At 39.2% G+C, this 72089-nt stretch overlaps 3 protein-coding genes across 9 annotated transcripts; all 3 read right to left on the reverse strand.

Annotated features, from left to right (window-relative positions):
* Positions 1-19164: 19164 nt before the first annotated feature.
* On the reverse strand, positions 19165-24291 carry LOC104119282 (uncharacterized). 2 transcript variants are annotated; one of them, XM_009630735.4, is made up of 3 exons: positions 24046-24291; positions 22238-22373; positions 19165-22081 (listed from the first exon to the last, which is right to left on the reverse strand). In XM_009630735.4, exon 3 carries the CDS (start codon positions 21912-21914, stop codon positions 19692-19694), a length of 2223 nt encoding a protein of 740 aa, XP_009629030.1. In that variant the 5' UTR covers positions 21915-22081; positions 22238-22373; positions 24046-24291; the 3' UTR covers positions 19165-19691. The 2 variants fall into 2 exon arrangements, with proteins under 2 accessions (XP_009629030.1, XP_009629029.1); XM_009630734.4 differs by lacking the exon at positions 22238-22373.
* A 2763-nt stretch (positions 24292-27054) lies between these two features.
* On the reverse strand, positions 27055-27621 carry LOC138908142 (uncharacterized). Its single transcript, XM_070198784.1, has 2 exons — positions 27493-27621; positions 27055-27285 (listed from the first exon to the last, which is right to left on the reverse strand). The coding sequence occupies exons 1-2, from the start codon at positions 27619-27621 to the stop codon at positions 27055-27057; spliced, it is 360 nt and encodes a 119-aa protein (XP_070054885.1).
* A 5697-nt stretch (positions 27622-33318) lies between these two features.
* LOC104119283 (probable protein phosphatase 2C 76) lies at positions 33319-40844 on the reverse strand. 6 transcript variants are annotated; one of them, XM_009630738.4, is made up of 10 exons: positions 40711-40844; positions 39835-39897; positions 39598-39723; positions 38291-38418; positions 37322-37420; positions 36751-36909; positions 36148-36234; positions 35045-35136; positions 34136-34210; positions 33319-33867 (listed from the first exon to the last, which is right to left on the reverse strand). In XM_009630738.4, the coding sequence occupies exons 2-10, from the start codon at positions 39855-39857 to the stop codon at positions 33709-33711; spliced, it is 948 nt and encodes a 315-aa protein (XP_009629033.1). In that variant the 5' UTR covers positions 39858-39897; positions 40711-40844; the 3' UTR covers positions 33319-33708. The 6 variants fall into 6 exon arrangements, with proteins under 6 accessions (XP_009629033.1, XP_009629031.1, XP_009629032.1 ...); XM_009630736.4 differs by adding an exon at positions 40203-40267 and having other exon boundaries at positions 39598-39897; positions 40711-40728; XM_009630737.4 differs by lacking the exon at positions 40711-40844 and adding an exon at positions 40203-40646.
* Between the last annotated feature and the right edge of the window lie 31245 nt (positions 40845-72089).

Consider the following 72089-nt stretch of genomic DNA (forward strand, 5'->3'; position numbering starts at 1 on the left):
CGTGTGCAGGTCCAGGTGCACCTTATCTGCCGCACTATCAGTGAGCTGGGACAGCTTTGGAGACTTCAAGGTATATCTGCCACGTCCGCAGACCTCGGAGTCCCCTTCTACTCTTTCTCATGTCCATTATCTTCTGTATTTTTCCTTGTTAGACTCTGATGTATAGAGACACTAGATTTTTCCTTCTGTAGTTTGTGATTCACGATGTTCCGGGTTTTATTTCATTATTCCGCAAAATGTTAGGCTTACCTAGTTATTGAGACTAGGTGTCGTCACGACGTCACACGGAGGGGAAATTGGGTTGTGACAAGTTGGTATCAGAGCCCTAGGTTCATAGGTGTCGTGAGTCACAAGCCTGTTTATTAGAGTCTCGTAGATCGGTACGGAGTCATCTGTACTTATCTTCGGGAGGCTATGGAACTGTTAGGAAAATTTGACTACTTTGATTCCTTGTCGTGCGAAAATTGTTGACTTCAGAGATTCTAACTTTCTATTCTATCACAGATGGTGAGGACACGTACAAGCGGATCTGATGAACAGGCACCCGCTCCACCTACTAGAGCCGAGAGAGGTCGGGGCCGGGGTAGAGACCGAGGACGTCCACGTGGTGCATCCAAAGCACCTGCATGAGCTGCTACAGATGAGCCCTCAGTAGCTCCAGCTAGAGGGCAGACACCTGAGGTACCTGTTTCTGCACCAACCCTCCAGGAGACTCTAGCCCAGTTTCTGAGCATGTTCAGCACCTTAGCTCTAGCTAGATTGATTCCACTTGCCCCTGCCACATCTCAGGCAGGGGGAGGAGCATAGACTCCCGTCGTCGGTACTCTAGAGCAGCGGGTTCAAGTCGAACAGGTTCCAGAGATTGTACCCATGCAGCCGGTAGCTCCAGCTCAGCTCGTGGTTAGGGCAGCAGCTTCTAAGGCGGAGCAGCTCAGACTTGAGAGGTACAAAAAGTACCACCCACCTACTTTCAGCGGATTGGCTACAGATGATGCTCAGGGTTTTTTGGAGGAGTGTCATCGTATTCTCCGTACTGTGGGCGTAGCGGAGACGAACGGGGTTTCTTTTACTACATTCCAGCTTTGAGGAGCAGCCTATCAGTGGTGGCGTGCTTATGAGTTGAGTAGTCCAACTGATGCAACTTCACTTATATGGACTCAGTTCTCGGACATGTTTTTGATAGAGTATGTCCCTCAGAGTCTCAGGGACTCATGGCGCGCGGAGTTTGAGCAGTTGCGCCAGGGAGCTATGACTGTGTCAGAGTATGCAGTTCGCTTCAGTGATTTGGCCCGACATGCACCGGCCTTAGTTGCCACAGTGCGAGAGAGGGTTCGACGGTTTATTGAGGGACTCCATCCCAGTATCCGGAGTAGTATGGCCAGGGAGTTGGAGATGGATATTTCTTATCAGTAGGTTGTGAGTATTACCAGGAGGTTTGAGGGCATGTATGTCCGGGATAGAGAGGAGAGGGAGGCCAAGAGGTATCGAGAGACTGGTTATTATTCTGGAGCTCGTGTCCCAGCAGCTCGCCATGGTAGGGGTTATGTGAGCCGCCCCATTCATTCAGCTTTTCCAGCGGCCAGCGGTGTTCCAGCTCCTTCTAGACCCCCAGGAGCCTTATTATGCTCCGCCAATATCTAGTGTGCCTCTTGCACGGGGTGTTCCTAGCGGCCAGTCCAGCATACCTGGCCCGAGCCAGTCACAGCAGCCACGCCTTCCCAGAGATTGTTTTGAGTGTGGCAACAGTCACCACATGGTGAGGGATTGCCCCAGGATTAGGAGGGGTGCACCTCCATAGATGTTTCAATCACATCGTGCTCCATCGGGTCCTCAGGCTATGATTACAGCACCAACTGCCACCCCACCTGCTCAACCAGCTCGAGGTGGAGGTCGAGGAGGTGGAGGTCGAGGAGGTAGAGGTCGCCCTAGAGGGGGAGGCCATGCCAGATATTATGCACTTCCTGCTCGTACAGAGGCTGTTGCTTATGATTTTGTCATTACAGGTATTGTTCTGGTTTGTCATAGAGATGCGTCGGTATTATTTGACCCATGCTCTACATATTCTTATGTGTCCTCTTATTCTACCCTGTATTTGGGAGTATCTCGGGATTTTTTGAGTTCCCTTATTTATGTATCTACTCCTGTGGGAGATTCTCTTGTTATGGACCGCGTGTATCGGTCATGTTTGATTGCTCATAGTGGTTTTGAGACCAGAGCTGATTTATTATTACTCAGCATGGTGGATTTTGATATTATTTTGGGCATGGACTGGTTGTTGCCCCATTATGCTGTTCTTGATTGTCACGCTAAGACCGTGACACTAGCTATGCTAGGTTTACCGCGGTTTGAGTGGAGAGGTACCTTAGAGTACACTCCCAGCAGAGTTATTTTATTTCTTAAAGCTCAACGAATGGTTGAGAAAGGGTGTGACGCATATCTAGCTTATGTGAGAGATGTCAGTATTGATACCCTTGCAGTTGAGTCAGTTCCAGTAGTGAGAGACTTTCCAGATGTGTTTCCAGCTGATCTTTCGGGCATGCCGCCCGACAGAGATATTGATTTTGGCATTGATTTGTTGCCGGGCACTCAGTCTATCTCTATTGCTCCATATCATATGGCTCCTTCTGAGTTAAAGGCGTTAAAGGAGCAGTTATAGGAATTGGTTGATAAGGGCTTCATTCGGCCCAGTGTGTCATCTTCGGGTGCTCCTGTCTTATTTGTGAAGAAGGAGGATGGTTTTATGCAGATATGTATTGATTACCGCCAGTTGAACAAAGTCACAGTAAAGAACAGGTATCCATTGCCTCATATTGATGACTTATTTGATCAGTTACAGGGTGCCATAGTGTTTTCCAAGATTGACTTACGTTCAGGCTATCATCAGTTGAAGATTCGGGAGCCAGATGTCCCGAAGACTGCTTTCAGGACTCGGTATGGTCATTACGAGTTCCTTGTGATGTCTTTTGGGCTGACCAATGCCCCAGCAGCTTTTATGCACTTGATGCACATTGTGTTCCGACATTATCTTGACTCATTCATCATTGTGCTTATTGATGACATTCTGGTACACTCCCGAAGTCGTGAGGATGATGAGCAGCACCTGAGGACTGCACTTCAGACCCTGAGAGAAAAGAAGTTATATGCAAAATTTTCAAAGTGTGAGTTTTGGCTAGACTTAGTAGCATTCTTGGGTCATATAATATCGAGTGAGGGGATCCAAGTGGATCCGAAGAAGATTAAAGCAGTGCAGAGTTGGCCCAGGCCATCCTCAGCTATAGAGATCCGGAGTTTTCTTGGTTTGGTGGGGTATTACCGTCTCTTTGTAGAGGGATTCTCATCTATTACAGCACTTATGACCAGGCTGACCCAGAAGGGTGCTCCGTTCAGGTGGACAGAGGAATGTGAGGAGAGCTTTCAGAAGCTCAAGACAGCTTTGACTACAACCCCAGTATTGGTATTACCTACAGGTTTGGGGTCTTATATTGTATATTGTAATGCATCGCGGAATGGTCTCGACGCGGTATTGATGCAGGATGGTAGGGTGATTGCCTATGCGTCCAGACAGCTGAAGGTGCACTAAAAGAACTATCTTGTCCACGACCTTGAGTTAGCAGCTATTGTTCATGCCTTGAAGATATGGCGGCATTATTTGTACGGTGTTCCTTGTGAGATTTATACCGATCATCGAAGTTTGCAGCATCTGTTTAAGCAGAAAGATCTTAACTTATGTCAACAGAGGTGGTTGGAGCTACTTAAGGATTATGATATAACTATTTTGTACCACCCTAGGAAGGCCAATGTGGTGGTCGATTCTTTGAGTCACCGGGTAGAGAGTTTGGGGAGTTTAGCATATCTACCAACAACAGAGAGGCCATTGGCGTTGGTTGTTCAGGCCTTAGCCAGCCAGTTTGTGAGATTGGATATTTTTGAGCCGAGTCAAGTATTGGCTTGTGTGGTCTCTCGGTCTTCTCTTTATGATCGTATTAGGGAGCGTCAGTATGATGACCCCCATATGCTTGTCCTTAAGGACATGGTCCAGCACGGTGATGCTAAGGAGGGCACTATTGGAGATGATGGTGCATTGAGAATACAGGGCAGGCTATGTGTGCCCAATGTAGATGGTTTGCGTGAGTTGATTCTCCAGGAGGCTCACAGTTCGCGGTACTCTATTCATCCGGGTTCCGCAAAGATGTATCAGGATTTGAAACAGCATTACTGGTAGAGGATAATGAAGAAGAACATAGTAGAGTATGTGGCTCAATGTCTGAATTGCAAGCAGGTAAAATATGAGCATCAGCGACTAGGTGGATTGCTTCAGAAGTTAGAGATTCTGGAGTGGAAATGGGAGCGGATCACTATGGATTTCGTTGTTGGACTCCCACGAACTCAGCGGAGGTTTGATGCAGTTTGGGTGATTGTAGATAGGCTGACCAAGTTGGCTCATTTCATTCATGCGATGACTATTCTTCCGAGCAGCTAGTTCGAATCTACATCCGTGAGATTGTCAGGCTTCATGGTATACCGGTATCTATTATCTCTGACCGGGGTACGTAGTTTACATCACGGTTCTGGAGAGCTGTATAGCATGAGTTGGGTACTCGGGTTGAGTTGAGCACAGCTTTTCACCCTCAGACGGATGGGCAGTCCGAGCGCACTATTCAGATATTAGAGGATATGCTTTGTGTGTATGTGATAGATTTTGGGGGTGCTTCGGACTAGTTCTTGCCACTTACGGAGTTTTCTTACAACAACAGTTATCAGTCCAGCATTCAGATGGCACCGTATGAGGCTCTGTACGATAGGCGGTGTGGGTCCCTAGTGGGTTGGTTCGAGCCCCGTGAGGCCAGATTATTGGGTACAAACTTGGTTCAGAATGACTTGGAAAAGGTGAAGGTGATTCAGGATAGACTTCGCACAGCCCAGTCCAGACAGAAGAGTTATGCGGACTGGAAGGTTCGCGATGTAGCATTCATGATTGGAGAGTGAGTTTTGCTCCGGGTTTCGCCTATGTAGGGCGTTATGAGGTTTGGAAAGAAGGGCAAGCTGAACCCAAGGTTCATTGGTCCATTTGAGGTGTTGCAACGAGTTGGGGAGGTTGCTTATGAGCTTGCCCTGCCTCCCAGTCTAGCAGGATTTCATCCGGTATTCCATGTTTCTATGCTCTGGAAGTATCACGGCGATCTGTCTCATGTGTTGGATTTCAGCTCAGTCCAGTTGGACAAGGATCTGTCTTATGTTGAGGAGCCAGTGGCTATTTTAGGCAGGCAGGTAAGAAAGCTAAGGACAAAGAACATTTCTTCTATGAAGGCTCAATGGAGGGGATAATCGGTTGAGGAGGCGACTTGGGAGATCGAGCATGTTATGCGTAGCCATTACCCCCACCTTTTCACCACTTCAGGTATGTCTTTATGCTCGTTCGAGGATGAACGATTATTTTTAGAGGGGAAGGATGTAACGACTCGGCCGCTCGTTTTGAGAGTAATAGCCCCAATCCCTTATTTACTGCTTCTCCCATATCTTTTTCTACTATTGTGACTTGCCCGGAGGTTTCGTTTTGGTTTTTTGGGTGATTTGGGACACTTAGTCCCTAAATGAAAGCTTAAGTCTTAAAATTTTGACCGTAGTCGGAACTATGTAAACACGACTCCGGAATGGAATTTCGTCAGTTCCGTTAGCCCCGTTGGGTGATTTTGGACTTAGGATCGTGTTTGAATTTTGTTTTGGAGGTCTGTAGCTTATTTAGGCTTGAAATGGCAAAAGTCGAATTTTTGGAGATTTGGACCTGTAGTGGAAATTTTGATATCGGGGTCGGATTCCGATTTCGGAAGTTGGATTAGGTCTGTAATGTCGAAATAGACTTGTGTGCAAAATTTGGGGTCAATCGGACGTGGTTTGATTAGTTTCGGCATCGATTGTCGAATTTGGAAGTTTCAAATTCTTTAAATTTGAATCAGAGGATGATTCGTGATTTTAGCGTTGTTTGATGCGGTTTGAGGGTTCGACTAAGTTCGTATAGTGTATTGGGATTGGTTAGTATATTTGGTCAAGGTCCTAGGGGCCTCGGGTGAGTTTCAAGTGCTTAACGGATTGAGTTTGGGACTTATGCAATTGCTGGAGCTGCTGCACCTGATGTAATCGCACCTGCACACTTGGGTCGTAGGTGCGGAGCCGTAGAAGCGGCCATGGAGCCGCAGAAGTGGTTTTGACCGTATCCAGCTGGGACCGCAGGTGCGGCCATAGATCCGCAGAAGCGAACTCGCAGAAGCGGAAGAGAAGCGCAAATGCGGGCTCGCAGAAGCGGCCCTTGCCCCTTAAGTGATTTCCGCACCTACGATGGAATTTCCGCAGGTGCGGTTGAAGGCTCGCAGGTGCGAGATTCTGGACAGAACACTTAAATGTAAGTGTTCGCGATTTTTGCTCATTTTCAACATTTTGAGCTCGGGTTTGGCGATTTTTTGAGAATATTTTTTAGGGATCTCTTGAGGTAAGTCCCTTGTGCTTATTTTTGATTAATAATCTTGCTTCCTCATGTATTTTCCCACCTAGTTAGTGTGTATTTAAGGTGGAAATTTGGAATTTGAGGCTAGAGATTTTGAAGTTTGATTTGTGGATTTGGAGGATCATTTGTAGTCGGATTTTAGTAAATTTGATATGGTTAAACTCGTGAGTGAACGGGTTTTCGTATTTTATGAATTTTACCCGATTCCGAGAAGTGGGCCCCACAGGCGATTTTTGAGTTAATTTTGGAATTTTTGTTAAAGTGTTGATTTCGTTAATTAGATGAGACTATTATTGTTGTATTTATGATATGTAATTGTGTTTGGCTAGATTTGGGCTATTCGGAGTCGGATAATCGAGGAAAGGGTGTTATTACGGATTGATTGAGCTTGACTCGAGATAAGTGGCTTGCCTAACTTTGTGTGGGAGAAATGCCCTTAAGATTTGGAACTATTGTGATATGTGAGCGTCGTGTACGTGAGGTGACGAGTCCGTACACGTTCTAGTTGTGGAAAAACCCGATTTTCTTACTGAGCAGCAATCATGTTTTCCTTTTATTTTGAGTTATACCATTTTTATGAGTATTAATCTATTTTTATTCTTAATTGAGTTATTCCCATTTGCGTAGCTATCCTGTTTAGTCTAATACAGCATGTTTACGTGTCTTAATTGCCTATGTGAACTCTGTGCAGCATGCTTAATGAATTTCCTACTTCTTCCTTGACTGGTACTTAGTCTAAATCGTAAGCTTTCGTGATGTAGTTGCATTTCTATTGTTTGCGCTGCATATTTACTTTGGGACTACAGAACATTATTCTGGGAGATCCCCATGTACTGCATATTTACTTTGGGACTACGGAACGGTATTCCGAGAGATCCCCCTATCTTGCATATTTACTTTGGGACTACGGAATGGTATTCCGGGAGATCCCCGTGCACATTTACTTTGGGACTATGGAACGGTATTCCGGGAGATCCCCCTGCACATTTATGTTTGGGACTACGAGACGGTATCTCGGGAGATCTTATGTTATGTTTCTGTGTACTGAGTTGTTACCTTCTATGATTTCATTGTTGTTAAATTTCAGCCCTTATTTTATTGCGGTATTACACTCTATATTATTTTATTATATGTTTACCACTAGGGCCCTGACCTGACCTCGTCACTACTCGACCGAGGTTAGGCTTGGCATTTACTGGGTATCGATTGTGGTGTACTCATGCTACTCTATGCATATGTTTTTCGTGTACATATCCAGGTGCATCTTATCAGCCGCACTATCAGTGAGCCGGGACAGCTTTGGAGACTTCAAGGTATATCTGCCGCGTCCGCAGACCTCGGAGTCCCCTTCTACTCTTTCTCATATCCATTATCTTCTATATTTTTCCTTGTTAGACTCTGATGTATAGAGACACTAGATTTTTTCTTCTGTAGTTTGTGATTCACGATGTTTCGGATTTTGGGATTTGTTGTGTATTTTTGAATAGTTGGTTAAATTTTTATTTTTATTTCATTATTCCGCAAAATGTTAGGCTTACCTAGTTGTAGAGACTAGGTGCTGTCACGACGTTATACGGGGGGAAATTGGGTCGTGACATCACTCCTCTTTGAATCTCGGATGCATACGTGGATGTTATGGCAGTACTTCACTGCCAGCCTTTCTTTCGGACGCGGCCTCAGATGCTTCACATCCGTAGACTCCTCTGCAACCTTTGGTAATTTGGTCATAACCTCTTGTAGGGATGTCCAAATAACAAACAGTTTGAAGCGTTAGAAACTAGACTCGAAGATATTTCTTTTAATAGGCTATCACATAACTCCTTATATATATATATATATATATATATATATATATATATATATATATATATATATATATATATATATTTAGATATGCTAGTCCAAATTTTGGTCTTGTGCGTGCTCATTTGGAAATTTAGTCTATCATGTAATTTCCAACTTGACTTGGACTTAGTTCTATCCTCAGACCCCATATCACTTATAATATGATTCGTACACTTATTATCATATCCAATTGATATCCATCATATTAATTATCCTCGTCTGCACACAAAATAATATAATTAGTGCACATAAACTTTCTTAATAACGCTTAAATACTTCAAAAATTTTCGGGGTGCTACAATTATCTACTGAGAAGAACTGCAAAACCATCCCAAGACTACATTTTGATTTGGTCAAGAGTGGGAGATATTTTGATTACCCATGGAGTAAGGAGGCATTCAATGCCCTTCTCAAATCTATTAGCAAGATTGTGGTTTGTATGTCGCATCATATGCAGAGTATTTGAGCACTTATGGATTGGTTCCACAAACAACCTTTGATGCTAATTTACTCCGTCAAAGATATGGTGCCCTCCGTTGGGACTATGCTATGCAGAAGTTAGAGCTGATGCGATAATCTACAATGAAGCACCTGCAAAGATTGTTAGGCAAATCACAAAATTGGATACTTCTATAAAGATAGTTTTAGAATAGTTTTCTGTTATACGGATTGTATTTTCAACTTATTGCTGAATTGATCATGGTTTTACGCAACCTTTTTGGTTTTGAATACATGAATGTCTTCTTGTCTTAATGCAACTGTCACTCGGAATACATTCAATTTATTTTTATATGCCTATGTATTTAAATTCTCATGATTCAATACTCATTTTTAACTTTAATGTTTTTTCAAAAGTTCTGCTAATAATGTAATAAACGCAATTATATTAATAGTATGTAAGTTATGTTGTTAATACATATATTCGGAATACAACCAGAAAAAATAATGAAAACAACCACTGAATTAAACTCAATATAGCAGTAATATGTATTAGTATAATCATATACATAGTTGTATTATGTATTCAAAAGTTATATTAATAGTATGTAAGTTATGCTGTTAAAACATATATTCTGCTATATTTATGTATTAGCATGATCATGTACATAGTTGTATTATGTATTCTGCTGTTAATACATATTACTGCTATATTGAGTTTAATTCAGTGGTTGTTTTCACTGTTTTCTGGCATTATTCACCGTATTTTACTGTATTTACTATATTTCAAACTTATCTAGATTCAATTATTATATTCTTTTTTATTTCTTACGTGTGTATTCTGATGTATTTATGTATTAGTATAATCATGTACATGGTTGTATTATGTATTCAAAAGTTATATTAATAGTATGTAAGTTATGTTGTTAATATATGTATTATGTTGTATTTATGTATATGTATGATCTTGTACATAGTTGTATTATGTATTATGCTGCTAATACATATTACTGCTATATTGAATTTAATTCAGTGGTTGTTTTCACTATTTTTCTGGTTGTATTCATCATAGTTTACTGTATTTACTATATTTCAAACTTAACTAGATTCAATTATTATATTCTATTTTATTTTCTATATTTGTATTCTGATGTATTCATGTATTAGTATAATAATGTATATAGTTGTATTATTTATTCAAAAGTATTTTGAATTGAATTACATCTGTATTCAATTTTTTTTATGCACTTCCGTATTATATGTGTACATGTCCGGCTATACCTCATTTCATACATGTCCTGCTATACCTCATTTTGAATAGAATTATAACACATACATACATTATAACACATACATACATTATATATATATATATATATATATATATATATATATATATATATATATATATATATATATATATATATCCATAGTAGTATTCAATTTAGTAATCTAAACTTAAAAAATTCATCTAATAATAATCCAACACACCAAGAAATCAATATTGAATGTATAACTTGAACAAATCAAAAAACAGTGATTGCACGATTTAAAATCAGAACACCAACTAATTCCTACGTGGATCATTTCTACAAGTACGCTTATTATGTCCACCTTGCCCACATGTACTACACGAATGTTGATTTGTCTTCTAAAGCAATTCACTTAACGGTTTATCACGCTTCTTCTTTGGCCTTCCAGGAGGTCTTTTCCATTTGGATGGTAAGACAACTTTCTCTGATATATGTGCTGCTATATTCCATTCACTTCGGTCAGGCAGAGGATACACGGGTACTTTGTATATCATTACAACAGACTTTGGTTTGTAATAATCCGAGCAATAATCTTCCGGCATGAGGAACTTGCTTTTAAAGACAACCCAAGCATGTGGGCATGATAACTCGTCAACTTGGAACCTGCCACAACTGCAATTTTTCTTTAGGAGGCAAACAGTGTAATGTCTTCCTTCATCATTCACCTTGTGCAAGTGTTCGGTCGATAGTACAACCTACATTAAACGGAGAAATATTAGTTTTGGACATTTGTACAAAACATGTATCTGTTAATGAATACAAGGATTACATACATTATACATGAATACAAGAGAAAAAAATGAAATACATTGAATTCAAATAGGTATTTATTGAAAAAAATATAAAAAATGAATAACAAAATTTGTGAAATATAGTGAAATACAATAATATACTTTCAATACAAATATAAAATCAATGAATACAACTAATGAAATATACTCAATATAGCAGTAATACCATGTATTAGGAATAAATAAAATATTGTGAATACAAAATAAAGTTGAATACATTAAATACAACTGTTAGATACAACATAATACAAGCACTAGGTTTATTATGAAATATGCATGCAGTAGGTAACTATTATAGGTTGTATCCGGCATAAATACATGATGTATTCATATATTGCATATTACAGGAACATATCATGAAATAAAGCTTATATTATGAATACAACATAATATATGATGTATAATAATATGCTGCCATGAATACACTATAAAACTATTATGAATACATATACATGCAGTTGAATACAACATATTGGTGAAGAGATTGTAAGTAATAACACTCAAACCTGATAGCATTTGACATATCAACACGGAATTGAAACTTTTCAGCAATTGCATATTGCTCCATCACTGCCTTCAATGGGGCCTTATCCTTAAGTACTTGTCCAACCATCACCTCTTTTTGATTAGTATTTAAAATAATCAAATCCCTTTCCGGTTCGAAAACCTGAATTGGTTCACTTGAGTTTAAAAACGCAAGTGCAAGTGTATCAACTGTATCAAATTTATTCACCCCATTGGTTGCGTCAAGTTGCATTAGGTCTCTTTGAAATAAACTTCCTTCTACAATTTTTTTATCCAATATAGTTATACACAATGGATACATCCCGAATTCTCTGTTCTCCTTTATCAACTCTACATACACCCTGTAACCCATGTCGTTGTGTATTTTCATAGGCGTGGAGCTCAAATTTATGCCAAGTTGCTTCGAAGTTGAATCAACCAAATCATTGTACGACGCATACTCCTTTATCAATATCTGATCAATCGAATAATCGACAAAATAATTTTCAATGCTTCACTTGCTAGAATGACGAATTAGCACTGTTAAACTTGCCATCTAGAAAATCGAATTTCAAAATATTGATGTAGATACTTGTATCAATTCCGAGAAGAACCTCGAACAATATCAAAAAACAAAACTTGAACTGTATCAGAAAAAATCTTCTCATTAATTGGATTGATAATGTTACGTATTATAATTAATTTAGTTGAGTTATATTAGGAGTGTATCATGTTAAATTAGCAGCTTTCCATTATTAAACAACTGGACAGACCTAATATTACGTTGATTGTCGTTACTGTATTCATGAATACATGGCACTAATACATGTGAATACAACGGTTGACAACTGGATTGCCCTGTTTTTTAGCCGATTTTTGCTACTGCATTTATGAATACAATAGCATGAATACATCAAATACGTTACCATAGCAACTGAAAAGTAGCTACGGGAAGTAATTATGTATATGATAGCTATATGAAGTTAATTGTAATGACTCAACCGGTCATTTTGACTTTTAGAATCCCGTTTCCTAAAATAAAACTTTTCGTATGTGCTTGTAATGGTTTATGACTTGCGGAGATGGTTGGTTCGGGATTTGGAAGTGTTTGGAGTGAAACCGGAACACTTGGTTCCTTAAGTTGGCCTTAAAGTGCTAAGTTTGACTTCGGTCAACATTTTGAGGAAATGACCCCGGAATAGAATTTTGATGATTCCAACAGCTCTGTATGGTGATTTTGGATTTAGGAGCATATTCGGAATTTTATTTGGAAGTCCGTAGTTAAATTAGGCTTGAAATGGCTAAAAACAAGAATTTAAGTTTGGAAGTTTGATCGATGAGTTGACTTTTTGATACCGGAGTCGGAATCCAGTTCTGAAAATTTTTATAGCTCCGTTATGTAATTTATGTCTTGTGTGTAAAATTTGAGGTCAATCGGAGTTGATTTGATAGGTTCCGACATCGAATGTAGAAGTTAAAAACTCTTAGTTTCATTAAACTTGAATTGGGGTATGATTCATAGTTTTAGCGTTGTTTGATGTGATTTAGAGGTTCGACTAAGTTCGTATGATGTTTTAGGACTTGTTGGTATATTTGGTTGAGGTCCCGAGGGCCTCAGTGAGTTTCGGATGGTTAACGGATCAAAAGTTGGACTTAAAAAGCTGCTGCAATTTTACCTTCTGCTTTATATTCTGGGCTATGATCGAGCCCCAGATCGAACCTAGATATCGAGCCCACGATCGAGGCCTGAGTCGAAGTCAGGGACGAGGCTCAGTATCGAAGACACGATCGAAGGCAAGGCTCGAGGGCCAGGATCAAGACCCAAGATCAAACTGGATCGAGGCCATGACCATGTCCCAGGCTCGAGGCCTGATCGAGGCCATGACCAGCTCCCAAGATCGAGCTTCCAAGATCGAGCTCCTTGATCGAGCTCCCAAGATCGAGCTCCCTGAGATCGAGCTCCCGAGATCGAGCTCCTTGATCGAACTGGACAGAGCTGTAAGTTATAAAAACAAAGGACATTCGTCCCATTTGCCATTTTTGACGAACTTGAGCTTGAGCAGAGGCGACTTTTGTCAAATTTTCAAGGGAAAAATATTGGGGTAAGTGATTCTAACTCAAATTTGGTCTACATATACAAGTATATCATTGTTTTCACCATAAATTAGTGTTTTGAGATTTAAATTTGGGAAAGTTTTAGAAATCTCATACAAACGAATTTTTGAGATTTCGGTATTGATTCGGAGTCGGATTTGAGTGAAACTAGTATGGTTGGACTCGTAATTGAATGGATTGTCGGATTTCGTAACTTTTGCCGGATTCCGATATGTGGGTCCCACGGATGAATTTTTAATTAATTTCGGGATTTTTATTTTTAAAAATATAGTATTTTCTTATAGAATTGATTCCTATAATTTTTAGTGATTGTATCGAATTATTTTGGATAGATTCGAGCCAGACAGAGTTGGATAATTGTGGAAAAGGCCTTATAGTAGATTGAATTGGAGCAAGACGAGGTAAGGCTCTTGCCTAATCTTGTGAGGGAGAAATTTACCCCATAGGTGATTAAATTAAATATATTTTTGCTAAATTTCGGGGGCTACATATGCACGAGGTGACGAGAGTCTGTACGTAACTACTATTAATGCTAAAGTCCGGGTAGTTTAGGACTCAAAGCATAAATTACTTGTGTGAATTGTATTCTTTATTAATTAAAATAATTGATGTATATATTGTGAATTGTTATGAAAAGTAGAAAAATATAAAATTTTCATATGCTTAATTTTTGTTTAAATCAATTAATTATTAAAAAAAATTGTTCTCCTCCCAAATTTAGCTTATAATAAATATACTCTCCTTCCAAAGGCACATAAGAAAATGTCCTCCTTTCTTGTGGAGTGGGCCGAACGCCTCGGCAGGATAGATGCATCTATGGATCGTGTTGCACGTCCATCGGCAGTGTACACGACACTCTGGATCGGGTCGTATGTCCTCGGCAGAAATCGTGCTTAATAATAATAATTACACGATACTTTAATAATTTATTTCAGCTTGTGAAGCTAATTAATAAATTGGAAAATCCTTGAAATTTAATGAATTATTATTCTTGCTTGTTAAGGAATTAATTGTTACTCCTGTAAATGAGATTTAATTGATAAATTGGAAATTATTTGAATTGAAGGAATTTAATTAATATATTGAGAATTGTTACATTTGAAGGAATTTGATTATTTTCGCTGATTAAATAATTTTTTGTAAATTCTGTAAATCATGCTGATTTAAAAATCCTAGTTTTATTTCAGTTATTATTATTGACCCATAGTGAGTGTCAAAGTCGGCCATCTCGTCTTTACTACTTCGATATTAGGCTTGATACTTACTGGGTACACGTTGTTTACGTACTCATACTACACTTGCTGCTCTTTTTGTGCAGGATCTGAGACAGGTACTAGTGGAGGACCTATCATCACATACCCACGTCACCCCGAGGCATAGTGGTGAGCTGCCTTTCTGAGCCGTTCTGCAGCTACCAGTGTCTCTTCTTGTATTTACAATCTGTCTATTTTATTTCAGACAGTATTTGGAGTTTTGTATAATCTACTAGATGCTCATTCACTTGTGACACCAGGTCTTGGCACACACATTGGTAGAGTTTGGGTTTATATTTTCTTAGTTTTAAATTCTATCAATGTATGCTTAACCTATTAGTTGGCTTGCCTAGCTGTAGTGTTGGGCGCCATCACGACTTATAGGTGAAATTGGGTCATGACATTAATAGCCATTAAACAATAGTGATTTCTAAAAATTTCTCGCTAAACAATGGCTTGTAACACAACCTGCTCAAATTGACCCAAATCTTTGCAATATTCTAATCTTTTAAACAAGCATATGTAAAAATTATCTCATGTTTTGGAATGAATGTCAATTCATACCAAATGATTTCTTTCCTTTCGATTTTGAATTTTACTTGATAGTTCTTCATCTTATAATAATAACAAAGATCAAAATAATAAAAAAAATAGCAAATTTGGAGTTCACACCCTACCCCCAAACCACCCTCCCCCATCCTAAATAAAAAAAATTATTTAGAGTACTTTATTTTAATGTTGTAGATAGAGTATTTTCTTTTTCATTTCAACAAAATAAATATTTTCTTTTTATGAAGTAGAAAAAATATTTTCTTTCATTTCAACAAAAAGAGTACTTTCTTCTAATGATGTAGAAAAAGAATTTTTTTTTCACAAAATGGGTACTTTCTTTTCCTATTGTAGAAAAAGTATTTTCTTTTATTTCAACAAAAAGAATATTTTCTTTTCATGTTGTAGAAAAAAGTATTTTTTTAATTTTAATAAAATGAGTACTTTCTTTTATTTTATTGTGATACTAAAAAAAGCTCAGTCGTCTGTTATTTTATTGATATACATTTTAGTTGTTATTTTTTTCTTTTGTGATAATATGTTTCTCTTAATTTCCAAAAAATTTTCATGTTTGATGATTATTTTTTTCAATAACACTTAGTTAAATAAATCATTCGGCATCATAAAAAGAAAGTATTTATTTTGTTGAAAAATAAAAGAAAATACTTTTTCTATGTCATGAAAAAATAATCTTTTTGTTGATATGAAAGAAAATACTTTTTCTATATCATGAAAAGAAAGTACTCTAAATAATATTTTTATATATTTAGGGTGGGGTCAGGGATAGGGATAGTGGGGGTTGGTGGAGATGAAGAAGATTGAAAAAAAGTTTTGAAAAATTTTTTCCTTCTCTTGATGCGGAAAATATATTCCACCAATTGAACAAAAATGAATTAATAAAGAAAATATTTTTCAAACACTTGAACCAACTAAACATGAGAAAATTAGAAAATATTTTTTCAGAACATGGGTCAAGATAGAACTTTATGATTGAGCACTTTCATGGGTCAAAGTTGGACATCATCATGGGTCCATTTGGGCTGATGGTTTTTGATGGGTTAACTTGGACTACCCCAAAACATCCCATCTTCAAAATTATTTCAACCCAAACCCATTAAAATTTGGGCCGGTCAAATGAATTTGGGTAAGTTTTGCCGCCCCTAAGTTCATGTCATCCATAATTGGGCCAATGGTTGCCTTCCTTTCTTGGGCAAAATATAAAATTAGATGGGGCTAAAACTAATTGCATTTGTTAAAATTCCAACATTCTTCATGGAGTTTGAACTGTGGTAGCTCAAAACTCCATGAAAATTTAAGGAGAAATTCCTCGAGTTTGAACTTTTATCAGTTCTCTTAGTTGAAATTTCTACATTTTAGTTAGGGTATTTTTTTATTCAAATTTCATGGTTGCATTAAAAATGAATAAATATTAAATAATTTTGGAACTCTGGGTAGAGCTTGATAATGGTGTGGGATGGCCACTTTTTAATATGATATTTAGTTTTTATTCAGTATTTTTAATGCTAAGCAAATATAGCCACTACTCTATTAAAATTAATATGAAAAGATATTTTCCTTTCTTCATGAGCGCTGTGTAAATATTAAGGACATGGTGTCCTTAACATTTACAGACAAGAGTGGGTTGCTCTAGTGGTGAGCACCCTCCACTTCCAACCAAGAGGTTGTGAGTTCAGTCAACCCAAGAGCAAGGTGGGGAGTTCTTGGAGGGAGGGAGTCGAGGGTCTATCGGAAACAACCTCTCTACCCTAGGGTAGGGGTAAGGTGTGCGTACACACTACCCTCCCCAGACCCCACTAGTAGAATTATTCAGACCCCACTAGTGGGATTATTCTGGGTTATTGTTATCCTTAACATTTACACTGCACATATGAAGTTAAGGACATGATGTCCTAAAGTTTAACAACGGAAGGTGCAAATACAGGACACTTTATCCTTAATATTTACATAGCATTCATGAAGTTAAGGACACCATGTCCTTAATATTTATACAGCACCCCATGTCTAGCACATGGGTATTTTTGTACGGACGGATAAAAATTTATTAAGCACTGGCTAAAGAGTAAATATATTTTAAATAGTGACTAAAGAGTAAAGACATCTCTAATTAGTGGCTAAGTGTACAATCCCCACTCCAAAAAGCAGCTATTAACCAATTTCTTCCCTTTTTCTCTCTTTATTATAAGAAGTGGGCTCAAATTCAGTTCAAAGGACTCAACTTATTTAAAGCCCATTTTTTCGATGAACTTCAGTATTTACAAGTACCTTGACCATATTATTATTAACTTGTTAGATTTGACCATATTATTAACTTGTAAAATATTAAAATATTAGTGTGCGTCGCTAGCGAAATTCATGTCCAGATATAACGTTACATATGTTTTTTGCACTCCAACTCCAAATGCTATTTTTTCCAGGTCCAACCAAATATTATCTGACCACCTACGTAGTAACTGCCAAACTATTGCAAACGTCGAATATGAAGCTCAAAATATTTTAATCCCTCTTCGGTGAACCCGATATATTTAGTATACTGATCAAAGCTGGGCTTTTGAGATTAAAAGTTGTACGCTTGGAGTTTAATCGTGCCCAAGGAATTTCCGAATAACGTAGTGTTTCATGTGTTAACATGTGACCTGTGTTTTTTTAATAAACTCATATTTTCATTATGATATACAATCAGACCTTTATATAATAAAATACATATATAATAATCATTCACTATAAAAGCTAAACTTTTCTCGGAGCCAATTTTTATGTTAAGTTATAATATATATATATATATGTCCTCTATAATAGCACTTCTCTATAGTAGCCAAAAGATATAAGAACAAAGGTTTGACTGTATTAGTAAAAGAAGAGAAGTATAGACTTCAACAGTGGATGCAATCGCACAGCATAGTGAGTGCAATGTAACTTTATACACAACTAAATATTCTGAATCCGCTTTTGAAGAAAGTAAATCATGTATATGATGTAAAACTAAATCTTACATTTATCTCAAAGTTAACTGTCATCATTAAAGGATGTGGTGGAATAGTGCTTCCTCCTTTGGCCTAAGCGTCGTGAATCAGAATTAACTTAAACCAGAAAGCTTAGATGATCAAGAAAATGGTTGGGTACTTCTTTTGCAGAAGAACAACCCCAGGCAAACTCACTAGTATTAAAGAAGAGATCTGAAAGTAAGTCAACACCCCCACCTAACACTTCCTCAATCTTAACATACAGTTTCTTAAAACAGATCCAATGCCTTGCAAGTATCAAGCCCTAAATTGGATAGAGGGAGGGAACTGAAGAACAAGTATGCCTCAATTCCAGACTAGCTGCATCAACTATATAAAACTTCACTATATATATATATATATGGAGAGGGAGAGAGCAAATAGGACTCTACCGAGAGAAAAAAAAAGTGTTTACAGCAAAAAGGGACCATGGGAGGTAATCTATTGGAAGAGTTAACAGAGTCATTAACAAAGTGGAGAAGACTTACTGCCAACCTTGTGTGTCGGACAAATAAATTCCTTTGCTAAGCTTGGCACTGCAAATGAGATTGACTGAATTTGCCTAATAAGTAGGAAATCAGGTAAGACCGCCTCCCAACTGCAGCAGGAGGTTTAACATAACTTTTGAAAGTCTCAATTATCCAGAGAGCTCAAAGAAGCAATTAGGACAAAGGTCAACTTCCACCAAAGAACATTAAACTTTTTAAATCACAGGGAAAATGCTTCCTCAAACAATATCACTAGAATGAGGTGACATGACTAGATACATCTCTTGAGATTAACATTCTATGATCAGTATTTAACAGAAAATCGATCTCTTAAGAAATTTATATAAGGTAAACAAGATATATTTTTACTCCACCAGATCCAAGAATAGAAGACATTCTAGTTGTAGCAAAATAAAAACTTTGAGGATGCCTCTACAGGATTTAATAACAAAAGGAAAGGTCCAAGTACACTCATGGGAATATACGGCATCCAAAGGGGGAAAAAGGTTAGGGAACAACATGTCTGGGCAATGGGGATTCCTTTGACACTATGACAACAAGCATTAACCTGTGTTAATATCTCTGATCAACCATTTGCCTTTTATCAAGGTACCAAACATGGGCCTGCGTAGTAACCTTCTCAAAAAATCTCCAACACGAACTCCAGTTCAGCTAATAGGCCTTGATCCATGAATATAAGCTCAAACTTATGCTTTGTTCTGAACCACGATTAATCTCCTTCAGTTGAAGTCAAAAGTCTGGCAAAAAGTCTTCAACTAGATGTATCTTCAAAATATCTCCTCATTCCACTAATATTCTGGCAAAATTCAAATCTGCAGTTTTTGGCTATTGTGGCAAGCACTTTCATGGAGCTTCTTAACTTTCTACTATGCCCTCTTCCCTGGATTTGAGAATAGGATCAGCAGTCTCACTAGTTTTAGTTCCTTGAACATTCTGTGACGAACCTCGGTTAACCTCTCCATCGTTCTGCATAGCTGGCACCTCAGTAGTTTCAGTTAATGTCTGAAGAAGCTCCAATGGAGTAGCAGCTGGATCAAGCTCCTGGTAACCCTTTGGAGCATTTTGAGCTTCTTCACCTGTAAGCAAGTGGCTTGGGACCTGATGAGAGAAACGAAACATCTCTTCTCTGGTTATTCTTATCACCTTCTCTGAATTCAAGTCCGGACGAAAGACTGTCTTAAAACCAGCAACTTTGATTAGAGGAACAACTGAAATTCCCTGCTCCTCATTGTAGTCATCAAGAACTAGGACCATGTCATACTTGTGTATGACATCATCAGGTGTATTCTCATTCCAGTCAGGAGACCAATTTCTGTAGAGGGCCCAAACATCCCCCTTTTTGGGAAATATTTGAACAGATCCACGAGGGCCTTTTGACCACTGAACCTTGTGGGAGAAGGAATTCACAGACTTACCTGTCTCGTATCTGCCAATCCTAAATTCACCACATGTTTTGTAGAACCCTGAAGCTACCCACTCCATTGGACCAAATTCACTATTGGTTTTTGAATTAAGCCAACTGAGCCTCACTTTAAATGGCTCTCTTGAGAGGACTTTGTTAATCAGAGCGTAGAAACGGGGCATGCCATCATCAGCATCATATGCAGCCCAGACTTCATTGTCTCCGAAACAATTTTCAGTCCTATCCTGGTCAAAATTGTGAAAATCAGGATCTGGTACATTCATTGACTCCGGCACTGGATCCTCTTGATATGCATCATTAGCTGAAGCATTGACAGCTTTCTTCACTCCCTTCATAGCTGATGACTCAACATTCCCGTTTACATTATGACCAAGAACACTAGCATTCCTCTGTTTTTCTTTTTTGCTCTCTTTTACCTTATGTTTTTGCGTATCTTGCGGCTGCGATCTCCATTCATTCAACTTCTTGAGTATCTCTTTCCGAGCTTTCTCCATCAGCATATTTCGATTTTCAAGTGGCGTCAGCTCCCTGGTACTGTTAAACTTGCTAGAAGAAAAACCATAAGTCCTTTCTGCATATTGAGGCGCATTGGATCCATGACGGATCCCATCCTCATCCAGTCTTCTCTGTTTAAGAGGTGCCTCTCTGTCGGTAAAAGGATGAGCTCTCCCCCATCCAGAACTAGTCTGTGAATCACGTTCTCTCTTCATTTTCTCATGTGCCTGCTGGACAACATTTGCTGCTTTTGCTGCAATGGAAGGATCCAAGCTACCAACACCAGCCGTTTTGGAATATGAATCATGTCGAAAGTTCGAGTAATTTGCAGTATTAGAACTTGCTGCTGCTGATCCTGCCGTTTTACCAGCACTAGCATTTCCTCCTATAGGGAACTGATTCCCATTAGGTGCATGATTCCCTAGATTCTGATGCCACTGGCGAGTAGAATTGGATGACTTGTTATAATTGAACGGAGGAGATGTTTCTGTAGCCAAAAAAGCTTCATGACAGTTGGGGCAAAGAAGAGTGTGGTTGAGATATATCTTCAAATATTCATAATGCATCTTGCATCGGTGGCAAATGGTCCAGAAAGTATCACTTCTTTGATTGGATGAAGAATTAACTGACGAAGAGGACGTTCGAGAAGCATTTTTATGAGTCTTTGGACCTGAATTTGGCCTACTAGGAAAATTATGAAATCCATTCCGTGGAGGTGCTGATGCACCACCTGAGTGCACTGGAACTTTCTGCTGGAATCCTCTTGAACTCCTCCTCTGGTTATATGCCAACCTCTTGGATTTATCAGATAATAAGCTCCAGGCCTCAGACAGAAGTTTAAATGCACCTTCAGCACCAACAGATTTGTTCTTATCCGGGTGGAGGATGAGAGCTAGCTTCCTGTACTGCTTCCTCACCGTTTCATCATCAGCTGAGGGGCCCACACCAAGTACCCCATACCAATCCACTTCCCCGCTTATTTTATTTTCGGCAGAGATATAGACATCAAGTGTTGTTAACATCTGGGTTACACCGTCAAGCCCCGGATACAAGGCCTGAGCTTTTAAGACAAATTTCTTTGCCCCAGCAAAATCCTTCTGCTCGAACTTCCGCTCTGCAATTGCTTTTGCCCGAACGGCCTCATCTTTATTGCACTCCATAGTTTGTGGGTGTGATTAGAAAGTTCCTTTAGTAATCTCCAATCAGTACGCCATTCAGTAATACTGAGACCACCAAAATATATAAAGCATTTTCATGTGAATATCAGATACTGATGACTCAATCTCTTCCCCTTCTTGAAGACAGTATCCTTCAAATCATCCAATACCTGATTCACATCAAGGGAAAGATCAAAGGCTGTTAGAAACACGTCATTACAGAACCAGAACCAACAAAAAAAAGTGTAACATGTCTTGGTCTTGGTTCCGTAGTATAATTTACTTAAAAAACAACTTATCAGAGAAAAATATTAGAATTTAGATACCAAAAAGAAACATGCACATGTATGCAGACGCATATAGACATGTACATAGTCTAGTGCCTCAAGGCTTAGTGGCCGATAATTGTTGCTGACAACAATAGACTTTTGAAGCTGGTAACTGGTAGTCAAGATAGACACACTGCATCCATCAGACAAAACAAGTGATTAATCAACTAAGACCGACATCCACCTCTCTGGAAATCCAATGATGCAAAATTATATGTGACAGGATAGGGAACACATAGTACACCTGATCTTAGCCGGAAGGCCAAGAAAGGTATGCAACAGGAGAGGAAAACTCCAGAAATTTGCTTGTGTTAGTTTTTTAGCAACTTTTACTATCCAGGTTTAAGTAATGGGATTCGTTAGCAAAAAATTGAGCTCCTGTAGTTTCTAATTCACAATATCTTGTTCAAACAACAGCGACATTACTGGTAGTTTTACCATGCAGGAAAAGTTGGATAAAGTTAACAGCTACTATTACGTCTAGTTAGAGTACATTGTTTTTTATACTAAATCGTGAATTCCTCACATCAGTCAAATCTAGAGTCAAAATTTAAGGGCCAAGTTTACTTTTCTACCAAGAAAAGGAAATCTTCGTTTTGAGCTTTGCTTCCAACTGCAAGAGGATTAATTCAACTTCCAGTCTTTCAAGTAATAGATGTCAACATAACTCCACTGACCAGCACGATAGACATAAAACAAAGAAGTTGATTAGTAATGAATGCCTCTACCCTATACAAGAGTAAGAACTTCTATTTCTCTCTACTCCACATTTTCCCATTCTAAACTTTTAAGTTGCAACATGCCATTGAAAATTCCATATTTCGTAAACTTACTTTAGAAACTTGCAATGGTAAAATTTCTCACTTGATCTCTCCCTCTCTCTGAAAGTCTAGTCTCTTCGCTAAATTCAGTAACCAACTCACTTCCGCATTCCAAAGACTCAACACAGATTACCCTGTCATCTACTCATCCACAGTTCCACACAGTTTTATCTTCTGCGGGCCACCCCCCACCCCCTGAAAAATCTACTCTGAAATGAAAGAGAGAAATAAAAACATGAGGCGATCATATATAGTTCTTCCCAAACCCTCTACACCCCCCCACCCCCCCAAAAAAAAAATCCTCTGAGGTGGAGGGAAACTCAACTAGGGGATGATCATGAAATAAATCTGGATAATGAATTGATTGCTCCCAAAAGTATCAAGTACTTTAAAATTGCAGAGCAGGATGCTCTTAAGAGCGTCCAAGTCTCAAGCTAAGCACTAATCATTCAGCATTCGTAACAATAGCAGTCCACCTACAACAACAACTACTACTACTACTAGGCCTCAGTCCCAAACAAGTTGGGATCTGCTATATGAATCCCCACTGACCATGTTTCTCCATTTAAGCTCAACTCACCCCTATATAATAAGAATTTTTAACTAAAGCACACAACGAGGAAATAACTGCAATGTGACCCAGTGGCCACCTTTCTTTGTCCAGCTGAAAATTTTCAAACTATTTAAGCCACGAGAACTCAAATTGAACTACTATATAGTGTTAGTACCAAAAATCAACTCCTCCAATTTTATTACTAAACGATTGAACCAACAAAAGCAAAAAACCAAAAAAGGGAAACAAAATGGAACGGTAACAGAACGATCCCAAATCACAATTTCGAATGACGAGATGCCAAATGGATCTGAAACATTGGCGGTTTGTACTGGTCCAATTTTACATTTTTAAAGAGAAACCCTAAAATTCATTACCAAGATAAGAACCTCTTTTTTGGCGCAATCGGAATGAAAAAAGAAAAAACTAACCCAAATGTGCAAATGAGTATTTGAATCAAAAAAGGAAGCGTTCTGCTGCTGCTGTTGACCTTCAGTTTTCCCACCAAATTGGAGTAGAAAAAGACGGACCCTTTGAAGAAACTGAAATTCTTTTTTTCGTCAAAACCCCCTCTGAGCCCAAGAACAACCCTAAAATGCCCACATAATCTCTTAATTTGGGAAAAGAACAGCCAGGCATGGGCTTGTTTTACATTTTATACACTTTTTGGGGGGTTGGGAGGGGGTAAACCAGAGTTAACAAATCATGGATCTTAACTATAGTTATTTTTTATACACCCAATCCTTAACCAGAGTTAACAAACCATGACTCTTAACCATAGTTACTTTTTAAATAGAACCTTCCATCTTTTTTTTCAACTTATTACCATTGTCTCGTTTTACGTGATGATATTTGATTAAGCACGTAATTTAAAAAATTGAAAAAAAATTAATATATAAGTCAAATATTATATATTTAAAGTACCAAATTTATTCTTTTAAATAAGTGATGGTAACAGATATACATATCTTTTATTTTTTATTTTCTTAAATGAATGGCCTTTATATTAGGTTGCTCCCGACAAGTATATGTCAAGTGAGAATATTAACATTATGATCTTTCTCCATTACAACCAATAAACCATAAGTTTCAACATAAAATTTTATTTTCATTAATCGAATTTGATAGTTTTCACTAATAAAAATCTATGGAGCATGTAAACAGAGATTATTGCTTATTATGTTTGAAAAATATGTGTAAAACTTGATTTTGGTTATGTTCTTTAGAATGAACTCATATATTTCATAAGATCAGTATTGCTCTGATACCACTGTTGAAATTTTCTAAAAAATACGAGCAGCAAGAAGGTTGAAAATCTGTGCCTAATTTATAATCAGAAATCTCTCGTGTAAGACATGGCCTAAATTTGCACATGGCTAATCTTGAAGCCAAAGCAAACTTGGAGACAATATATTCAAACTTGGAGCCAAAGCATTCTAGCTTGGAACCAAAGAATAAAAGTATGGGTCATCTTACTTCATTTGAATCATCTCATATTTTGATTAGAAACTCATTTTGAGTATTCTTGTAATAGAGAGTTTTGGTATATTCCATGGAGTTGGTGTTATGAAACACTTTGAGTGAACCTCTTCTTTGGGAGTGATTGTAGTGAGGTTATTCTCTAATTTTGTACTCTCTTTTGTATACCGATTGTTAAATAAAATTGCTCTTCTCCACTTGTGGGCGTAGATCGTCTTAACCGAACCACGTTAAATTTTGTGCTTTCTTTATCTTCTTTGATTACCGTTATTACTAACCTGTGTTGCCTTTGTTATTGTCATTATATTTCTTTGGCTAAATTTCGCACTACACGAGTTCCCAATCCTAATAAATTGGTAGCAGAGTCGGATCTAACCAGGTTAGTTTCAATAGCCAATATGACTCTAATAAAGACTTATGTTGAGAAATTTGATCGAAGTGCAAACTTCGGGATGTGACAATTAAAGATGGAAGCTATCCTAATTCAGGATGGCTTAGACTTGGCATTGTAAGGAAAGGAGACGAAGCCAGATAAAATAACGTGCGAGGAATTTGCACAAAAAGGCAAAATCATGTAACATCTTAAATCTCTCATATGAGGTTTTACGTAAATTTTCTGTAGAAACCACATCCAAAGGCATGTGAGAAAAATTAAAAACCTTGTATATGAAGAGGACGGTGGAAAATAGACTTTACTTATAGCAGAAGCTTTACACAATTCGTATGGGTAAAGGTACATTTATTCTCTCTCATCTTGACACCTTTGATTCTTTTCTTATGGATTTGAATAATATGGATGTTGAAATTAAAGATGAGTACCAAGTCGTGCTACTGCTTTGTTCTCTACTGCCCTCCCCTCCCCCCTCCCAATCTTTTTAGCATATAAGAGATAGTATAATTTATGCTAAAGATAATATCTCTTATATGAATATTAAATCTGTCTTAAAATCAAAAGAACGGATAGACAGTAATATTACTGGGGAAGCTAGTGAAACTCAAGCAGATGTTGGCTTGTTAGTTAGGGGTAAATCCGACTCAACATCCAGATACAATTATTTGTAGTGTCGTTATTGTCATAAGAAAGGTCACATTATCTCCGAGTGTTGTAAGCTGAAAAATAAAGAAAAGCATAAGGAAAGGAAAAATGAGCACAAAGATATTGACACCACCGAAGCTAGTATAGTAACTGATGAGATTGAGGGAATTATATTTTTAGCAACTGAACCTAGTTTCAGATCTGATAATGAGTGAATTTTAGATTCCGGTATTTCGTATCATATATATCCCAACAGAGACTTATTTTCTTCATATGATTCAGTTAAAGGTGGAGTTGTCCTGCACGATGGTATGGTGAGAACTCTCATCGATGTTAGATATGTTATTCACTTGAAGAAAAATCTCAGCTGTTTGAGCACTTTAGAATCTCTTGGGTGCAAATTCACTAGTGAAGGTGAAATTCTAAATTTTTTTCAAGGTGTTGTAGTGATCATGAAAACACACACATCTGATTCGTTGTATACTTTATTGGAATCTATTTTACAGGCACTACTACAATTTCGATATCAGACAACTTATCTGATTTTAACGAAATTAAATTTTGACATAAGTACATTGATGCTTTTATGGAGGTGGAATAAAATAATTATATCATCCAATTTAGGCCAATGTGAAGATTTGTAAGACATGACCTAAATTTGTCCATGGCTAATCTTTGAGCCAAACCAAACTTGGAGTCAACGTATTCAAACTTTGAGCCAAAGCATTCTAACTTGGAACCAAAGAATAAAAGTATTTTCTTTTATTCTTTTTTTTCTTTACTCGGGGACAAGAACTTTGCCCTATAAATATGAGTCATCTCAGTGGCGTACGCAAGATTTTTCATAAGCGTTGTCACTATTTAAATAGTAGTAAATAGTGAATTAATGTCATCTCAGTTGTCTTAATGTCTTAATGTCTTAATGTCATCTCAGTGGCTTAATGTCTTTTGTCACTCTAACAAGTATCATAGCATTTGCAATATCTTGCTCCTTCTTTTGAAAGGCAACATTAAGCTCATTTATGATTGATAAAATAGTGCGCATAAAATGCAACATGAATACAACCTCAAATGTTAAACAGACTTTAAGGTATCCCTTTGCCCTACACCTTTCTTCAAAATGTGCATTAACAACAATAGCATCAAGTACTGCTAACTAGGATGAATGAGCTAACTATGGATATTATGCCGGAAATAGACCGATTTTATATCACCCTTCAATTCGATTGTAAGGCAAAGGGATACCTTAAAGCATGTTTAGCATTTAAGGTTGTCTTCATGTTGTATTTTATGTGATAAGGCCAAAAATAAGAATAAAATTATTAAAGAATTTGTAGTGAGAGCCCCATCGAATATCACCAACTTTAGCAAGACCTAATTCTTGATTTAAGCCCCTCCAATTTTCAAGCTCACCATTACGTAATACTTCTTCAATTTCTTCCGCTTGAGATTCAGGAAGTTCATCTCTATACTTGAAAGAAGATCCCACCATATTTAATATATCAGAAACAACCAATAAAAGTTCTTGCACTTCATCATATATTTTAGAAACCGCAGGAAGAGTTAGTTAAAGTTGATGAGAAAAACAATGAATAGAATGAGCACCTTTACTTTCTTTTTAGATCAAGATTTTAAGCCCATTTATATCACTTTGCATATTGCTTGCTCCATCGTAACATTGTCCACGTATATAAGATGGACTTAAAGAATGTTGAACAAGTAAACCAACAATTTCATTCTTTAGAGAAAAAGCTGTAGTTTTACGAACATGAACAATACCAATAAATCGCTCTATCACACCTCCCCTTCTATTAACATACCGCAAACCAATAGTCATTTGCTCCTTACAAGACACGACACGAGATTAATCAACTAATATGGAAAAGTAATCATTATTTAAATCCTCAATGATGCATTTAACTATTTTCATCTTACATGCAGTAATAGTATCCTTTTGAATATATGGAGAAGTCAATTGATTATTCTTTGGAGCCTTTTTAAATGCATCGGCAACATGATCACATCTTTTAGTATACTATCTAAGAAGCTCAATATAGTTACCTCTATTGAGAGATGATTCATTTTCACGATGTCCCCGAGATAATAATCCTTGGTGTAAAATATATCTTATCACATCAATCGCAACCTCTAAATGAATTTGATATTCTAGCTTTTGTTGATTGATTGTTTAGCAAGTACACTTTGAATGGATTATTTTTGTCATATCAAATCTTCACTTTTCTTGCTTGACTGATTATGAATACTATTCGGTCCACTAATATGCATATCAAATCTATCCTTCTTGTTCAAACTTGTAAATCCTACACTTGAAAATACATCTCCTCCCCTTTGATTGATGCACTCATCTTGAAACAAATAACAATAGAAGCAAAAAGTTGCATCTTTTTTTATGCTATACTCCAACCAATCATGTTAAGAAAATCATTGAGGATTAAAGCGATGCAATTTACCATAAAAATTTCTTTGAGGAAATTTGTGCTATCGAGGTTGGAAAACACCTCTTTGAAGATATGTTCTTCGTATTGCATCATGGCCATTTGAATGATATTTTTGAATTGTTAATCTTTCCTCAGGATCAACCTCTAAAGAGTCTAAATTAACACTTTCATTTTGTTGATGTTGTTCCGACTCGTTAGCCATTTCTTCCAAGTTAGATAAATCTTGAGTTGTTGAATTTGATTTTGGAATTTTGGAAGTTGTTGGATAGTATCTCTTCATTGCAATTTAATCTGAATTAAAAATTTAAGTAACCACTTTATTCTTTAGATAAATCCTAAATAAGTTCATTATAACTAGAAAAAGGAAAAAAAAATAAACTAGGAGCAAATCCCTACTACATACTCGTATACTCTAATTTCGGTATTTACAATCACACGAATAAGTCAAACTATGTTCACATGACCAGCACGACAACAACTTATAATTAACAATTTCATAACCCCCAAAATCATTTCCAAAAAAATTAATTATAAATTCAAAATTACCATCATAGATTTACAGTTCTAGTCATAAAGAAATAAAAAGGTAAAAGTACAAGCACTTACTAAAAAATTATCATCTCGAGAGACAAAAAATTAGTACTAACGTGGTGCAATTTAGGTTTTTTGGAGTTTGAAAACTGAAAAGTGGGCAGCAGTCCTTTTTATACTAATTGAGGGCAAAGAATCAGTCCTTTTATTCTAATTGAGGGCCAAAAAACGAGTATTAAATCCTATTTCAAAAGGGGTTTTTAATAATGGAAATTTACCTAGTTATACTATAATAGAAACTTTACCTAGTTATACATCCCTTTCCTCTCCCCTCCCCCGCGTCAGCCCCACCTCACTCTCATGTATATGAGTTATACAAAGACCCTAAAATCACTCTTTCATCCCATTTTCAAAAAGATTTTGAAACACTTCTCTCTTTCATACAAATTAATCCAAATCCCATCCTCTTCACACAAATTCATCAACATTATCTCTAAAGTTCTCTAAAGTTGCAGTAGCAAAGAGTTCCTCATTGACAACCATTAAAAAGTTTCGAAACTTTGAATTCAACATTTTGGTTTTACGAATTTGTGATTTGTTCTAGCAAAGAGTTCTCCATTGACAACCATTAAAAAACTTCGAAACTTTGAATTCAACATTTGGGTTTTACGAATTTGTGATTTATTTAGATTGTGTGCTCTTGCAAACGATTGAGAATATAACTTGGAGTTTATATCTCAATTTTGAGGGAGATTGGTTAGGTTTAGAATTATTTTTAGGTAAAATTTCATATTGAAACTCGAAGAATAAAAGTTTCTGAATTGTATCACGATTGTATGATAATTGTATCATAATTATTTTTAATTGTATCACAATTGTATTAAAGTTGTATTTGACTTGTATTTGATATATCAATATCTAAATTAATACCTAATACAATACTAATACAATTATATTACAACATTGTATTAGAATTTAAGTTTATAGTTGTGATTGAAACTTGAAGAAGATGAAGATCAGAATTGTATCACGATTGTATCATAATTGTATTTGTATCATAATTATTACAAAAATTGTATTACAAATGTATGATAATTGTATATGGTGATGAGCAATTGTAAGTTTGTGACCAATTTTACATTTGGATTGTGTGTGAGTCATTATCCTATTAGCAATAATTTTATAGAGTTTAATAATTTTTGAATTGTTGAAGAAACTTTTAGCAACTTATTTTTTTTGTCATCTCATGACATTTTATGTTGTGTGTATAGATTTCTAACTGCAAAGAAAAAATATCTTTTGGTGTCTATTATGAAAATCAGTTATGTATTATTGGATTTGTTAGATCAGGTATCACTTTCCTAATATTATATGGATAATAGGAACATAGAATATGTAGTATGACATTATATCTCGTATTTGAAGGTTCCAACCAAAATCATTCAACAACTGAAGCAAAATTACTAACTTCTTCCTGAAGACGTGCAACTATTGAAGAGAGAGAAGAGGAGATATGCGTATTAAAAAAATTAGGAGACATGAAATGAGGAGAAATGTGAAAAGAGAAAAGGATATAATTGAATCCCTTAATTGAAGGTATTAATCATGGGATGGGAGTTTTTTTTTTTGTGGGGGGGAGGGGGGGGTATACAATTTGTAAGAAAAACCTAGATACTTTTTGAAAATTACAAAACCTAAAGAAAATAAATTAATAAGTTCCTATCATAGTATATATAGGAAAAACTCCCTTTTAATAATTTCTTAAAAAATTAACCCAAATAGCTTCTCACTCAACCACTTAAACTAAAAATAGGTGAATGTATAATATATGCATAATTGATGTATTACATATATATAATTGTGTATAATTTGTGTATATAATTAAAAAAAGTAAATAATTAATATTGCCGACTACATGGGTAAAAATCCCTAATTTCTTGTACAATGGGTCAAGTAGTTTTTAAAGTGGTCAGACAATTTTTAAATACAGCCCATACTTTTAGAAATAGGCCCGCAATTAGCAGCCACGTTTTCAAATTAAGTGAAAAAGTCTGAAAAATATTTTGTGGAGCTAAGGAGTTCGAACCCATGACCTCTTACATCAAACTTGAAGCAGACAACCGTCGGACAGTGAGCTGTTTCGAAGCAAGCGGTATCATTTTTAATGATTTTTGTCTTATATATATATATATATATATATATATGTTAGTATATGTATGCGTGTGTATAATAAAAAATTTCGACGAAGCGGTGGCCCGTGACACCGCTTGGGTCCATGTAAATCCGTCATTGGGTCATCTTACTTCATTTGAATCATCCCATATTTTAATTAGAAACTAATTTTGAGTATTCTTGTAATAGAGAATTTTTGTTATATTCCATAGAGTTAGTGTTTGGAAAACACTTTGAGTGAACCTCTTCTTTGTGAGTGATTATAGCGAGGTTATTCTCTTGGATATATTTTGGGATAATTAGAGTTTCATCTCAAATTTTGTGCTCTCTTTTGTATACCAGTCGTTATAGTGAAATTGCTCTTCTTCGCTTGTGAGCGTAGATCTCTTTAACCGAACCACATTAAATTTTGTGCCTTCTTTATCTTCTTCAATTAGCATTATTATCAACTTGCATTGCCTTTGTTATTGTCATTATAATGTTGTTTGGCTAAATTCCGCACTACCCAAATTTCCGATCTTAACGTCTCGTCAATATGAAATTTTCACAAGAAGAAACTCTTATTCTTCATAAACAAATCCATATTACGAAAAGAGTCAAAAAGAAAATAATTTAAATATGTAAGGAAAGATTTTGAAAAGATTTGGAAGTAAAAATAATGATAGACTAAAAAGAAAAATGTGTTACATAGAATGTAACATATGAAGTAATAAACTAATAATCATAGGAAATTTCTTTTATGAATCATGGTGATCCAGGTTGGCAATTGAGGCAAATCCAACACATAAGCGATTTAAATATATATACATATATTTAAAATTTTTACATAAAACCTTTAAAAATATGAATAGGTTAGGAGACGTATCTGGTTTTAAATTCTAAACTTGTCTCTGATTAAGAGCCCTTAAATTTACAAATATTTAACTACCTTTTCAATCTGTGATCAAATCGAATACTTTTAGAATGTTAATTACTATGAATTTTATTGACTAAATTTTTTAAATGTTTTGAACATGCAAGATTATGTTGAGAAGTTCACAATTTGTCCTCTTTTTTTTTTAATAGTTTAGATATTCAGGGAGTTATAGTTTAGATATGTTTGTAATTCTAGCTTCTTAGTCAAAGCTTACAATCATTGTTGAATTTCTAAGCATGGTCTATCAGAAAAATACAGCTCTTCTGATATCCGAAAAAAATAAATAAGGAAACTGCGATCTTTGTTTAAACAATATTCAAACCAAAATACATGTATAAAACATAGAGAATATGTTCAATTCGACAGCAAGGTTGACTTACAGCAATTATGAACGAGATCAAGTGTCAAATATGAACGAGATCAAGTGTCAAATATGATTTACCTAGATGTCCATATTGCAACCGTGGTAAAATTAAATTTATCATTTATAAGCTGCTCGTTGAGTTCAAGGTGGAACAGAAGAATCTAATCTATTTTCAACTACTATAAAAATCTCCTCTTATGCACACATTGGTTGCTAGGTTAGACTTTGAGCAATTATGATCGTCTCTTATCACTATGAACTATTTTGATTTGACCCAATGTCGTAAGGCAAGCCAAATTCCTGCACTCCAACTCCCCATTCACTCGATTTTCACTTCTCACTCATCCGGGACATATTCAAGCATCAAAAAGATAAGAAGATGAACTCCTATGGTGTATTTTAACTATACCGCTGCAACAGAAACACTCGTCCCCAGTTACGCGGAATACTTTAATTTCATGACTGCTAGGTTTGACTTGATTTCGAACTGTAAATATAACTTTTAACATAAACTCACTACATAAAAGCACACGATTGTGCATATATATCTTAGTACGAGCACTGAGCGTATATATTGTACGAGCCTTTTGTTTCCTTCACAGCTACACTCTATGATAGTAAACGCTGCATACTCCACACGCTACACTTCCAGCACCTCCCTTCTTCTGGCAAGACAATATGTCACTCACCTGAAGGCAGTCATTTACCAACTTGGTTTAAAACTAGAGGTTATCGATACACATCCAATCACTTAGAAACACTAGTAAGTACGCCATTCATCAAATCATCTTTCTGAAGGTTATATGGCAAATCATAAGGGATGCATGGAAATCCTTCAATGGCTCCATGCAGCCAGGTAGTACTTAAAGTAGAACTACCAAGTTTTTTTTGACTTTTAACTACGTTTCACAGTAAAGTTTATCCAGATAATACCTCTACAGAAAAGGAGAAAGCAGACGCACAAACGCAGACACCTTAAATACAACAGTTAAACAGGATGACGGGGAAAAACAATGCAAAGAAATGAATGAAAAAATGACAGCCCCTGTTGATGCTATCGTCAGCAACTTGCACTGGCATCGTCGCATTGAAGCAGCCTTCCTCCAGGAAAAGGCAGATGCAGCATCAACAAAATCTTCAACCTTGCTGGCTCCCCTCTGGTTCAACCTTCTTGTGGTGAAACTTCACCACTATGCAGGTAATATTGTCAGCACTACCTCGAGTAAATGCAGTTTCTGTTAGCTTCTTAGCAGCTGCTTCTGGTTCTTCTTCTGCTTGTGCAAGTGAAATAGCATCCTAAAGGATGACAAAAATCAGCAACTAAATGAAAAAACACCGATATCTAAAGAGATCACCCACAAAAGAGAAGCCGGTCTAGAAGTTCAGGCTTTGAGTTCTCAAAACAATTACAGTAACCTGTCAGAATGCTGTGATATAGCCTAAAAATCTTCAAGTTACCACCGAAAGGAGGCCAGGAAGACAGGAAACAGCGCGACTCTGAGGGAAAAAAAGAGAAGGAAGGAAGAAAAGAGAAAGCAAGCGTGTCTACACGCACAGGATTTACCTCATTTGGTACAACATCCCAGAGCCCATCACTGGCAAGCACGAGTAGTTCTAATTCCTCATCAATCTCTTGATCCTGAAACATATAGAGAGATGATAAATGACTATGATAAATATCAAATGCCTTCAAGGCTCCAACTCTTTAGTTTCATAAGTAAATCCGTCCAACTTAGCAGCCCTTCTCCCCTCTATCCTCCCATAACCCAATCGGTCTAATTGTTTTATTCCTTAAAAGTACATCGTTCTTGGTACTAATTCTTTACAGGCCAACTTCACTAGGACTAGACTGTTAAAAAGGGCGTGTGTCGGATTCTAGCCCTGGCAACTGCCAAAAGATTCCGAAGATGTGGAAATGACATTTTTATTAACTGATCATTAGGAAGCTGCTGCTTCTGTAGCCCCCAAAAAAAAGGAAAACAAAGATTTTCCGCAAGAGCGAAGTAGTTGAGTCCTCTTTGAATAGAAATATAATAAAATTAAAACATCTTTCTATTTTAGCCAATTAAGACAAGAAATTATGATGCAGAACTCATACACACAGGGCTTTTGCGAAGACGGCGGCGCTAGATAAATTGTTCATGAAGTGCAAGTGTTGGGCATAAGTCACATACATTTCCCAGTTATCTAAACTCTAACAATCCCTTAGAGCACATGCACTGACCTGCACCTCATATAGGCTGTCCATGCCAGTGCATGAAACCTAAAAATATTGCAGTACAGTGACTGCTTGAAGGTAGGCTGCAGGTCTTGTCAGAGGGGACACGACATCCTACTAATCCAATTGCTCAGCAAGTATATTCTTTTTTGGTTGGGTGGGGGAGCAAAGTATCGCAAGTCCTCCAGCCACTATGGCTTTCATTTTTACACATCTAAAGAAGCAAAAAAAAAAATAGATTATAGATAAATCTACCTGAATCTCAGGTTCAGCCACGACAAATTGCTTCAACATACGGTTGCCAAAAGCACGTGACATTGCTAATACACCACCAACTCTCCAGGTACCTGATAATACAGAAACAGAAAGCATAAACGATGTATGGCACAGAGATTATACAAAAGTTCATGCAACAAATATGACAGCAGCAAGGGTCCACTCACCAAAGAAGACGTTCATTAAATGTGAGAACATTAGGTTAATCCAGCAGTAAATAGGGTTTTCCAAGAAAACAAATAGTTCGTTAGATGGATGCAAGTGGACATTACCACACATGCAAAACATCAATTTCAAGATGGAAGTGTAGCACGCACACGTGCAACCACATTTTAATACAAGTATAAGCGTAACTTGATTCCCACATGACCTATGCCACTCTGCCCAATCTACCACTAACAGAAAGGTAAGAATAAACTGGAGGATTACCGAAAAATTCAAGTCAATACAACAATGAAGTCTCTTTTCGCTAGCTTCTTTATTCCAATAAAACAAATAGTTAGCTAGATGCATGCAAGTGGACATCCACATAGGCAAGGCATCTATTTCCAGATGGACACCTGCTCCACTACCACGCACTAAACATCTCATAGTTGTAGCATGCACACATGCAACAACATTTTAACAAAATTATAAGAGTAACTTGATTCCATGACGACCTATAACACTCTACCCAATCTACCACCTAAAGAATGGTACGACGAAACTGGAGAACTACCGAAAAATTTAAGCCAAACTTTATGACAACAGTGAAATCTCCTTCCTTTAGCATCTTTCTTCCATTCTCCATGGTTTGCAGACATTTTAAGCCTCTACAATTACATCCATGTAGCCTAAAAATCTTCCCTTTGACAACTGTCTGTACCACAATGAATTAAATCGATGCAAAACAAATGGAGGACATACAAGTTGAGTCTTTGTATCAGATGACTAATTGATGACAAAACACATTCTCTTAAAGCATCAGAAAATTCACTACGATGTTCCATTTCTGACAGGACAACCCACAAGTTGAAACTATTAATTAACAGGCAAGCAACCCAAATTTGAGCAATGCCTTATAGGCAGAGAAAATTGCTTACCAGCCCACATCACAACACCTCCGGCACTTTCAATTCTCTTCCTCTCATCAGTTCGATTGGGCTTATGATCCTCAGAAAGAGCAATTGCTGTCAAGCATGAAACTGAATTAATTAAGTGTCTAGCCAAGATGCTAGTTGTCTCAAGATTTTAGGCTACAAAATGACAAGAGAGTGACGATAAGCTATTAACTATAACATATGAGAGAAATATTACCATATAAAATACAGCATAAGGCATAAGAAAATAACAGAACTTCAGGACCATGGAGGATACCAATTATTTATTGCTTCAATTTCCAGCTATACTATCACTTCCACTTTTGTATATCGCAAAACGGGAAAAACCTACGTAATTGTACTAACTTGCTTAGTTGTTATCTGGTTTTACATGGTAATGCCTGCTTTAAAGGAAATGAAATTTCACATTTATAGAAATCACATGATCTAGCGAGCCCGCCAGTATCACATTTTTACATGAAGCAGAGATACCTATACAATAAAAAAAGGATCATTCATCATCCCCTGGTGGCTGCTGAAACTATCTGCTACTATTTCTATTCTCAAATTCCAGAACTTTTTAAACTGTTACCAATCTGATGTTACCTTTTCCGCCCTTCGATATTATAGTCCGCGAATCTCCAACATTGGCAACATAGAGATGGTTACCAACTAGAACTGCTGTTGAAGCAGTGGAACCATCATCTCGGAAGGTATCTTTTTCAGAATCTAAGAAGTCCATGTCTGTTTGTTGATATGTTTCACCTGCAATATGATGAAAGTAGTCCACAAACTTAATGTCATGAGCAAAATAGAGTCGCACACCACTTTGTCCCAGTGAAGATAATAATGAATTGGACACACAGCTACAACTTCAGAAGTAATAGAATACAAAGAGAGAGAGAGACAGAAGACACCCACACACACACAGAGAAAGAGAGAGAGAGGAGAGAGAGAAAAGTTTCTAAGTTTCAGTATTCTTGAACTGACGTGTTGCTCAAGTACTTTGCCCTTGTCATTGTCATGTGCGACGCATTTTAGATTTTATGACAGCATAAATATGTCAAACTTAGATATGTCAGCTTCAATGGACAGATCGCACATTTCGAGCCCACTGAGAAAGTACAAAAGTGGAGATTCATATTATGCATCCATAGGACAACAGATATGAACTCACTTATGGCCAACTTGGCGTTCGTTGGGAACTCTGGATGTTTCATTAGATTCTCAAAGAGATGTTTCTTCAGAAACTCAGCTGCTCGGGAACCACCATGGCCTGCAGTAACATGACATAATGATTAAAAAAGAGCAATGCTTATTCTACCTAGTCTGCAGAAATGTAAGAATTTAAGTCAACCCTCAGAAAAGACCAAAGTTGTCACACACTCATAAAATATTTGAGACTAATATCGAAATACAGTTTTTAGATTAGAAAACTGTTCAGCTAGCTGCCAAGTAAGAGCAATCAAATAGCTGAAACTAAATGGAAAATAAATTTCAGAAACCCCACTTGGAGGTCACTATTAGTCTTTCGCTAGGGACCGCCTCTCTCTAAAGCCCCCACTGGAAAAAAAATTAAAGCAGTTAGATCGAAGGATATGTGATTTTAGAAAGGAGTACAAAACTCTCCCTAGTTTGAGGTTCTACCAATTCCATTCCAGTAGAGCATCCCTCTCTTTTGAACTGTAGGTAGCCTTTGCATTTCAACCGGAGTCAGATGTTGGTTTAGTATTTGTATGGTTTTATTTTGGAAGACAATAAGATCTTAAATATGGATTTTCATATGTTATGGAAGAATAAGTTCTGTGTGTTAAAATAGGTGTTTTCCGGAAAACAACCTTCTGGCTAGTTTTTTGTTTTTCAGAAAACAAACAGCTCTGCCCCGCACAATAAAAACAATAGCCTTTGGTTTTCAAAAACAAAACTGCTTTCAGGAAAATAACGATTTGTTCCGTAAAACAACAGACCCTTAGATTCACCAGTTCATGCAAACAATAGCTCACCGACCCGTATTCATGCAAAACACTAAGCTACTAATATAAAGACGAGGCATAGCAAATGCAAGCTTCAAGCCAGAAGATTCACAATGATTGACTTATTGGTCATTATGTAAATCCTAGATCAAGGATGATCGGCAAGTTCTAACCATCAAATATCCCAAATAAGCAAACTGTTTGTCCATCAACTTTGGAAGTTTTAATGTCATAAAAATCCTCCATGGTGGCTCTTTTCCCTCTAAAGCTTGAATAACCACAACTCAGTCTTCCATCTTCACTGCGAAGCAGGAATGGACAAAAATAAGTATGAGCAATTTTTACAAACGAATTTTGACAACAAGTATGAGTTACTCATAGCAAAATACAAATGAACATCTATTATACATGTAGAGTAAACATGGTGATTAAAATGAAACATGTATCTTGTCAACTCACAACGAACAACATATAAAATTTCATCATAGCATATAACACCTAACCAGTCAATCTCAAAACCTTTATCGACATCATCCCTTTGAATGGCAAGGGTAAAGAAGCAAATGCATGAGAAAAAGTTTCTCCGAAGACAATATCACCAATACAACAAGCAGTTACACACTCTACTTTTTTACCAAATTAGGAGTTAAAATAGAACATACGAAAGCTTGTCATTTTTAGAAGTGAAGGTCACAAATTCTCTATCACCAAGAAAATCTTATAGGAGTAATAGTTTTGAACGGTTTTCTGCATATGATATCCCTAAGCTCTTTTCGTTGATTTTGTCACAATATTCTGCTAGAAGTTAAAATTTTTGAACATCTCAAAAAACATAGGGCTGAAAAATTAACCCGTAAACCATCTGTTCTTCCGTCAATAAGTAGAATATTGATGTTACAAGCCTGTTTGTGAAACATTAGTATCATGCATCTGTACTCAGGAGGAGTAAGTTGTGAGACAAAGCTGTCGACTACGACAAAGACAAGGCAAACAAGGGAGCAGCTTTTTGAATGATCTAGTTGAGAAAAGTGTTGAAAGTAAGAGTAATATTAAACTTCAGAATATCAACTCTCCACACTCACCCATACCCTGTGCTAACTTCTTTTATTTTTTTGGCATTAAGTGCAGGCTAATATCTAAGTCAGAAAAAACGAGTTATGTTAAGGGACACTAATTTTCGACAAGGGCTGCACATTCATCCCCATAGAAATCTGGATGATCAAATCAAACATTGTGAGTATATTTCAGTCACAAAGCTTCATGGAGCTTATCAGAACCGTGCAGTGCAAAGTATGCGCCTTACTACCTCAATAAGCCAGAAGAACGCTAAGTGGAATCTACGAAGAATGCTATGTGTTTTGCATGACAAAGTCTATGATCCATGAATGCTCCATCAGGTAAAACTATTATTGGTTATCTTGCAACGATACATATCTCAAGGATATAATATTACAATATTACATCTGCTAAAATGAATCACCTCTTCCATCCTCCGCTTGCGAAACCACCATTATTATCATCCTTCTCTGGTGAAACATCAACGACAGGTCCTCCTTTAGCAGTTGCACCAATATCCACCATCATCGTTCTCCTTGCTGTATATACACTATTCCAAGAATAACTTATGCTACGAGTTGCATTCAAACTTTTAATGAGTTTGATAAATTTCCTTTGCTCAATGTGTCTATCAATATATGCTGCTTGAAAAACCACGAACCTTACGCAGCTATTGCATAACATCTAAATTTGAATTTGCCGCATTAACTGCCGGAACTTGAACCTGAGAAGAAAAAACACCAGCACCTACGATCATCAGATAATTCATTTAAAAAAATTTAATTAAAAAAAAAATCCTAACAATTGCTCAAAGGCTATTAATTACCGTTTCTATCACTTTAACTGCTAAACATTGTTTAAGCATTTAATGAAATTACAAGTAGAGAGAGAATTAAACAATTTCCCCATATTCTCAGTGAATTAAATACAGTTTTAAAAAAATATACCGTCTCTACTTCAATTAATTCCTTCTTAAGAAAATCAGAAAGCGAAAAGAAAAAAAGAGACTCATGATGGATCTGATCTTACAATCAAAAGAGTAGATTCCGTGAATCTCGAATACATAACTCGAACGGTAGATCCTATAAATCAGCCTTTATTCCACGATAAGGTAAAAAAAATGAATATTAACAGATCGATCTGTGTAAAACATGCAGGTTCAGGTCTACAGAAATCGGAATCGAATGATGAAAAAAGGCAAGCACAGAAGATCGTAGTATATCTGGAATCAGATTCACCGAATCAGCTCCAACTTTTTTCTCGATCCACAAATTAAATTAAATATATAAAAATAAAAAATAAAAAAAAATCCGAAGATAAATTAAATAGAGAGTGAAAGACAGCGAGGAATCGAAGCCTCTTTTAAGCTTTCTCAATCCAGAAAGCTGAAAAGGAAGAATCAGGAAACCCTAAAAATCCAGAGAAAAAGTGATATGATGATATATATAATACGTAGAGAGGAGAGTAGTGTGTGTGTATGTGAAAATGAGTGAATGTATTTGTTGTGAAGTGGCGGAGGAGAGAGAGAGAAACTCACTCAGATACGAGAGAGACGCCTGGCGTTTGAAGCTTGTCACCGAAGAGAGAATGGCAACGTGGCGTTCCACATGCATCCACTTTACATGCTTATAATCCTCTGTGCTTTGGACCCCACCATTTGTTGAAATGCCAGATTTATTACTCTTTCTTACTAAATAAAATTTTACATTTACGAGCTTACGTGGAGACGATGCGATTGGGGTACTTCCATGCCTCTTTGTCTATACTCTATACTGAAAATGGATCTGTCTTGCCAAGCTTTTACAGCTTGTTTGGATTGTTTTTATGTGCGGTTTTAGAATGTGTTGTATTGTAATGAATAATTTGATAAATATAATATTTAGATAAATAGTATCGTTTATTATCGTTTCATGATGTCATATATTATTAATATAAAAAATAAATTTATAATATTATTTAAAAAATAGAATACAAGATAAAATTATTATATAAAAAGTAGTATAGAGGATAAAATATAATTATTTAATAATAAGAAAGGACAAGATCAGAGAAAATAATAAGTTAACAATGTCACCATACCAAATTCGTCGTTCCATAAAGTGACATTTTTCGTCATTATATAACGACGGATTTAACGATACGATACAATAAAATTTAAGTAACACTCAAAACAAATATTGTATTTAAATTAACGATACAATATGTAAGAACCATCCAAACAACTTGTTAAAATTAGGTTTTAAAAAAAGTATTTCTAAAAAAAAAATTGTAATAAAAAATAATTTATATTTGACTAATTAATTTTAAGCAACAATTTGTATTTGGCTTTTAAATATATTCTTTTCTCAAAAGTAGTAGTAGAAGATATTTATTTATTTTTTAGTTTTTCAAAAATTGCTTTTAGTTCTATTCAAAAGTACATACTTTTTCTTTCTTCTAAAAACTTAACCAAACAACTTAATTTTAAAAAAAATTTAGCAAAAAAAGCGAGGCCAAACAAACTGAAATCGAAATCACCCACGCTTGTGGTAAAATTGATAGATTCCCTTCATATTTAGTTGGAAGCTTTGATTTCGAGCCTAAAACCCAGACATTTATCCTTTTAATGAGTCTAATCAATTCAAATTTAAATTAATTGGATTTCAATACAGATTACAGACATGGAACACCAATTGAGGAAAATAAAGAATAATTGATTGAGAAACTAGGGACCAAGGAGGAATTTTCGGGCAAGCAAGTGATGTGTAAAGTAGTTTTTGATCTTTTTTTTTTAATTTACCAATTTTGTCCTAATCCTCTCTTCTAATAATTTTTAATTCATTGAAAGAGATGGTCGGCGAAGGCAATAAATGTTAGTACAAGGGTTGGATCTTCATCATCAATGTTGATTACTTACGAACGAAAGGATTAGACATTTAGTCTTGTTGCAAATGATCTGACTTAAATTTAACAATAAGTAACAAATTTAATGCTTCTTTTAATCCATTTGAGACCAATATACTACTTGTTAGTGTCTGAAATGGATATGCCAGCGCAAGTAGTTACCTAACTTATTTAGATCTTTACGCAAATAGTTGGTTAGATTACGATTTAATTTCTTAATTGATATACATAAATTATAATTTTAAACGTTAACATGTGATTCTTAGTTTCTTGTGTGGCTCACTGACTATTCTGCCCTTGGAAGGTGACTCCCCTAAATGATTCTACACTATCATTCACCACTAACATTGCGCATTGGTGCTTGATCCCTTCTTGTTCAGGCAAATTGAAGTCTATTTCAACGTTTATGTCAGTGTATGGGTCGAAATCCGCCTCAATACTTAGGATTAAGCAGTATCGAGAAAGGAGTCGACCGAGTCGACCAGGAGATGACAAAGTCCGTGGTCGAGATGTGGAAGATGGTCGATGTCAAGCGTCGTAAACAGAGCTGTAACGGCTAGTTTATTAGGGTATGAGATTAAAGAGAATATATTGAATATTCTCTGTACATGTACTATTAGGGTTTATTTGGGGTATGTCCCATATAAATAAATAAAAAAGATAATGAATAGAGGCATGTGATATTCATTGTGACAAGAGTAGACTTTACAAAATATTCTCTCCCTCTTGAAAAGATACAAAGAACACCTTTTAATCAAGATTCTTGTTTACATTATTCTGCACTTTTCCATCAGATCCGAGAAGATTTCGAATGTTCTAAGATCTGTCTGTCATTCATCATTGTCAGGAGGAATAATCACCTAGCTCATTATTTATTGGATGAATCATTCCTCTTATTTACTCAAATGCCATTATTACTATTTATTATCAATCCTTCTTTCATTATTTCTTATATTTTATAACTATTTAATACTTGAAACCCCCTGTTGGATCTGTTCCACCTCACACACGCTTTCAAAACTCGTATCTAGAGATATTATCATTAACTAGGTTTAACCCATTATTACATAAATATAATAGTTTTAGCCGAAAATTATACTCTTTGGTCAAACAATTTGGCACCATCTGTGAGAATCTTCTAGTTAAATTTTTAGTTTCTTCTAGATCTACAACTGACACTCGTTACTAACAAAAAAAAAACAAGAGCAAGATCCTTTTCTCTCTGCACACATAGATCTAATATGGCAGGTAACAGAGAAGAAAGATGAGAATAATGAGTGATCTCCCAACTAACCTTATGAACATAATTAATGAGAGCTCTGAAGCAGTAGACGAGGGCGCAACGCCCAATGCCTCTTCCAGGCGAGGTGGATCACACTATCCCCATGGCATCATCACAAAGTCTCTTGGCAAGGAAACCTCCACATCCGTGGCGGAGGAGGCGCCACCAGCAATAAAAAAGCTCCTAGAGGCCAGGCTAACTGACACGCTAACCAGCGTCCTCCATACGCTCGCTCGAGATGCGACTACAAATAAAGCAAGGACTTGCATTATACCACCAGCGAACGAGCAACATGGTCAACTCCTTCCTCCTCAAACGGCAGGTATTACTCACAATGTCATTAATAATGCATGTGACGACACTCTCACAACCATTTTAAAATGAATTGAGGAAATGGAAAATGAGAACAAAACGCTTCGAGATCAAATAAGAGAAAACAAAGAGGGGGTCGATTAGATACCGGGCACCCCTAAGATCTTGCCGAAGAGATATACCGGACGGTTCGTCGAGCAGCCGTACAGTGATAATGCCGCCCCACATGCCATACCAAAGACCTTTAAGATGTTGCCCTATCTGAAAATACATGATGGCACGACCGCCGTGAAAGGCAATGACCTCGCCAAGGAACAAGTATCCTGCATTTTGTTAAAGGAGTTCGGCGAGACCATCACGGGTGGAGCGTTAACTTGGTACTCACAACTGCCAGCACGCTCTATTGAAACCTTCAAAGAAATGGCCGATAAGTTCGTAACGGCCCATGCTGGAGCCAAAAAGGCAGAGGCGAGAGTAAACGACATATTTGCTATTAAACAGTCTCCTGGAGAAGGATTGAGGGATTCCTCGCCCGGTTCAACCGAGTGAAAATGACCTTGCCAAATGTATCGGAAGGGACGACGATCGCAGCTTTTCAAAACGGACTGAGCAGAAATTCGAGGGCGACAAAAAAGCTACTGAGTCGACTTATGAAGTACCCCCAACTAGTTGGGATGAGATACACAACACATATTGCACCGCAGTCTGAGCTAACGAGGATAACCTCAATGGGCCCACCATCGATTGACCTTGATGCAAGCAGAATCCAGGAAAGTTAGAAGAAATGATATCAGAAGAGGCCTCGCAGCCTCATGACCCAACCGGGAACGACATCTACCATATGTTAGAACCGCCACTACGTCCTCATCTTGCCACGAAGAAGGCCCACCCCTATCAAAAATAGGGACTCACTAGAACAACAGAGATATGCCCCCTTTATTATCCGCTCACAATTTTTGTGTGTCACCTACAGAAATAGTCTAAACCTTGGAGAAGCTCGGATCGAAGGTGAAGTGGCCGCAAAAGATGGGGTCAGACCCGAATACCATAAAATTAGATGCCCTCTATGAGTTCCATCAATAGCGAGGACACAAAACTGAAGATTGCATCATCCTAAGATAGGAGGTCGTAAACATGCTACAACAGGGACACCTCAAAGAGTTATTGAACGACCGGGGAGGGATAAACTTTGCCAGAGGACGTGAACAACATCAAGGACCGCCGAAACCACCCTCGCGCGACCTATACCATCCACATGATTATCGGGGGAGGCGACGATGCTTCCATCAATAGTGTGAAGTTCACCACAACACACAAGCTCAAATGGTCGATCACCCACGAACGATATGATGAACTCAAAGAAAGTATCATCTTCGATAAGTCAGATACCAACGGTTTGGTTCTCCCTCACTATGATGCTCTTGTTATCACTTTACGTATTTTAGATACTGATGTGAGGCAAATTATTGTAGACAATGGGAGCGACACATGCATTATCCACCCTCGAGTGCTTGCACAAATGAAACTTGAGGATAAGATAGTGTCGCGCTGCATCACACTAACGGGTTTTAACAATGCAGTCGAGCGAACATTCGGTGAGATCACACTCCCCATCCTGGCCGGTGGCGTCACGCTGGAAACCACGTTCCATACCATTGACCAAGACACAACGTACAATGCCATAATAGGGCGACCATGGATACACACCATGAGAGCCATCCCTTCCAGCTTGTACCAAGTCATCAAATTCCCAACTTCATGGGGGATATTCAGTATACGAGGGGAACAACGCACATCCCAGGAATGCTACCGCATCGCCTTAGACCGTGCAGCCACCCAACAAACAAAGGACGAAGAAAAAGAGGCATAACAATCAACAGGGTCGAGGTCGATATGTGATGACAACGAGGACGTCATCAGAGACCCCGATACGATCGAAGCTGCAAGATCGACCGTAGAGGACCTCGGCCCCGTTTAATTAGACAACAACGACCACAGCAGGAAAGCTTATATCGACTGCAAACTTCAGGAACTAGGTAAATTTTGTCAATTCTTAACTGCTAACGCAGACTTGTTTGCTTTCAGCCATGCAGATATGCCAGGTATCCCAAAGGAGATCGCCACACACAAATTGAACGTCGATCTATTCCACCTCCCGGTGAGGCAGGTTAGGCATAAGTTCAACTCCATAATTAATAACGTAGTACGCGAAGAGGTGGAAAAATTATTGGAAAGTGGCTCCGTCAGGGAGTTGAAATACCCTCAACGGGTCGCCAACGTGGTCATGGTGAAAAAGAAGAACGACAAATGGCAGATGTGCGTAGATTTCACTGACCTAAACAAAGCATGCCCTAAGGATTTATTTCCATTACCCCATATCGACCAACTCATCGACGCAACGGCCGGGCATGAACTGCTAAGCTTCTTGGATGCCTACTCGGGCTATAGTCAGATCCTCATGGAGGAAGAGGATCAGGAAAAAACCACCTTCATCACTCATCATGGGACGTACTGCTACAGGGCGATGCCCTTTGGGCTAAAAAATGCAGGGGCAACTTATCAAAGGTTGGTGATGAGTATGTTCAAAGACCAACTCGGAAAAACGATGGAAGTCTATATAGATGACATGCTAGTCAAATCCAAAAGGAAAGAAGATCACATCGACCACTTGAGAGAAGCCTTCGGTATACTCAGGCAATACAGAATGAAACTGAACCCCAAAAAATATGCATTCGGCGTGGCCTCAGGAAAATTCTTTGGTTTCCTAGTGTCACTGTGGGGTATCGAGGTCAATCCAGACCAAATCAAGGCCATCGAAGGGATACCATAGCACCTGACCACCAAAAACCAGGTTCTGAGATTGACTGGCCGTATCGCTGCCCTTTCAAGATTCATTTCGCGATCATCTGATATGTGCCATAAATTCTTCGGCGTACTCAAAAAGGATAACGACCACCAATGGACCCCTGAGTGCGCCCAAGCCCTAAAGGAGTTAAAGGTGTACTTGTCATCACCACCATTGCTTTCAAAACCAGAATCGGGGCAACACCTCCTTGTCTATCTCGCCGTGTTTGAAGTAGTTATGAGCGCGGTCCTGGTCCGAGAAAATAAAGGCACGCAGTCTCCCATCTATTACATTAGTAAAACACTAGTCGACGCCGAGATGAGATACCCTCACCTCGAAAAACTGGCTCTGGCCTTAGTCGTAGCTTTACGAAAGCTTAGACCATATTTCCAATGCCACCCTATCTCAGTTCTCACGACTTTTCCCCTAAGAAGCATTTTGCATAAACCCGAGCTATCGGGCAGGTTGGCCAAATGGGCCATCAAATTGAGCGAGCACGATATCACATATCGGCCGCGAATAACGATAAAGTCACAAGCCCTTGCAGGCTTCGTCGCCGACTTCAGCGCAAAAATAATGCTCGAAGTCGAAAAAGAAGCCATCCACGCTTCTCCCCAATCGCAAGAACTCTGGGTCCTGTATACTGACGGCGTCTAACGCGTCAGGGTCCGGGCTAGGACTCGTACTCGAAGTCCCAATAGGCGAAGTAATTCGCCAATCCATAAGGTGCCTGAACATGACTAACAACGAGGTCGAGTATGAGGCCGTAATTGCAGGATTAAGACTAGCACTCAAATACGGAGCGAAGCGGCTAAGACTGCATTGCGATTCTCAAATCGTGGTCAACCAAGCCACATGGACTTTCCAAATCAAGGAAAAAAGGTTACAAAAGTACTAGACTGAAATCTGCAAGCCACTACCCGAGTTCGACGAGTGTCAACTCGACAAGATCTCCCGAGCATAGAATACCAAGGCGGATAGCCTCGCCAAATTAGCTGCAGGTACCAAAAACATTACAACCGGAGACAGAAGCGTAGTCCATCTTTTCAACTCATTAATAGACCTAATCGAGGTAAGAACCATAAACTTGACTTGGGACTGGCGCAACCATATTGTTACATACTTGCGGAACGGAATACTCCCAGTTGATAAAAAAGCCAAGAAATTGCGGATGCAAGAAGCAAGGTACATCATCATTCACATTGACCTGTACAAGAGGACGTACGACGCGTACTTGAGGAAGTAGACAAAGGCCGCTGTGGAGCTCATTCCGGCAATAAAGCTTTAGTTAGATGCCTCGTATGGGCAGGATATTACTGGCCCACCATGAAGAAAGAGGCCGCATATTTCATGAAAAAATGCGAGCAATGCCAGAAGTATGACCCAATGATTCACCAAGCAGGCGAACACCTACACTTAGTGACTTTCCCCTTGGCCGTTCATCAAATGGGGAATAGACATCGTGGCCCCCCTTCCGGTAGGACGAGGTAACGTACGATTTCTTTTGGTTTGAAGTGACTATTTCTCTAAATGCGTAGAAGCAAGAGCATTCGCCCAAATACGTGAACAAGAGGTGATCAGTTTCATATGAAAAACATCATATGTCGATTCGGCCTCCCCAAGGATATCAGCTGCAACAACGGACCCCAATTTATAGGAAAGAAAGTCGTTGAGTTTTTTGAGAAATGGCATATCAAAAGAATACTCTCAACACCATACCACCCCACGAGCAATGGACAAGTGAAATCCTTCAACAAATCGATATTGAACATCATGAAGAATAAACTCGAAGACGCCAAAGGTTTATGGCCAGAAATATTACCAGAAGTACTCTGGGCTTACCGAACAACGTCGAAGATGAGCACATGAGAGACGCCTTACTCATTAGTCTATGGGACTGATGCAGTAATACCGGTCGAAGTCGGGGAGCCCATCCTCAGATACTCCCGCAAAAGTGAACTCAACAACGATGAAAGTAGAAGGCAGGAGCTCGATGAAGTCGATGTATGAAGAGATATGGCCTACATAAGTATGATCGCCCAAAAGCAACAAGCAGAACGCTATTATAACAAAAATGCAAAGATCAGGCCACTCAAAGTCGGGCACTACGTGCTTAAAGCTAAAACACAAGCCAGCAAAGACCCACGAGAAGGTAAACTAGGAACCAATTGGGCATCCCGTACAAAATCATGGCAATAACAAGCAATGGGTCATTCCAACTGGAAACAATGGAAGGAAAGCTACTACCAAATAACTGGAACATTGCACATCTCAAGTACTTCAACTTTTAAGACATGAAGCGTCCCCAAAGTTGTACTCTTTTTCCCTCACTTGAGTTTTGTCCCAATTGGGTTTTCTCGAGGAGGTTTTTAATGAGGTGGCGGAGGAGACGCTTCAGGTTGAAGTGCGCACAAACGGAGGAACAGGATGACTAGTTCATTGCTCGACCTCTCGAGACTTCTCCAAGTCGACCACTGAAGGGACTGGATAGGCTAGGAGTGGGACTGGGATTGAAATACCAGCCAACGTCCGAAAAAATTATGTAAATTTCTCCCAGTGTATTAACAAAGCACAAATGCACGAAGTTCATTTCTATTTCTCCAAATGTACAACCAAGGTAACGTCGCCTTAAATATTATAATGCCGACAAATGTCGCGCCTAGAGGCACACCTAAACGGCCCTTGACCTTAACTAAGTATAGGTTATATTCTACCTCGCTCGAATCAACACCTAAACGGTCCTCGACCATAACTATGTATAGGTTATATTCGACCTCATTCGAATTCACACCTAAACGGCCCTTGGCCATAACTAAGTATAGGTTATATTCGACCTCGTTCGAATTCACACCTAAACAACCCTCGGCCATAACTAAGTATAGGTTATATTCGACCTCATTCGAATCAACACCTAAACGGTCCTTGACCATAACTAAGTATAGGTTATATTCGACCTCGTTCGAATTAACACCTAAACGGTCCTCGACCACAACCAAGTATAAGTTATATTCGACCTCGTTCGAATTAACAACTACCGGCCCTCGACCACGATCAAACTTAGGTTTTGTTTCGACCTCGATCGAACTAACACATGTCGACCTGTGACTATAATTAAACTAAGAATATGTTCAACTATACTCGAGCTAAATGATTACGAATAAGAAAATCAAGGCAACCAAGCAACGAGATCAAAAGCATACAAGTTTGAACCAAAGAAAAGGAATGAGGTACAAATAACAAAACTGGTATTTCATACTCCGAATATTTTTCACAAAGGCTCAAAAAGACGCCCACAAAATACGCACGAGTTTGTGGCAAAACAAAAAGAAGAAAAAGAAAAACTTCTAATCGCCACCAGGCCCAGTAACGCCATCGGCTTGATCACCTAAGCCATCCACATCTTCACCTTCACCATCACCATTGCCCTCAGGATACTCGTCCTCATACCAGGCGTCCTCTTCAATCCGATCCACGCCTGCATACCCCTCATCATCACTGGCCTCTGCCGTAGCAGGATCATAACCACAAGTGACCCGAGCTCCACGTGCCTTAACATGAGCATCCTCAAAGACGTCTTCTGAAATAGTTCCCGCCCTCATCAGATCTCTAAATATATCCAACTGGGCCTCGACGTGAATCTACTCCTTGTACAAATCCTAAGGAACATCTGGGAAATTATGAGTGCGGGAAGAGGATGGTCGGGCCAGTAATTGTGCTTTCTCGGCCTCAAGAGCGGCGACTCGATCACACAGGCCAAAAGCCTCTTTCTCTAATTCTCCAATCCATTTGTCAAGCCGCTCTTCTTTGAGTCTGGCCGTCTTCAATGTGCTCTCTCACTCGGAACGAAGAACACAGATTGCGATCTCCAAATCCTCCTCTTCCTCATAGCCCCCAACCGAGCTAACTCTGCCATCTCGAGATACGTTGTCTTCTTGGCGACCTCTCCACTTAAAGCATCCGCTTTGAATTCACACTCCTCGAGCTCAGCATGCAGCGAGACCATTTGGGCTTGGAGATCGCCTCACTGGGCTTTGACCCCTCTACTAACCTCAATTTCCTCTTCTTATCCCTTAGCATCCCTTCAAGAATACTGCATTTTTCGATGACCCTCACCAGCTCATAATCCTTTTCCTTCAGCTCGTCTCGGAGAGCTCGGAAATTTCCACCCTCACCAAACCACCTACAAATCTTGTGGTACTTGCTACGGTACTCGCGGTATTTTTGCTCCATCTTCAAAAATATAGCCTTACACCTCTCCTCTCTTCGGGCGCTTTTAATTTCCAAAATCACAGTTTGAAAGAGAGAAAAAGAAAACATAGAGTAAGAACGAAGGATAAACTTTGAACTTGACAAACAAAAACGAAAGAAGTCAAAAAGCTTACCCTGAGAGCAAGGCCGGCTATGCTCCTAGATAAGGTAGCGTCATCCAGCTTTTCAAGGGTTTTACCCTCCACGTCGGAATAGAGGGGACCAAGGAAAGGAACCACGTTCTCCATATTAACCAACAAATCTTGATCCATGGGGATCGCACTGGTCCGCGTGGGCCCCTCCAATCTTACTTCGATTCGGATAAATCCCCCCCATCATCCTCACCTCATCGGCGTCAATATCAGAGCTTGTCTCGTAACTATCCTCAGCAATGCTCTTTCCTTTCCTGTCGGCCAGCGAAGGAGGACCCTTAGCCGGTCGTGAGGCCAATGACTCATCTTGCCGCAAAATATCAGAAACTCTCGCCGATGGCCCGTCAGCTTCCATCGTGGCTTCGAGAAGGGACATGCCCTCTGCAGCCTCAACCGATGGCGGAATCTCGGATGACAACTCGATGTCGTCTCCAAGCACTATTGTCGTCATCTCACGGATGACAAAGTCACCCCTTGTTGAATCCACATCCCTGGCGATCCCGTCACCGACATCAACCGACCTTCTCTTACGGGGAACTAAATCACCACCGCTCGGTGATGACTCTTCCTCCTCATCCAATAGACGATACAAAGGGGAAGCCAGAAGCTCTGGTGTCGATATATCCGTAGGCGGAGAAGAAATTGATGTTGAGGTAGCAGCAGGTGAGGGCGATGACCGAGCAAACCTGGCAGCGGTAGAAGAAGGAACAGAAGTAGATGACTGGGTGTAACACCCCAAAAAATTTCAAAGTACTTAAGTGTAAAGCCCGGTAAAATTTGCAAAAGAAAATAATATTTCGTGGTGCCGATTTGGGCTTACGTGTTTGAGGATTTTATAAATTCGCTGCGGCTCGGACTTTTTGGGTTGAACAATGCACCAAAAAGTAAAGGAAAATATTTGGCAATGAAATGCATTTCTGCGGTCCATTATGCGACCGCAGAATCACTCTGCGGACCGCATAATGGCCGCAGAGTGAGGCAGTTAATTGGGCTAGTTGGAAGATTATTCGGTTGACTATGCGACCGCAGACACAGGCAGAACTTTGGTCGTCTTGGGCACCAATTATGCGACCGATATGCGGTCCGCATAACCATTATGCGGTCGCATATGTGACCACAGAACCTGTTCTGGGCTCCATTTTTGGGTTTTTAAAACCCGACTCTATTTCGTTAAATACATTCTTTGGGCCATTTTTGAGCTATAATATGATATTTTAGAGTGAGAGAGAGTGCCCTAGAGTGAGAAGGTGCTCTTCAATTCTTGCCCAAGTTTTTGAAGATTAAGAAGGGAAACTCACTAAGTCTTCTTCATAGAGGTAAGATTCTACACCCTAACCCCTAATTTCAAAATTATTTGAAAATGGGTAATTAGCAAGATAATTATTGGGCATGAGAATTGTTTATTTTACATGCATATGATATCAGGGGGTGTAGGAAGATTGTTGAACTAAGCATAGTAAAGATTGGGTTGTGGGATAATGGAATTCTCCATAAAAGGACCTTGAAACCTTATGCACACCTAGTGTTTGATAAAATGCTCAAATGAGCTAGAACTATGATCATCTTCCTAATTTTGATTCAATTTGTTATATTTTTACAATGGATTGAAGTTGCTAAAAATTCCAAAACATTTAGAGTGTAAGGAAGCTCGATTGAGGTATGTTGGCTAAACTCTTCTCTTAGAATTGGATCCCACGATATTCATGTGAATTATGTAAGTCCTGAGTGGTTCATTATAAAATTGGCTATTCCGAGTAAGATTGGGTTGAAAGATATATGTTCAACAAATACCCCAAATGCCTTATTCATGTTATGTTATTAATTGAAGATGTGTTAAAAATATAGGATGTGCATTAATAATGTTTCGACTTCAAGTCAAGTTCAAACGAAGGCTATTATGCCAAATTTTGTGAAATCTCTCTATTTGCCTTAGACTCTAAATTGCTCACATGTGTACCACACACCTTGATTTGAATTGTATTTGTTGATGATGATAATGATGATATTTGAAATTGAAAAGGGTGAGCATGAAATACTAAATATGGCCAATGTGTCGATAATGATCTTATAATTATGGCCATTAGTGCTAATGAAATGAAAAGATATGAAAGTAATACGAAATGTGATAATTGATACAAAAAGGTTGATGTCTCAAATAATACAGCCTAGCCGATCGGGTCGTGATCGGACACCATGCTGCACACATGGTGGTGATTGTGCTGGAAATTATAATTGAGATTATGATTATGGTCGATGTCCCTAAAGGATATCCTAGCCGATCGGGTCGTGATCAGACTCCGTATTAAAAGCGGTGGTACAGATACTGAAAGAAATTGTGGTTGATGTCTCCAATGAGATAGCCTAGCCGATTGAGTCGTGATCGGACTCCGTGCTGAGAGTACGGTAGTACTGATATTGTGAATAATGGTATTGTGAATAATGGTATTGTGAACAATGGTATATCGACACTAAAAATCTCCTAATGTGAGATATGGAAATTGATTTGAAATACTGTCTTGATCCTAAATTGAGGTTTGATGTTGATTAAAAATTCCATTAACATTATGATAATCTTGTTTGTATTATTTCTATTGAGAGGGTGTTTAGTTATACATACTAGAGCTATTCAACAAAACTAACGTCCCTTTTGCTGGGGGCGCTGCATCTTTAAATGGATGCAGGTGGTTTCACAACAGGATATACTGATCAGTGATAGTGGTACACCTTTTTTCCAGCTGACTTGGTGAGTCCCACTTCATCCCGGGGTCATGAATCTTTTGTACTTTGTGTATTTTGTTTGAGGTATAGCCGGGGCCTTGTTGTCGGCATTATCATTGTACTCATCTTTATCTATAGAGGCTCCGTAGACATAGTGTGGGTTGTGTATTGGTGCTGGAAAAGTCAAAATATATTATGTTATGGTTGTATTACTTGTCCATTTGAGACTTTAAAAATGATAAAACTATTAGAAATGAATTGGTATTGTAGACGTGAACACCTTTTTGTCTAATTAATGAAAATAAGTATTATCTCCATTCGTGGATGAGTTTGGGTAGAAATAAATCTAACAGGCTTGCTCAGTCGGGTTCACTCGGTCGAGCGCCGTTCGCGCTCCTCGATTTTGGGGCGTGACAAACTTAGTATCAGAGCCTAAGGTTTTAAAGTGTCCTAGGATGTCTCGGAGCCGTATCTAGTAGAGTCCTTATTATCGGTGTGTTGTCGACCACATCTATAATTAGGATGCTATATGGGCATTTAGGAATAATACCCTTCTTTCATGTTCTTGATCGTATGATAAAGCTGGTTGTAAGATTGTTCCTCCTTTAACTCCTGAGTTGCTCTAATTTTCAGTACATGGTACCTAAGAAGAAGGCAAGAACTGGCCAAAGAGCCAATGTCACCCTAGGAGTGACAGTTGATCCTATATTTGATGATGTGGGTGAGCACCCGAGGGGTGAGGATATTCCCCCAGTTACTACACTGCCTGACTCTACTACAACTGATTAGACCGCACCTGTCCCTACACCTACTGAAGGTGCAACAGTTCCTCCAACTGATATACCAGTTCCACCTCCAGTTCCATCTTCCGATTCTGGTGTTTCTGATGTTGATGGTAGGGGAGCCATACATATGTTGGCTCAAATAGTGGCATCCCAGGTCCAGAGATCAAATGTTGCACCCACTTCTTCCAGTCATCCAGGGGATTCTACTAGTTCCAGGGTGAACAAGTTTCTTCAGTTGGATCCTCCAGTGTTCACGGGTACTAACCTAGACGAAGATCCCGAGGACTTTATTGATGAGATGCACAAGACTCTTCAAGTTATACGTGCTACTGAGACAGAGGCAGTGGAATTGGCCTCCTACCGCCTGAAAGAGGTGGCATATTCTTGGTTTGAACTATGGGAGGAGTCCCGTGAAGAAGGGAGCCCTCCGGCGAGGTGGGGTGAGTTTGCTGATGCCTTCATTGATCATTTCTTGCCTACCGAGACTAAGGCAGCCCATACTGCTGAGTTTGAGAACTTGAGGCAAGGTAGCCTGAGTGTGTGGGATTACCATATGAGATTCGCGTACCTATCTAAGTATGCTATTTACACGTTGCCCACTATGGAGGCTAGAGTGCGCCGCTTTGTGCAGGGACTTAGTCCCTTGGTAATTAATGAGGCTGCTACAACTGCCTTGAATTCTGATATGAACTATGGAAAGATGGCGGCATTCGCTCAAGCCACAAAAATCCGCAAATTAAGGAACAGAATGGAGCGAGAGGGTAGTAATAAGGCCCGGTCTACGGGCAACTTTGGTGGTTCTTCTGGTGGCGACAGGTCAGCCTTCAGAGGAGGGTCGTCAGGTCCATCATAGTCCTTTGCTCAGTCTTCTGCTAGTGCACCGCCATCAGGGCCCAGTTAGCAGCAACAATGGAGCCGTTATAGGCCCAGTCAGGGCAATAGGGGATCCAATCAACAGGGTCGTCATGGTGGTAGATTCCAGCAGCAGAGGAGGCCCCCATGACTTAGGTGTGGAAAGATGCACCTAGAAATATACTACATGGACTTACCCATATGCTACAGATGCTGATTGAGGGGTCACATTCAGAGGGATTGTCGTTCGTCCCACCAGGGTGCGGGCAGGGGCATGGCACAACCAGCCAATTTTACAGCTACTACACCCGTAACACCTCCTCCAGCTCGAGGTACTCCAACACCCACAGGGCGTGGTGCAGCTAGGGGTGGAGCACAGAGTTCGGGAGGATCCAGCCATTTCTATGCTATGAGGGGTTGCCAGAATTTAGAGGCTTCTCTAGATGTTGTCACAGGTATATTGACTATCCAATCTCATGATGTATATGCTCTTATTGATCCCCGTTCTACTTTGTCATATGTCACACCTTATTTTGCTATGGAATTTGGGATAGAACCAGAACAGCTTTATGAGTCATTCTCCGTATCTACTCCGGTTGGTGAGTCTATTTTGGCCGCACGAGTTTATAGGGATTGTGTTATCATGTTGCATGGTCGGGACACCGTGGCCGATCTTATTGAATTGAGAATGGTCGGTTTTGATGTGATAATGGGGATGGATTGGCTTTATTCATGTTTTGCCAAGCTTGATTGCCGAACTAGAACTGTTAGGTTCAAATTTTCAAATGAGCCAGTTATTGAGTGGAAGGGTGATAATGTAGTGCCAAAGGGTAGGTTTATTTCTTACCTTAAGGCCACGAAAATGATCAACAAGGGATGTATTTACCATTTGGTCCGGGTTACGGACACCGATGATGAGGCACCTACACTTGAGTCTGTGCCTGTTGTGAATGAATTTCCGAGAGTCTTTCCGGATGAACTCCCTGGGATCCCACCAGACAGGGAGATTGATTTTGGGATTGATGTGATGCTAGACACACATCCTATATCTATTCCACCCTACAAAATGGCACCGACAGAATTGAAAGAGCTAAAGGAACAATTGAGAGATTTATTAGAAAAAGGGTTTTATCCGGCCAAGTGTGTCGCCTTGGGGCACACCGGTCCTTTTTGTAAGAAAGAAAGATGGGTAATTGAGAATGTGTATTGACTATCGGCAGCTTAATAAGGTCACAATCAAGAATAAGTACCCACTGCCAAGGATAGATGACTTGTTTGATAAATTGCAAGGTGCAAGGTACTTCTCCAAGATCGATTTAAGGTCTGGGTATCACCAATTGAAGATCAGGGGGCGGGATATTTCGAAAATAACTTTTAGAACCCGATAAGGGCACTTTGAATTTTTGGTGATGTCTTTTGGGCTAACAAATGCCCCAACAGCCTTCATGGATCTTATGAATCTAGTTTTTAAGACATTCATCGACTCTTTTGTGATAGTGTTTATTGACGATATTCTTGTATATTCACAAAGTCGAGAAGACCATGCCGATCATCTCAGGGTAGTTCTGCAAATCCTACATCAGCACCAGTTATATGAAAAGTTTTCAAAGTGTAAATTTTGGCTTGAATCAGTTATATTCTTAGGTTATGTAGTTTCTAGTGAAGGAATTAAGGTTGATCCTCGAAAAATTTCAGCTGTGAAGAATTGGACGAGGCCTACAACTCCAATAGAGATTCGCAGTTTCTTAGGCTTAGCTGGATATTACAGAAAGTTAGTGGAGGGGTTTTCTACTCTTGCCTCTCCATTGACTAAATTGACGCAGAAGGCAATTAAGTTCCAATGGTCACATGCTTGTGAAAAGAGTTTCCAAGAATTGAAAGCAAGATTGACTACGGCACCGATGTTGACTCTACCAGAGGGTATAAATGGATTTGTGGTATATTGTGATACTTCAAGAATCAGACTTGAATGTGTATTAATGCAACATGGAAAGGTGATAGCTTATGCTTCTAGGAAACTAAAGAATCATGAAAAGAACTATCCAACACATGATTTAGAACTTGCGGCGGTGGTATTTGCATTGAAAATTTGGCGTCATTATTATATGGGGTCCATATGGATATATTCACGGACCATAAGAGCCTTCAATATATTTTCAAAAAAAAGGAATTGAATTTGAGGCAGAGAAGATGGCTTGAGTTACTCAAAGATTATGACATTGATATTTTATACCATCCGGGGAAGGCTAATGTTGTGGAGGATGCTCTTAGCCAAAAATATATGGGTAGCTTAGCACACTTGGAGGCATATCAAAGGCTATTGTCTAAAGAAGTTCACCGATTGGCTAGTTTGGGAGTTCGTCTTGCGGGCTCTAGTGAAGGAGGGGTAATTGTGTAAAATAGGACTGAATCATCACTTGTTGTGGAAGTCAAAGAGAAACAATACAACGACCCATTGTTGGCGCAATTGAAAGAGGGGATTCATAAACATAAGATCATGGCCTTTTCTATTGACATGGATGATGGTACACTAAGGTACCAAGGACGACTATGTGTTCCAAATGTGGATGGTATCTGTGAAAGAATTTTGACTGAAGCTCACACTTCTAGGTATTCCGTGCACCCAGGTTCTACAAAAATGTATCATGATCTTAAAGAAGTCTATTGGTGGAATGATATGAAGAGGAATGTGGCGGACTTTGTGGCAAGATGTTCGTATTGTTAGCAAGTGAAGACCGAACACCAAAGGCCCGGTGGGTTGGCACAGAACATAGAAATTCCAATGTGGAAATAGGAAATGATTAATATGGACTTTGTGGTAGGATTACCGCGCACTCCGCGCAAGTATGACTCAATTTGTGTAATTGTGGATCGACTCACGAAATCAACACACTTTTTGCCAGTTAAGTCTATCGACACAGCGGAGCAGTATGCTCAGTTGTATATCAAATAAATAGTCAGGTTGCATGGAAGCCCAGTTTCCATCATTTTTGATTGGGGAGCATAATTCACTACTAATTTTTGGAAGAAATTTCAGCAAGGTTTGGGTACTCAGGTGAATCTTAGTACAGCCTTTCACCCGCAGACTGACGGGCAGGCAGAACGGACTATTCAAACGCTTGAGGATATGTTGCGTGCTTGTGTGCTAGACTTCAAAGGTAGCTGGGATGATCATTTACCACTTATAGAATTTGCATTCAATAATAGCTATCATGCTAGCATTCAGATGACACCGTTCGAGGCTTTATATGGTAAGAGATATAGATCTCCCATTGGGTGGTTCGAAATTGGGGAAGCAGAGTTGATAGGGCCAGACCTCGTGCATCAGGCTATGGAAAAAGTAAAAATCATTAAGGAGCGGTTTAAGACTGCTCGGAGTCGTCATAAATCCTATTCGAATGTTCATCATAGGGATTTGGAGTTCAAAGAAGATGATTGGGTATTATTGAAAGTTTCCTCCATGAAAGGTGTAATGCGATTTGGTAAGAAAGGTAAATTGGGTCCGAGGTATGTCAGACCGTACAAAATCATTCAGAAGATCGGTGAGGTGGCGTACAAGCTTGAGCTACCACCTGAGATGTCATTAGTACACCCGGTGTTTTACGTGTCTATGTTAAAGAAAGTAGTTGGAGATTCGACACTCATTGTTCTGGTTGAGACTATTGAGGTAAATGAGAAATTGACTTACGAAGAAATTCTGATTTCTATTATTGATCGGCAAGTCCCAAAGTTGAGAAATAAAGAAATTGCCTCCGTGAAAGTGTTATGGCAAAATCAGCAGGTTGAAGAGGCTACTTGGGAGGCCGAGGAAGAAATAAAGAAAAAGTATCCTTATTTGTTTGAATGACCATGTATTTATAAAGTTGTGATCTAGGAAAATTATAATATTAGTTTTTTATGAATTTTATATCATTTGAACAATTGGCGTTAAGGGTGTTCCTTTCTGGAAATATATTGCTTATGAGGCCACAGTTGGTGTTATTTTGTATTATGTTACGTCGTTGGAATATGTATATGTTGTTAGGATGTGATTCTGGGGCTCTTTGACAGGTGGATATGCCTAATTATAAGGGAAACTCTGGCGAAATTTTTGGAAATTTAGGGAGTTAGTAAAATTTGGGGCTGGTAGGGTATGATATAAAACAAACTGAGTTGCATAAGATGCTAATGACGGATTTTTACCCTCATTCGAGGACGAATGATCCTACGCGGGGAGAATGTAACACCCCAAAAAATTTTGAAGTACTTAAGTGTAAAGCCCGGTAAAATTTGCAAAAGAAAATAATGTTTCGTGGTGCCGAATTGGGCTTACATTTTTGAGGATTTTATAAATTCGCCGCGGCTCGGACTTTTTGGATTGAACAATGCATCGGAAAGTAAAGGAAAATATTTAGCAATGAAACGCATTTCTGCGGTCCATTATGCGACCGCAGAATCACTCCGTGGACCGCATATTGGCCGCAGAATGAGGCAGTTAATTGGGCCAGTTGGAAGCAATTATGTGGTCGACTATGCGACCGCATAACAGTTATGCAGACCACATAATGACCGCAGACACATGCAGAACTTTGGTCGTTTTGGGCACCAATTATGCGACCGATATGCGGTCCGCATAACCATTATGCGGTCACATATACGACTGCAGAACCTGTTCCGGGGCACCATTTTTGGATTTTTTAAATCCCACCCTATTTCGTTAAATACACTTTTTGGACCATTTTTGAGCTATAATCCGATATTTTAGAGTGAGAGAGAGTGCCCTAGAGTGAGAAGGTGTTCTTCAACAATTGTTCTTCAATTCTTGCCCAACTTTTGAAAGATTAAGAAGGGAAACTCACTAGGTTTTCATCCTAGAGGTAAGATTCTACACCCTAACCCCTAATTTCGAAATTATTTGAAAATGGTAATTAGAAAGATAATTATTGGGCACGAGAATTATTTATTTTACATGCATGTGATATCAAGTGGTGTAGGAAGATTGTTGAACTAAGCATGGTAAAGATTGAGTTGTGGGATGATGGAATTATTCGTAAAAGGACCTTGAAACCTTATGCACACCTAGTGTTTGATAAAATGCTCAAATGAGCTTGAACTATGATCATCTTCCTAATTTTGATTCAGTTTGTTATATTTCTACAATAGATTGAAGTTGCTAAGAATTTCGGAACATTTAGAGTGTATGAAACCTCGATTGAGGTATGCTGGCTAAACTCTTCTCTTAGAATTGGATCCCACGATATTCATGTGAATTATGTAAGTCCCGAGTGGTTCATTATAAAATTGGCTATTCAGAGTAAGATTGGGTTGAAAGATATATGTTCAAAAAGTACCCCAAATGCCTTATTCATGTTATGTTATCAATTGAGGATGTGTTAAAAATATGGGATGTGCATTAATAATGTTTCGACTTCAAGTCAAGTTCAAACGAAGTCTATTATGCCAAATTTTGTAAAATATCTCTATGTGCCTTAGACTCTAAATTGCTCGCATGTGTACCAGACACCTTGATTTGAATTGTATTTGTTCTTGTTGATGATGATGATATTTGAAATTGAAAAGGGTGAGCATGAAATACTAAATATGGCCAATGTGCCGATAATGATCTTATAATTATGGCCATTAGTGCCAATGAAATGAAAAGATGTGAAAGTAATACGAAATGTGATGATTGATACAAAAAGGTTGATGTCTCGAATAAGACAGCCTAGCCGATCGGGTCGTGATCGGACACCATGTTGCACACATGGTGGTAATTGTGCTGGAAATTATAATTGAGATTGTGATTGTGGTCGATGTCCCTAAAGGATAACCTAGACGATTGGATCGTGATCGGACTCCGTGTTAAAAACGGTGGTACTGATACTGAAAGAAATTGTGATTGATGTCTCTAATGAGATAGCCTAGCCGATCGGGTCATGATCGGACTCCGTGTTGAGAGTACGGTGGTACTGGTATTGTGAATAATGGTATATCGATAATAAAAATCTCCTAATGTGAGATATGGAAATTGATTTGAAACACTGTCTTGATCCTAAATTGAGCTTTGACGTTGATTAAAGATTCCATTAACATTATGATAATCTTGTTTGTGTTATTTATCATTCTATTGAGAGGGTGTTTAGTTATACATACTAGTGCTTTTCGGCAGTACTAACGTCCCTTTTGCCGAGGGCGCTGCATCTTTAAATGGATGCAGGTGGTTCCACATCAGGAGATATTGATCAGTGATAGCAGTATACCTTCTTCCCAGCTGACTTGGTGAGCCGCACTTCATCCCGGGGTCATAAATCTTTTGTACTTTTGTGTATTCTGTTTGAGGTATAGCCGGGGTCTTGTTGCCGGCATTATCATTGTACTCTTCTTTATCTATAGAGGCTCCGTAGACATAGTGTGGGTTGTGTATTGGTGCTGGCAAAGTCAAAATATATTATGTTGTGTTTGTATTACTTGTCCATTTGAGACTTTAAAAATGATGAAACTATTGGAAATGAATTGGTATTGTAGATGTGAACACCCTTTTGTCTAATTAATGAAAATATGTATTATCTCCATTCGTGGATGAGTTTGGGTAGAAGAAAATCTAACAGGTTTGCTCGGTCGGGTTCAATCGGTTGAGCGCCGGTCGCGCTCCTTGGTTTTGGGGTGTGACACCGGGCAGGCCTAGCCGCGGTCACAATGGGAATAGATTCCGAAGAAGAATCAGCCTTCCTCTTACGAAACGTAAGAGGAGGAGCCCTTGGCCTCCTTGAAGATCTTCGAACTGAAAAAAATGAAGGTTATCACTACCAAGAATAAACTGCAACGAGTAAGGGACCATAAGGTCGAGATGGCAAAAAATTGTACAGATGAACTCACCGGCCAAGGAAAAAGCAGGCCCGAACTTCTTGAGAAAGCCCAGCCATTCACGAATCCCCATAATGTGAGGCAGAACCCGACCAATCCAGTTCGAAATATCCCCAACCAAAGGAGGGGGCATAGTCTTGGCTATACGAAAAAGGGACAAAATGTCAGAATCGGCGACCAAAACAAATCAAGTGCTTTAACAAAAAAAATATAATAATAGCAATAGATACTTGCGAGTGTAATTTCAAGTCTCACGGAAGTCGTTCGCATTGGGCACCATGTCTTCGGTTCTGACAAAAAAGTAGTTGAGCTAGAACTGACGATTTGCCTTGCCGTCCATCTTCACCACCAGGAATTTACTTCCTCGATGATGAAGGTGCATCATCGTCCTCATGTAGAAGCTAGGGGCAAATAGATGCATCAGATGGCGGAGTGAGACTTCGACCCTAGCCAATTTCGCAAAATTTGTGAGCATCCTAATAACCTTGTAGATGTATGGGGAGAGTTGGGCCGGGCAAACACCATAGTAGCGGCAAAATTCCTCTGCCAACGGGAGAGGGGGAAGAGTATAGCCAACATGGAAAGGGTATGCATAGAACGCGCAATACCTGGGGCAGTGAATTTGTACCATATCGCGCCCTGCTGGGACTAGATCGATGTAGGCAGGAATGTTGAATTTTGCCCTAAGCTCAGTCAGATCGACCTCTTTCATCACTGACTCTAAAACCTCGGGCTCGCCTTCAAGCACCTTCAAAAAGTCAGACCTTACTTTCTCACTACAGGGAATTATTTCTTTCACCATGGGAAAATTCTCATCTTCAACGGTGGTAGAGACGCCATCAGCATGAGGGGGGCATAAGCACTACCAAAGGGGGAAGGTCAATTCTCGCACTAGAACTAAAGGATACATTAAACATATTTCTTTTTCTTGAAAAAGGATATTCAGGCAAGGAGTATGAGAGGTAATGAAAATCGCTAAGACCAGTAGGGAAGATATGCAGCAAGGGAAGCAGAAGAAGGCACAAGGTTCTTTATGAGAAAAATAAGGAGCAAACGAACGTCGTTGCACCTCTCTTTATAAGGATTCAGGCACCAAAACCAAAAGACTATGCCATCATTACCTAGCACTGGAGTCGAAACGGCAGCCCCCAACAGACAGTCGCACGGGAAAGGACGCGGAGCATCGGGAAAATGCGCCATAATGATGTATGATGTCATGATGTCATTTTGGTACAGAAGTGACACAACCCTAAAAGCTGTAGTTCATGAAAGGTCACGATGTCATCTCATCTGAAACGTCATTGCTCGACTCGCTCGCCCAAATTTTGCTAATCGCTGTAACGGAATCCGCTCATTAAGGTCACCTGAGGCCGGCCTTAATAAGCGGAGGGACTAACTGTATGGGTCGAAATTCACCTCAGTACTTTTGATTAAGCAGCATCGAGAAAGGAGTCGACCGAAGTCAACCAGGAGATGACAAAACCCCGTGGTCGAGATGCAGAAGATTGTCGATGTCAAGCGCCATAAACAGAGCTGTAACAGTTAGTTTATTAGGGTAAGAGATTAAAGAAAATATTCTATTGGATATTCTCTGTACCTGTACTATTAGAGTTTACTTGGGGTATGTACCATATAAATAGGAAAAAAAATAATGAACAGAGGCATGTGATATTCATTGTGATAAGAGCAGACTTTACAAAATATTCTCTCCCTCTTAAAAAGATACAAAGAACACCTTTTTATCAAGATTCTTGTTTACATTATCCTGCACTTTTCCATCAGATCCGAGAAGATTTTGAATGTTCTAAGATCTGTCTATCATTCATCATTGTCAGGAAGAATAATCACCTAGCTCATTATTTATTGGGTGAATCACTCCTCTTATTTACTCAAATGCCATTATTGCTTATATTTTATGACTATTTAATACTTGAAACCCCCTGCTGGATCTGTTTCACCTCACACACGCTTTCAAAACTCGTATATAGAGATATTATCATTAACTAGGTTTAACCCATTATTACATCAATATAATAATTTTTGACGAAAGTTATACTCTTTGGTCAAACAGTCAACATGATTCCAAGAAGATAGTAAAAGCAATAAGAAAGAATAAACATGAGCCCAAAAAACGTAAATGAATAAATATATATGATTCCACTTCGTGTTGAATACAAGCCTTCACGCAAATAGGACCGGGGCGAGGGAGTCTCGATATATATATGTTTTGTGACCGAAGACATTCTTCCCATAGTTCGTAAGGACTGTAATTGGGAAGGCAAGATCATAGTAGTCCCCGGGTCCGAGGACGCCTTTACTACCCACGTGGAGGGGTACTTAAGTATTTACACTTATCCCTTCACGTTGGGACCGATGGATTCTATCGTTCTAGATCTTTGCAAGTGGTACGAGGTGTGCCTCGGAAAAATCCACCTATCATTGTGGAGGATCGTGACCCTCCTCCTTTACTTCGTGAATAAGACCGATTCTGGTCAGTTCACGATCAACCATCTGCTTCGATTATACAGTTCCCGGATGTTCCGAGGGGGACTGATCAAGCTTGCTCACCGGGCCAACAAGGCCCCCTTCTCCAGTATCGATGAAGACCGAGACCGGGGCTGGCAGAGTCGCTTTGTCCGAGTGTAAGATCGAGGATTTGATCCCCTCGGAATACATGTCATTCCCTGAGAAGTGGAATGCGTCTTGTAAGTGCAACTCCCTCTTTCAACATAAAAAATCCTTCTCCTTTAATTTATATCTTCTCATTTATGTCTCCGATTAAAGGAGTGGATCGAGGGCATTTGTACTCATATGTCCTACTTTGAGCGCACATGGTGTAGACTCTCGAAGGGCCGATAGGAGGCTCGTTCTCATGGTTAGGCCTCTTTCCGAGTAGCCAACACTATGTCTTTACCTTCTATGATACTAACTCATCTTCCTTCTTGGTTATTATAAGTTTGCCTTAGACAATCGAACTTATGCCTACGGAAGGGGATGAAGATGTGCCGCCGCCCGTTGATCCCTCCATTGCTTCCACATAGGGAAAAAAGAAGAGGAAAATAAAACCCTCGGGCTCCCCAAGCTCTGAGGCGGAGAAACGAGTGCTCCGCAAGCCCAGGAGGGGCTCCAATTCCCGAGTGCCAGCCTCCGACTCCCTCCTACGGCTTAGGGACGAGCCGGAGTATGAATCTATTTTTGTAACCCACGGGATGACCTATCCCGGGGATTGGGATGAATCCGAGGGGGAGACTCGTGAGATCGGCCCCCCTCAAACTCAAAAGGCCGATGTGGATACCCAGGGTGAAACTTCCTAGGATGTCGGTTTTGTACCAAAGGAAGCGCCCGACGTAATTGAGATCTTGGGGATGCCCTCCTATACCGAGTCTATGCTCGAGGAGGCCCAAGCGAGGAAGGAGAAATCCAATGAGGAGGGCCAGGGTGGGGAGGATCCCCTGTGGAAGATCCCCTTCACTCTCTTTTTGATGGAGTGGATTCGTCCGCTTTGGAAGACTTCTCTGGTCTGGGTGACCTGGGAGTTCTGAAGAAAGATACTTCCTCGGAAGCTGGCGGGTCGAGCTAGAGCCTGAAATTAGTCAATCAGTTCCCCGCTCCGAGTGTGGACCCTGGCCGCAAGAGGTCGATTATACTGACTGTCCCGGAGGATGCCTGAGTTTTGTCCACTCTTATAGGGGTACCTAGCTACCTCCGATGCCTGGTGATCTAGGAGGACCATGCAAAAATGAATGCGGTGAACGTGTCATGCCTTTTCAATAAGGCGCAGCAGGTGCTGAACCGAGTAAGGCATCATTTTCTTCCATCTGTCTATAGTTATCTATGTTTGATGTTTCTCACATTTTCTTTGTCTTTTTGCAGGCCTCGATACTTTACCACAAGAGTTTCCTCCGATACCAGGTTGAAGTCAATTAACTCGAGCTCGAGATCAAGGAGCTTTCCCAAAAAAAGGTCATGTGCAAGATTCTTAGCGAGAAACAGTAGGGGGTCTCCAGGAACCTCCAGGTCGAGCTGGATGCTGCTCAGAAAGAGGCATGGGCCTTAAGGTAGGAGCATTTCGACTTGGTGGAAATGGTAAAGGTTTTCGAAGTTAGAAACGAAGGTCCGGTCGCAGAAGCTAACAACAATACTTCATAGGTCCAGCAGACCAGACCGACCAACTCCGCAAGGAGATGGATGAGATCCAAGTGATGGCCGACGGGTGGAAAAACAAGATGGACTAGCTGGCCTCGCAGACTGCCAGGCTGATGCACGGGATCGACAAAATGAGGACCTCCAAGCTCAACTAGGCTGGCCATCGCTGAACGGGATGCCCTTGGTAAGGAGCTCCAAATAACAAGGTCCAAGTTGGAAGCAACCTCGGCTGATGCTGACGAGATGGTAGCCCAATATAAGGCCGATGTTGAAGCAATCGAGGCCCACCTGAAGACTACTTCTGAGTATACGAGGCGGCTTTCCCGAAGGGAGACCCTCGAAGAAATACATGCCCGAGGCTTCGACCTATCTGCCGAGATCGAAGAGGCAAAAAGACTCAAGGTCGAGGCTAAGAGGCTAGATGAACCCCAAGGTGAAGAGGGCTCTGAAGAATCAGAAGGCCCCGACAGTTTTGGTGACGAGTCGGTCTCCGGTGAAGACCAGGCGGAGATGTCTTAGGATTTGTTTTTGTTTTTGTATCTTGTACATATATTTTGTTGAGGCCGTTTTTATTTGGCCTTCGTAAAGATATTCCGGAATATATAAAGTTTTTCCTTTTGGCAATTTTCAAGGCTATTATCTTCAGCATCATTTTACAATTGCAAATATTTCTAATGCCTTAACACAGAATCAAACGTAGTAATAAGTCATTTTTTGGAGGTTCGAACAAGACCTATCCTCGATGCAATTTTTGTTTTAACTTATAGAAGCTCGGAGTGATAAAAAATTTCCCCAAAATACTTGTTTAAATATTTTTAAACTATATCTTTGCCAAGGGTAACCTTTGAACAGGTTTAGAATTTTGTTGAAGGCCTTATGTTTTGATTACAGGCTTCGGACGTCTCCGAACTGTTTTTAGGGTGGCCGTAGCCTTTTAGGTTTGGGCACTGCCTAATAGGTTTTGTGCCTCCGGGTTTTGATAACCCGAGCCGCCCGAACTTGTGTCATACGGCAGTCCCCGAGTGGGGGTAGATCTTTGGGCTCGGATAAGGGTGGCCCTTGGACTCGATAGTTCCCGGGTAGGAATATCCCTTAGGCTCGATACTTTTAAGAAGAAAAAAATGTTTGTTAGCAAGGGAGAAAATTTCTTTCATTTCTGTGTGATAAGATTTTAAGCGTGTAAAAGCTCGTATTATGGCTGAGGTGGCTTATGCGGGCACAGTTCATTTGACCGTTTAGCCCTTACAATAAATCCTATCCACCGATCCTAGACTGTTCAAGCACAAAGTTTCCTTCCTTGCTAAAAATCTTGACCCGAGGGTGATGGACCTAAGTATTCGAGATCTTTGAGAGGGTTCGGATACTGTTGATATGACCACTGACTCCGATTTAAAACTGGTCTTTGACTCTAAGTTAGCACGATTTACTGTTACCTCGTTAAAAACCTTGCCGGAAAACCTATTTGGGACAAAACCGGTTCAAGAAAAAGAGTGCAACTCGTGCTTTCAGACCTAACAACTACATTCTCATTTGGCTGTTGCGTGCAAGTATTAGCCCAATTAGTAATACAAAAAAAAGAAAGTGAATGAGGTCGTACCTTAGTAGTAATATTATTTTAAGTGGGTCACATTCTAGTTGTTTGGTAGTTGTGCGCCGTTTCCTGCTTCGTGTTTATACGAACCTTTACCAGTAATACCAATGACTCGATATGGTCCTTCCCAATTCGGTCCCAGCTTTCCTTCGTTCGAGTTCCGGGTGTTCAGTGCTACTCTTCTTAACACCAAGTCCCCGATATTGAAGTGTCGGAGGTTGGTTCTTCAGTTATAATATCTTTCTACTGCTTTTAGGCGGCCACCGGACTAGGGCGGCCTCGCGCCTCTCATCTAGTGGTTCCAGGCTCATGCTCATGGCCTCATCGTTTGATTCTTCGGTTGCATATCGAAACCTGAGGCTCAGTTCTCCCACCTCAAGAAGTATTAGTGCTTCAGTACCGTAGACCAACAAAAACGGTGTGGCCCCGGTACTGGATTTTGAGGTCGTGCAGTGTGCCCATAAGACTTCGGGCATAATTTCCTTCCATTTTCATTTGGCATCGGTCAACCTTTTCTTAAGGTTTTGAAGGATAGTTTTGCTCGTCGACTTCGCCTGTCCGTTTCTACTAGGGTGATAGGGTGTTGATAAAGTCTTTTTGATCTTATGGTCCTCGGAATATTTGCTTACCTTGCTGCCGATGAACTTCTTCCCGTTATCATATACTATCTCGGCCGATATACCGAACTGACATATTATGTGGTCCCAAATGAAGTCGATGACTTCTTTTTCCCGGACCTTCTCGAACGCTTGAGCTTCGACCCATTTAGAGAAATAGTCAGTCATAAATAGTATAAATTGAGCCTTAACAGGTGCCCATGGTAGGGGCCGACGATGTCCATTCCCCACTTCATGAAAGGCCAAGGCGATAAGATCGAATGTAGTAACTCCCTGGGTTGATGGATCATTGGTGCGTGCCTCTGACAGCCGTCGCATTTTCGCACAAAGTCCTTCGCATTTTTCTCCATGTCGATCCAATAATAGCCGGCTCTGATTATCTTACGAACCAACTATTCTTCCCTTGAATGGTTTCCGTAGGTGACTTCGTGAACTTCCCTCAAAACATATTATGTGTCTCCCGGCCCCAAGCATATGGCGAGTGGGACATCGAACGTTCATCTGAACAGAGTATCTTCGGACAGGATAAACCTGGATGCCTTCGTGCGCAGAGCTCTCGATTCTTTTGGAGATACGTCCGCTATCGTGTCGGTTGAGACCATCGTGAATAGTGAAGAACTGTCATATGAAGAGATTCCTGTTGCTATTCTTGATAGACAAGTCCGAAAGTTGAGGAACAAAGAAATTGCATCTGTAAAAGTATTATGGCGAAACCAGCAAGTCTAAGAAGCTACTTGGGAAGACGAGAATGAAATGAAAAAGAAGTACCCTCATTTCTTTGAATAGCCATGTAATAGCTCTATAAAGTTGCCCCTCCCCCCCCCAAATTAAAAATAAAATAAAATAAAATAAAATTTTGTATCACTTGTTTGGCTAATATAAAGGCACTACTTTTTAGTTATATGTCCCCCCAAGAGGCTTCAGTTGGTGTTATTTTGCATTTTGTTGTGTCATTTAATTCTATATATGTTGCTAAGGTGTGTTTCGGGGCTCTCTGACAGGTGGTTAGGCCTAAATACAAAGGAAACTCTAGCGAAATTTTCAAAAAATAAGGAAGTTAGGCAACTTTGGGGATGATGGTATGTGGTACAAATGAAACTGTGTTAAGCAAACCTTGATCCTCATTCGAGGACGAATGATCTTAAGTGGGGGAGGATGTAAGGACCCAAAAAATTTAAAACAAAAACTCGAGGTTTTGTGGTGCCAAGTTAGATTCCTGCATTACTTAGTAGAAATTCTTCGCGGCGAGCTTGCGAGCCACGGTTCGGACTTTTTGGATTGAACAGTACCCTATGGACTTAGAGAAAATGTTTTGCAGAAGGACGCGTTTCTGTGGCCCATTATGCGGCCGCATAATCACTCTGCGGACCGCATAATGGCTGCAGAGTGAAGCAGTTCGTTGGCCAGTTTGAGGTCAGCTTTGCGGTCGATTATGCGACTATATAACCACTATGCGGACCGCATATCGATCGCATAATCCATCTTGGATTTTTGCGGAGAGAGTTCTGCGGTGCATTATGCGACTACAGAACGAGTATGCGGATCGCATATTGGTCGCATACCTGAGCCGTAAGTTCAGGCCCCTGAGGGTCATTTCTGCGGTCACTTTGCGGACCACATAACCGTTATGCGGTCGCATATGCGACCGCAGACCTGTGTCGGGGCACCCATTTTCTTAATTTAAAACCCGACCCCCATTCCGTTAAAACACCTCCTTTAGTCTATTTTGAGCTCATTTTCTGATACTATAGAGTGAGAGAGGGAGCCTTAGAGTGAAAAAGTAATCCTCATCAATTATTCTTCAATTCTTGCTTGAAACTTTGAAGATTATCAAGGAAAGCAATCTAGGCCTCCATCCTAGAGGTAACAATCTATACCCTAGCCCTAAATTTTTGAAACTTATACTGAAAATGAGTAATTAATAAGATGGTCCATGGGTATGAGGGTTGTTTATCTTACATGCATGTGTGGTAAAAAGAGTGTGGAAAAGGGAACTAGAACCATGAATGTTTTCCTAATTTTGGGTTCAATTTGTATATTGCTAAAATAGATAGAGTTTGCTAAGGGTTCCAGATAATTGTAGAATCTAAAGAAGCACAATTGAGGCATGTATGGATAACTCTTTTCTTCCTAGAATCGAACTCCGGTGTCCGAATATTTGGTGTAAGTTCCGACTTGATCATACTAGAATTGTTTGCCTTAGTGTGTTGGGTTGGAAGATTCATGTTCCCTAATTGTTTTAGATGTTTACTATGTCATCATGCTATTTGAGAACATAACTATGATTTTCCAAGCTCCTTCTTTATGTGTGAAATGCCTTATGTGATGGTACTTATAGACATGAATGATGACGTTACTTGAACGAATAAAAAGGGAAAGACTTGAATTGTAAAATGTGCCAAAGTGCCAAGAACTATTTAATAAATGCGGCTGTTGTGCCATGTAATGAAAGATGGGAAAGAGATGTGAATTGAGTGAATACTTGAAAGAGGTTATGTCTCAAGTGAGATGGCTTAGCTGATCGGGCTGAGATCGGATGCCATGTCGTACACATGGTGGCATTTATGTTGGAATTATTGATTTACTTTGTGGATATGGATATGTGTCACTTGGGATGGCTTATCCGATCGGGCCAAGACCGGTCTCCGTGTAAAAACACGGTGGTTGTGAGTTGTGGCTTTGGCACTAAATATCATTAACCTAAAAAGATGGAAAGATTGAATTGGAAATTATGTGATCCTTATTTGGTGATTCTTTGTATTTCTGTGAAGTACTTATTGATTGTTATGACTGCCTTCTCTTTGTTTCACTGTTCATTCTACTAAGATTAGTGTTTGCCTTACATACTAGTACTATTCGACAGTACTAACGTCCCTTTTGTCGGGGGCGCTACATCTTTGAATGGATGTAGGTGGTTCCATCGCAGATAGCGCTGATCGCAGATAGTGGTGCTCTCCCTCTCACTCATCACAGCAGTCTTGGTGAGCCCCATTTCTTCCTGGGGTCATGTAGTCCTTCTTCTGTATAAGTTTTTATATTTTGAGGTATAGCCGGGGCCTTGTTGCCGGCATTGTCATGTTGCTATTTTGTACCCTTAGAGGCTCCGTAGACGTTTATGTGGGTCCTGTATGTATGTTGGGGTGGTCGTTGGACCGAGTTGTATTTTGGAAATTTAACCATGGCATAATGCATAAAATGGAAAAAATGAACTAGCAACGTTTATATACTTATATAACTGATCTCTCCCCTGTTTTACAAATGGTGGCGCATTCCCTTTTTGGATCATGAATGAGTCGGGTAGAAAAGGTTTACTAGGCTTGCTCGACTAGGTTCACTCGGTTGAGCGCTGGTCGCGCTCCCCGAGGTTGGGGCGTGACACACAAGGCATAAACACGTAATAAGTGTAATTCACTATCATTTAAGCTCAAACACACGTAGAATGCAATTATTAGAGTACAATACTATGGCTAAAACACGGGTTTCTAGCCTACCATCAACACCCCACACTTAGACCATTGCTGTTCCTCGAGCAATTAAACTACACTTCACATAGAGACATCCTTTTCATCATAACATCCTAACCTCAAGACTCGATTCTAAAGCACCACACATTTTTTACAACCTATTCATTTACTCTAACAT

The sequence above is a fragment of the Nicotiana tomentosiformis genome, chromosome 3, assembly GCF_000390325.3.
Source record: "Nicotiana tomentosiformis chromosome 3, ASM39032v3, whole genome shotgun sequence".
Lineage (NCBI taxonomy): Eukaryota > Viridiplantae > Streptophyta > Magnoliopsida > Solanales > Solanaceae > Nicotiana > Nicotiana tomentosiformis.

What these genes read in the sequence shown, in the direction of transcription:
- LOC104119282 (XM_009630734.4), bottom strand. Translation starts at nt 21,914, where the DNA reads ATGGAGTGCAATAAAGATGAGGCCGTTCGGGCAAAAGCAATTGCAGAG.
- LOC138908142 (XM_070198784.1), bottom strand. Translation starts at nt 27,621, where the DNA reads ATGGTGGGATCTTCTTTCAAGTATAGAGATGAACTTCCTGAATCTCAA. An exon ending in AAGAATTAGGTCTTGCTAAA is followed by an intron (nt 27,286 to 27,492) that starts GTTGGTGATATT and finishes CATTCATCCTAG; the next exon opens with TTAGCAGTACTTGATGCTAT.
- LOC104119283 (XM_018778666.3), bottom strand. Translation starts at nt 39,857, where the DNA reads ATGTTATGCAATAGCTGCGTAAGGTTCGTGGTTTTTCAAGCAGCATAT. An exon ending in GAACGCCAAGTTGGCCATAA is followed by an intron (nt 36,910 to 37,321) that starts GTGAGTTCATAT and finishes ATCATATTGCAG; the next exon opens with GTGAAACATATCAACAAACA. An exon ending in TGGCTGAACCTGAGATTCAG is followed by an intron (nt 34,211 to 35,044) that starts GTAGATTTATCT and finishes TATATGTTTCAG; the next exon opens with GATCAAGAGATTGATGAGGA.